A 60,948-nucleotide genomic window follows, 5' to 3' on the forward strand; every position below is an offset into this window, starting at 1 on the left:
GAAAGTCCTGGTGCCATAGGAACTGTATCTGCTCAAGTCACCACAGCAACGGTCCCACCACTGTTTTGCCAAACATCAGAGGATACGCCAGCTGGTCAGCCAGTGACACCAGTTCCTAGCCTTCTGCTGTGCATCTACGAAGCCAGTGCCTATGTTTTAGGTGTTTATTTTACACAGCACTCCACTCCAAGGGACCAGCTTCTGAATTAGTCAGGATATGCGAAACTAGTTTAGTAAACACATCCAAAATGCAATAACTTGAAAGCTGTAGAAATTTATTTACCACTTACCAAACAGTCCGGAGACACGTAGGTGAGAACATTCAAGATCTGTGGGGCCGGGGTGGGAAGGAGGGGGCTCTGCTCCACACAGTTATTAAAGGATCCAGGATGCCATCTTCAACACATGGGTGCCAAGGATGCTTTCAGTGTCACCCGGTCAGTCATCCAGAAGAGAGGAAGAGCGAGGAGGTGTAATGATGGATCAGGCATGGAAATGGTTCATATCACTTCTCTTTCCATACCGGTGGGGAGAACTTAGCTGCATGGCCACAGCGAACTGCAGCTCATAGTTAACTAGGAGAGCAAAGTGTGGATTTGGGGAGACGGCTATCTATCCCCACCACAGGTGTTCTATTAGTCAGGGTTCCCAGAGAAGCAGAATCAATAGGAGAGAGAGAGAGGTTTTAAGGAATCGGCTTACGCAGTTCTGGAGGCTGCCAAGTCTGAAAGTCACAGGTCAGGCTGACAGGCTGGAGATTCAGGTAAGAGTTGATGTTGCAGGGCACCGGGGGCCGCTCAGTTGGTTAAGCATCTGACTTTGGCTCAGGTCTGTGATCTCATGGCTCCTGAGTTCGAGTCCCTCATCGGGGCAGCTCAAGCCCCACTTCAGGTGAACGTGAGCCCCACTTCTCTCTCTTTCTCCCGTCTCTCTCTGCTCCTCGTGGGGTTTTCTCTCTGTCTCTCTGCCCCTCACTCACTTGCCCTCTCTCAAAAACAAAAAGAGTTGGTGTTGCAAGTCTTGAATCCAAATTCTGCAGGGCTGAAAGCTTGGGAAAGAATTTCTATGCTGTGCCCTTGAGGAATATTCGCTCTTATTTGGGAAACCTGAGTCTGCTTTTAAGGACTTCACCTGCTTTGATGAGGTGCTCACCTGCTCCCTTTATACTATGAAGGATCATCTGCTTTACTCAAAGTCTACTGATCGCACGTGTTTATCACATCTAAGAAATATCTGCACGGCAACTTCTAGACTGGTGTTTGACCCAACCCCTGGGCACCGTAGCCTAGCCAAGCTGACACATAAAATAAACCATCACAAATACACAGGTATTAACAGCGCTTATTTCGGAATAGGCAGTAAAGGAAGAGATAGGAGGACAGCATCAGGGAGAGCATAGATTTTTGCTATCTTTATATCTTTATAAACATTTGATTTGGGGGCTACCAATTACAGCTACCATTCGTCACCACACAATGCTCTCACAATACCGTTGACTGTATTCCCTGTGCTGTGCCTTTCATCCCAGTCGACTTCTTCATTCCACAACTGGAAGCCTGTACCTCCCGTTCCCCTTCACCCATTTTGCCCAGCCCCCACCCCTCTCCCCTCTGACAACCAGCACAGCCTTCTCTACACTTAACGGATCTGTTTCCGCTGGTGTTCGTTTTGTTCTTTAGACTCCGTATTCAAGTGAAATCATGAGACACTTGTCTTTTACAAAAATACATTTTATTTTTTATAAATGTTTATCCACTTTATACGTTTTGAATTGGTATTTCTCCGAAAGGAGATAAAATGTAGATGGATGATGTAAGGCTGGAAAGAAGGTAGGCTTTTTGGGAAAAGAAGGATGGGGCCATGCGTAGCTAAGGGCTTGTCAACCCGGCCTCCTGGTCCCCAGGTAGGAGAGTCAGGGAAACGGCAGCATCTGCTCGAGAGGGGTGTGCATCACCACGTGTTATCAGAGAAATGTATGCAATTATATTTATATTTCTGTCACGAAGAACTATTTAGTTAAAGTGGCATCCTATGATAAAATTGAGGATGTAGTCGAGGAAATTGATAAAATTGAGGAAAATGATAAAATTGAGGATGAGTCGGGAAAGAACAGCCTTTGTCAGATGCACAAAAGGCTGCAGAGGACCCAGCGGAGACAATCGTGCAGCAGAAAGAGGGTGACAGAGAGAAGGCAGAGCTAGGCTGGGTGGAGACATGTAAACAGGAAGAAAGACACCGAGGTGACCAGCAGGGTGAGGGGGACCCTCCTGGGTCCACTGCTCTCTTTCTCTCCTATTTTGAAGGCTGGTTGTCATGTCAAGGGAGGAACAAACCTGTTTATAGTTTTCGGGTTTTCTTTTTTCATGGAAGGATATTGAAAGGCTTGAGGGGAGGTTCTAGAATTGGAAAATATACCTGCCGTGCATCTATGAGGCCTCTGTCTTATGCTCCACCGACCCTCTCAGTGTGTGGGGTCCATTCCCACGGCCTCCCTTGCCCGGGACAGCGGGCAGGTGGCTCCAAGAGCAAAGCAGTCCTTCCCCTAACGCTCGCAGAGCGCGTTATCGTCACAAGGTGGCGCACGCACACAAGCAGGTGGTTGAGTGGCCCCGGCATAAAAGTTAGAAAAGTAGAAAAAGCAAACCCATATAACAAAGAAGGAATTCAAGAATGTCGTTAACGGATTCAAATAGCTGTTGCATTTTTGAAATCTTGACCACCAAGCTGCTTTTATCCTGTGCCCCAAAACTTGAATGCTGGGTGGATATTTGTCATGATAGAAATATCCCTGCACCAGGTGGCAGCAACCAGCAAGATACAAAGAGGCTGACAGCCCAGCGAGGACCTGATTGCCCCGCACAGGCAGCCCATTTCTACCTTGAATGGCCCCTCCAAATCAGCATCCATACTGCCTAACATTCGCAACGTGGGCATAAGCCATTTCTCCCTTTTTCCAGACTTGCAGAGCCCCAGTTTTGCTCCAGAGTCTAGCTCACATAACTAGGGCAAATGATGAGTAGGCTGAGCCAGTCAGGGTTGTCTTATCCCCCTTGGCATTGGTGGGTTTGGGGATGGGCATGTGACCCAGGTCCAGCCGGTGAGCACCGGAGAGGCATCTCCTAGGAAAAGATTTCCGACTCTTAAAAACATTAATTGCTGTTGGTTAAGCCATTCAGTTTGCGGTACTTTATTACAGGAGCTCTAGTAAACGACCACAGGGAGCCAGTGGAGAGTTTTGAGCAGAAGAGTTACACAATCTGGCTGACTTTTAAAGGAATCTCGCATTGTTGCGGTGTTACAAAGAGTGCAATCAAATGAACCAGTTAGGATGCAAATGTAATAACCTGGGGGGGAGGTGATGGGGAGCAAGGTGGTAGTCCGGGGAGAGGAAATGAGAAAAGCAAAGCCAAGAGAATACGCTGATTTGATTGGATGTGGGCAGTGTGTGTAAGAACCAAGGGTGCCCGCATCCTGTAAAATTTTTTTTTTTTAATTTTTTTTTAACGTTTATTTATTTTTGAGACAGAGAGAGACAGAGCATGAACGGGGGAAGAGCAGAGAGAGAGGGAGACACAGAATCAGAAGCAGGCTCCAGGCTCTGAGCCATCAGCCCAGAGCCCGACGCGGGGCTCGAACTCACGCACCGTGAGATCGTGACCTGAGCTGAAGTTGGACGCTTAACCGACTGAGCCACCCAGGCGCCCCTGTAAAATTTTTTTAATGTTTATTTATTTTTGAGAGACAAAGAGACAGCGTGAGCACGGGAGGGGCATTGAGAGAGGGAGACACAGAATCCGCAGCGGGCTCCAGGTTCCGAGCGGTCAGCGCAGAGCCCGACGTGGGGCTTGAACTCACGAACTTTGAGATCGTGACCTGAGCTGAAGTCAGAAGCTTAACAGACTGAGCCACCCGGGCGCCCCAGGGTGCCCACATCTTAATGTTCCTCATCTTCAGCTTGTGGAGCCTCGCTTTCTCCTGACTATTCTTATTTTTTTTGTCGACATCTCTGTGTCTGTTTTTCCTTTAAATGATAATGTTCCCCAGAATTTGGTCTTCTTCCTCCACAATCTATAGATTCTCCTTATAGATCACAGCCAAACCAATGACTTCAACGTTCACTGGCATTTTGACGACTCCCAGGTCCCTGATTCCATCTTTGATTTCCCTCCTGAGTGCCAGAAACCTAGATCCACACGCCATTAGGCATTCCCACCTAGCTATCCCACAAGCTTCTTTCGTTTCTCCCAAAATTGGACTCATCGTTTTCCCCTACGTGTGCTGCTGTTCCTCCTATATTCCTTTCAGTGTACCTCGGACGTTCAGATGTGGCTTCAGCTTTAGGTGGTTAGACCTAAACAATTGAGTTAGGGCTCAAACAATGTTGTCAGGGTCCCCCTTCCCCCCACCTCTGCTCTACTTCTATATGTCTATTGGATTCATTCTCTGCTTCTCTACATTCATCAGAAATGATGGGGAATGGGTCGAGCGTGTACCCTTACAGCTCGTGATCCAAAAGAGTGAGAGGCCTTCTCTCTTCTTTGATCCACCCGTCAAATATCGGAGTAGTTCCTGATTGGTTTTGTTTGGCCCATATGCCCAGTCTGGAGCCCAATCACCGGGGCCAGGAGGATCGGGTACTCTACTTGGCTGGCCTTGGTTCTATGCCCATCTTCAAGGGACGCCGTTTCTGACATGGCACATACGTGGAGTAGGGGAGCTACGGCTCCCTACAGGAAACTTATCAGAAGAAGGAATACCGGGCAAGGACCGCAGACATATACTCCAGTCACACTGCCAGATTCACAGCGATTCACAGTGATCACTTAGAATAATTAATTTTGGTAACTTGTCTGACAATTCGCTGGACATGTACTTCCCTCACCAGACTGGAACTCATGAAAGTGTGACTGTGTATTTTCAGTGACCCCAGTATCCCGTGCTTAGTAAATATCTGTAGGTGCTTAGTAGGTGCTTAGTAAATATTTGACGAATGGTTGGCTTCCCAACCCGTCCAAAGGCTTGCCTTTTCTGATCTATGCCCACCCTGCCACCAGAGTGATCTTATAAAGTAAATCTGCTTATGTTACTTCTCTGCTTGTAATCACAGGCTTCTTGGAGATTTCAAGCTAAATCCCTTAGCTTACCATGAAGAGGCCTCATCGCTTGTCAATTCTCCACTTGCCCCTAATGCTCGTCTTTTCCTGCTTACTGTTCCTCGCCTGCTTACGGTCTTGTACATTATTCTGTCTCCAGTGCTTTTCTTCCAATCTTTTCTCCGCCAACGCCAAGAAATCCTTCACAATTTGGCTCCTGTCACCTCTTTCAGAAACGTTTCTCGGATCTGTCGGGCAGCCTCCTCTAAGCTCCTAAAACATGTAACGTTCCTAATACTTACCATACTTTGCTGCCCTGTCTATATTCCAAGCTCCTTAAAGGCAAGGGTTTTTATTTGACTAATTTTTTGCTGACCAGTACCCCAAATCCTCCCCCAAAACAACCAGTGGTTTCTTTATCTCTGAGTTGCTACCTCCATTGCAATATACAACACAATCATTAGTGTCGCTCATCCTTCTAGAGGATACTATGTATTATTAATCCCTGCACCCAGTATGGTGCTGTTGAGTTGCTCTGACTTGACTAAAATGTCAAATATGGAGTGGAATCACAAAAGAAAGTATTATATATACTTAAGGCACTTTTTAACTTGAAATATACAAATAAATACCCATTTGTTTCTTTAACAATTTTTGTTTGTTTGTTTGGGGCGGGGGTGGGGGGTGGGGGAGAGACAGAGCACAAGCTGGGGAGGGGCAGAAAGAGAGGGAGACCCAGAATCCAAAGCAGGATCCAGGCTCCTAGCCATCAGCACAAGGGCTTGAACTAACAAACCGTGAGATCATGACCTGAGCCGAAGTAGGACGCTCAACCTACTGAGCCACCCAGGCACCCCATGTACCCATTTATTCCTGAGGTATGGCCATGGCCTTTTCCTTCAGTATGAGTCTATTGTTTGGAATCCTATTGGGTTTTTTTCTTTGGTTTGTTTGGTTGTTTTTGTTTTGTTTTGATCATGCCTGCCTCATTTATTTCAAAGAATCATTATCTTTCTTTTCCATACAACATTTTTTTTAGCAGTAATACAACAGAAGCAAACATTTGCAACTCAAAGTTTTTAACAATTGGAAGAATTTAAACAGAATTTGTAATGATGAAAATCCCAAGCTTTATGGTGGATGCTTTCCTCAGGTAGAATGTTCTTAAGTAGGCTCCACACCCAAAGCAGAGCTTGAACTCACGACGCTGAGATCAAGATGCTCCTCGGACTGAGCCACCCAGGCGCCCCGCCTAAGATAAAATGTTTTAAAACCAAAACGTATCACCTTTGATTTCCAGTTTTGGTTTCTTTAATGTGGAATACAAACTGAAACACTAAGAAAGGATATAAAAGGACTGAATATTTGTAAAATTTTGTTACTTTTTTCAGTCTCAGTTATTTCACCCACAAATAAGTCAAAGCAATTATTTTGAACTTTTATTGAGTCATTCCAAACCATTGTTTTCATAGATGCGATTGTTTTCGCATTCATATTTCACTAATTTGCATATTTTGTCAATTTATATGATTAAATGAACAAAACAAATAACGTGCTACAATTTGCCAGCGGGAGCTGAGACGCATAAGCCTGGCTAAGGGCATTCGGTGTGCTGTGGGCATCAGTCAGCATGCTTTGGACGAGAGGACGCTGGATAAGGGAATTTTGAATGGAGTATTAACCCCATTTTCCAGATGAGGCAACCAAGGCTTAGAAAGTTCAGACATTTGCCCATTTTTAGTAAGTGATTCATACATGAAAACCTCAAACAGAGATACAGCAAAGGGAAACAACCGAACCATGTAAAGGTCAAAGAAAACTTACGAGGAGGTAATGCTTGAGCTGAGTCTAGAAGGTAATATAAGTAGGGAGAGAACATTCCAGGCAGAGAAAACAAAGGTAATAAAGTCCAAAACGGTTGTGAAAAATAAAGGATTTTCCAAATAAATCTGTTTGGAGCCCAGGGTCATCAGGTGGGGAGTGCTTGGAGACCCAGACTCCAGGGGCGGCGGGTGGGTTCCGTGGCAATTAGTTTAAGTTTACTTAGAGCCACTGGACCACTTTCCTTGGAGAAATTCAACTTCTCAATTTCACAATTAGATTTGTATTTTAGGAAGATTACTGCCAGATGATGGAGGATGGACGGGTCAGGGTAAGGGGGACTCCCTGGGAGGGGGGCCCGGGGGCCAGAGATAGGAACCTGCAGGAGTCAGTGCTGGCCACGTCCGCACATGGTGTTCTCTTCCCAAAACACCTCCTCGCTTTATCCAGCAAGTGCGGGCAAAAATAAGGGAGCAGTGCTGCTGCTGTTTCTGCCATCCCCACCACTGGCTTCAATACAATTGTTTCTGGCAATATTCTCTACCTACCCACTTGCCATGGATGTGGTGGCTTATGAGTGGGGTTGCAGCCATAAAAGAAGAATGGTGATGGGTAGTTAGGTGCCCCCTCTCTACGGAGGTTAAATATGCTTTTTTGGGCGAGGCTAGAAACCTACTAAAACATTAGATGTCATTTTTATAAGGTAAAATGAAAGAGCATGCCCTAAAAGTTGAAAAGCAAATAAATGAATACAAATGTATATCCAGTTGGTGGCATAGACTATTGCACGTAATTTGAAATCTCAGTGGTCTATGAACCCAGAGTGGTATGTATCTTAAAGAATTCCACCCTTGCGAAATAAACCGTAAGAGACTCTTTACAATAGAGAATAAACTGAGGGTTGATGGAGGGAGGTGGGTGGGGGATGGGACAGACAAGTGAGGGGGGGGGGGCATTAAGGAGGGCACTTGTGATGAGCACTGGGTGTTGTATGTAAGTGATGAATCATTAAGTTCTACCCCCGAAAACAATGTTACACTGTATGTTAACCAACTAGAATTTAAATAAAAATTTGAAAACGAAAAAAAGAAAGAATTCCACCCTTCCAAAAAAAAAAAAGCTTAAACTATTTCCAGTAATCATATTGATAGAAGTGATATTAGTACTGATATTCTGAGACTTTTGGCAGATATTATAGGATTATGCCAATGAATGACGTGATAGTTATCATTTCTGGTACTCAAAACTGGAATTCTTAGGATGTGGATAAAAGAGACACAGATTAAAGAAATTAGGTAAAAACTATGAAGTCCTAAATTTATGTAGGGGGGAGGGCATCGGTATAAATTCATGATGTATTTTATCTTAAAATGACAACAACAAAACATATTACCCATCTTAGTCCACAAAAAAGGCCTAGAAACCAGGGCACCTGGGTGGCTCAGTCGGTTGGGCATCCGACTTCGGCTCAGGTCGTGATCTTGCAGTTCATGGGTTTGAGCCCCGGGTTGGGCTCTGTGCTGACAGCTCAGAGCCTGGAGCCTGCTTCGGATTCTGTGTCTCCCTCTCTCTCTGCTCTTCCCCTGCACACACTCTGTGTGTCTCTCTCAAAAATAAATATTTAAAAAATTTAAAAAACCAAAAAAGCCTAGAAACCGAGCAACCCAGTTTCAGTGCACAACCTTAATGCTCTGATTACAGTCTCCAAATACCATTTCCCAGTAAAAAGAACCAGGCCTCTTTGGCGAAAGCATTGCAGTCAAGTCAGGTAGGAAATGCAAAATGGCTCCGAAACATCTCGTCATATCACTTAGCAAGGAAGCCACCAATGACAACCAGAGTCATGCTAAATGGACCCAGGAGCCAACTTAGAAAGCCTCTTCGTTGGCTAGAAATGGTACGATCTCGGTATTCACAAGAAAAATAATTACAGGGGATTAAAGTCAATCAAGTATGTTTAAGTCAATGAACTGCTAAGCACACACACACACACGCACGCACACACGCACACACACACAGAAATTGTTCACCATAGGATACCAGTGAACTCATTTTGAAAATCAATCAACTTTTATTCTGCCTTTCCTAAAAAAGTTTACTACTCTGTATGTAACTAACCCATAGATGGAGGGGAAGTTTCTATCTATAGAGGTATTTAATAATAAAATGAAGCGATACTAGAAATTAAAACATCACCATTGTCAATCCCTAATTAATCAATTAATGCATCGAAAGCTAACATCACAAAAAGCGACAACAAGCAGTATGTAAAACAGGCATGCAATCAGCAAAATCCAAACTGAGGGACTTTACAGGGTAAACAGCTTAGTTTCTTCAACAAATAAACTGCGGGGGGGGGGGGGGGGGGGGCGGAAACAGTAGGGAACTACAACATGAGTAGACTCCAAACCCTACGGCATCAGCATCACCTTGGCACTTGTTTGAAGTGCAAATTCTCAAGTTCCACCTTGGACTTAGAGTCAGAAGCTCTGGGGTGGAGCCCAGCAGTCTGTTTTAATAAACCTTGAAGGCGGTTCTGATGCACTCTAGTTGGAAAACTGCTGCAACAGACTGGAAGAAATTTCCATTGTTTATCAACCAATTGCAATACGGTTGTCTTATTTGGCTCTTGATTCCGAAAAGACTGAACAGTTTTGCCATCTATAGACAACTTATGATATCAAGGAATTATGAATTTTTAGCTATGTAAAATGATACTGAGATTTTATACGTGTGTGTGTATATATGTGTGTGTGTGTGTGTGTGTGTGTGTGTGTGTGTGTGTGTGTATGCATACATGCTTAAAAGTCCTGAAATATTTATGGATAAAAGACAGGATGCCTAGGATTTGCTTCAAAATACCACAGGAGGCAGGCAGGGGTAGACATAAGATTGGCCACGAGTTAATTGTTGAAGTTGAGTAATGGGTATCTCAGAGTTCTTTACTTTTTAAGACTTTTAAGATTTTTTCCATTCTAAAAAGTTTAAAAACTCAAAGGAAAAAGTAAATTAAAAGACTATAACTTAAGCGGAATTAATCCAAAAAAAGAAAGTAACGGCACCTTTACTTGTACTGAAGAGCAGTACTGAAATACACAAAATAATTAAGTACAAGTGTACTTAAAAAAAGCCCCACTACATCCTACAATGTGGCAAAATGATTTGATTTGGAGGTAAGGGAATTCTGGGTGCTCATCAACCCAATGATGCCATCGTACATCCCTGACCCTGCAGAGGATGACTTCTGCAGGAGAAGAGGACCACAGTCTGGTCAAGGGCATAGGAGTACCTATACACATTTGCTTTCCGGCTTCCAAAGTGACTTAAGATTTTGGAATGCTATCTGTTAACAAATTCAGATTTACCTGCAGTTTTTCAAAGTTTACTGCTTGAGCAGCCTTTTAGGAGTGCAACCTGAGTAGGCAAATGCAGGCATTAGAACGCTCGGTTTTTCCCTAAACTAGAATAGGGACAACTATCCTCTACACAGGCGAAGTAGCCAAATCATACATTTTGAGAGTTGTTCAGAGGCTTCTCTGGCTTGAAATGTCATCTCCAATATTCAGTGATGGCCTGGATCTAGTCATCCAGATGAGGAGTTTTGAAAGTTTTCAGGGCAAGTAATTAAAAGAAAAACACTGTAAGGTTGCATAGCCCTTAATATATCCTCGAATTTACCCTCCTGTGACGTGGTAGCTTTATTTCATTTGTAATACATCTACTGAGCTCTTTTAGAAACAGGGTGAAGAGAAGTTACTCTCCTTCCTTTTGACCCTTCTTATTCACCCTCTTTCACTGAAATACACTTTTTTATTTAAAATGTTTTTCTTAAATTTTATTTATTTTTGAGAGAGAGAGACAGAGCACAAGTGGGGGAGGGGCAGAGAGAGGGAGACACAGAATCCGAAGCAGGCTCCGGGCTCCGAGCTGTCAGCACAGAACCTGACACGGGGCTCGAACCCACGAACCGTGAGATCATGGCCTGAGCCGAAGTCAGTTGCTTAACCGACTGAGCCACCCAGGTGCTCCTGAAATACACTTTTTGATTAGAAAGCCCTATTATCAAAACCTAAGGAGGTGGGTGGTAGGACGGACTGCAAAGTCTCACTTTACAAAGTCATTGACAGAATTTTCTGTGTGGCTCCTTCTCCTCTTATGCTTTCTTCTAGAGAGCCAGTCATTTTTGTCATCATTGTTATCATCATCATTATCGTCTTCATGATCGTTCTTTTAATTATCATTTTGCCCAGAATAGTCCATGGCATTCTGGCCATTAAGAAATCATCACCATTATCCTTATCAGTCAGTCCTTCTGAGAAAAGCAACCTAGAAATAAAGATTTCTGTTCCATGTCATCTGCTTGAGCTTTTTCTGTTTCCCGCGTCAAGGAAACAAGAGCAAGAATGACAAAAAAATCCCCAACTTCGGCGCCCACAATCTCTAGCGGAAGAGAGAAGAGCTGAGGGGAGAGAATCAGCATAACCTGTGGGGAGGCACCGGAGAGCCCGGCTTAACTTCAGACGGCCTCGGTTCAAATCCCAACTCTGCCACTCACTAGCTAAGTAATGTTGAGCAAGTGACTTAACCTCTCCTGCCTCAGTTTCTCCATCTGTTAAATGAGGATAAGGGGGCACCTGGGTGGCTCGGTCAGTTGAGCATCCCATTCCTGATTTGGGCTCAGGTCGTGATCTCGCGGTTTGTGGGATCCGGTCCCGCGTTGGGCTCTGTACTGACAGCATGGAGCCTGCTTGGGATTCTCTTTTCCCTCTCTCTCTGCCCTTCCCCCTCTCTCAAAGAAATGTTTTAAAAAATGAGGGTAGGAACAGTGATTACCTTATGGGATCGTCTTGAAATAATTCTTAATTAGATAATCCATAAAACACTGAAGTTTATCCACATATTTGATCAATTTCTGTATTGATCGTTGTATCTTATATCCCACACCTTCCTCTTGGTGTTCTTTTTTGTCCTGGAAATGTATCCATTTCTATATATTGTTAAATAAGCAAGTTCTATGCACAACGTGGGGCTCGAACTCACGACCGCAAGACCAAAGGTCATATGCTCCGCTGACTGAGCCAGCCGGATGCCCCCAAAATATATCCTTTAATAATTCAATTATCTTGGACTCTGTAGCTCTGACAATACTGCCTCCCGGTTTTGCTTCCAACTGTTGGGTTAGTTGCACATAAGACTCTGGGCTGATAAGTATTCTCCTCAGCTTTGAAGATATTGCCCCACTGTCTTCTGGGTTTTATGCCATTGCAAAGTTTGCTATCGGTTTAACAGCCGTTACTTTGCAAATAACCCGTCTTTTCTCATTGGCTGAGCATGTGCATCTAAGGAGACTACCGATAAGTGACCAGACTTCTCCCTCCACACAAGATTTCCGATTCCACGGACCGCGCAGGGGATGACCATGGTCCAAGCGCCCTCTCCTCCTTTACGAAGGAGCATGGCAGGAACTAAAGGCTGTTGTGACCAAAAGGAAGCAAGGTAAGATCGCTTACATGTAACCCTAACCCTGCCTCCAGGGGAGGACGAGGAGTGCCTTCCCAAGGACCCAGAAGGCCGCACAAGGGTATCAAGGGAACTGCCGAGGACCCTCGTTCTTATACTCTCATGAGCTACTTCTTTCCTTCTCACGCTTTCCGCGATAGGACAGTTGTGTGTTTTGAGCTTTTTAGGCAAGTATGATAACGTAGTACATTTGAAAAGTTTTAGTTTAGCCCTTCCTGGCTAATGTTTACGTTCAGATTACTAAAAACATGACTCCAGGAATATGGTACAAAACAGATCTCTCCTTGTAGATGAAATAGCTAACATTTTGGCCTCTTTATTGATCTTAGGTCATATATTTGGCTTGGGAAAAAATGCACAACAAATAGTTCCACTGTTGTAGTTCCACAACAAATAGCGATCCTTCCAGATCGCTAAATGCTCCGGGGAGCCAACTTCCACGGTATACGGCACACAGCACAGACTTGAGAGTCGGTTCCACGGAAAGCATTGGTGTAAGCCAAAAAGAAAGACGCTATTTGTTTCTTATTATGTAGACATCACCTGAACTTATCTAATCAACAAACTTTTTTTTTTTTTTTAATTTATCTGTGACTGAAAGTACTATCATGTTTGGTGGGTGCCATTCTCTTTAGAATCATATCCAAAAAGTCTAGAAATAACTCAGAATTAGAAAGTGGCCCAAGTGCTACGTCTGTCGATGGCTCTTGCTACAAAATAGTTGCAGTCTAATTTGAATGTTTAAAAAGAATGACAGGAATTATAGGGCTCTTCCTGATTTCAAGAGAACTTCCCAGAAGGAGGCGGAGGACCCAGAAATCCACCTGCCTGCTTGGTGGCAGCTCGTGAAGGGGCAAGGCCAAGAATCTTCTGGATGTTCTGTGAAGAAAACAGAATTAAAACTCGGTTTGAATATGAGATGTAGAGAAGAGTATATTACATGGATCACATATGAAGAGAGGCCACATAAATTAAAAGTACCGTTATGACCTAAAAAGGACAATTATTACTGTGTTATTTTTAAAAAGGCCTACGACATGATGGGAGTTCATACAACAATTAAAGTACTGCCACCTAATGGGACCTGGTCTACAGCCAAAGAGTGGGTTTTTTCAAGTGAAGAATCATTAAAAGAGGTAATCTTTCTTTCAACATGAACCATATAAAACATATTCATTAGCTGTTTCTTGTAGCAAGGCCTTTTCTTTGAATACGAATCATCAGCTGGAGTTAGTCATTACTGCACCGTCTAAAGCTGAAACCGAGATGTTAAATTTCAGTTTTATTAAAGTGATAAGGGCACTTAGGTTCCTGCAAAGCAATCTGAGTCCAGAGTCCTCCTAGATTTCCAGCACCTCCCTTCATCTTGTCCACGTGTCCCATTGCATCTAATTCAACGGCTTTTTAAAAAAATTTTTTTAATGTTTATTTATTGTTGAGAGACAGAGAGACACAAGCATGAGCAGGGGAGGGGCAGAGTGGGGGAGACACAAAATCTGAAGCAGGCTCCAGGCTCTGAGCTGTCAGCACAGAGCCCGACGCGGGGCTCGAACCCACGAACCGTGAGATCATGACCTGAGCCGAAGTCGGTCGTCTAACCAACTGAGCCACCCAGGCGCCCCAAATTCAACAGTTTTTTTAATTCACCTTCATTAAACTAGTTCTCATAAAAATAACTATTTTTATACTCACATTTTATAAGGTACTATAACATTAAGTTAAATTACATGAATACAGCGACAAGTAAAACCAGCATAAACTGTTTTGGGATAAATACAGGCTCTTGAAAAAGCAATGACTCACCTGGTAGAAGCAGACAGGCGTGGGCATACTAGAGAGCAACCATGAGGGGGGAGTGTGATGCGGGGATTACATGCTATGCTTCAAAGAGGGAAGTGAGAGGGTTTATGAGTGTGGAGAGCTTCAGTAAAGGTCAGGTGTTAAGATTTCATACAGCATTTCTAAGACAGAAAAACCTTAAAGATCATCTACGTTTTCTTGCTTGGTCTCCTTTTGTATTTGAGGAACTCCAATGAAAACTTAAAAAGGTATGATTGTTTGTCCAAAGTTACGAAGGTAAATGAAGAGCAGAGTTAGAATTAAAACTCATGTGTCTTGATTCTTAATCGGATGGATTCTCTTACACAGTACAACCAGTACATCCTATACTAACAGTTCCCGTCTTCAGAACAAGCTCCACCCCACGGGAAGGCAGGTTAGCGTGTGTATATCCATTCACTCAATAGTTATCGAGGACCTACTGTCCATAAGCACCATGAGGATACCCATGAACCGTGAGATCATGACCTGAGCCAAAATCAAGAGTCGGACGCTTAATCGACGGAGCCACCCAGGCGTGCCAGATGCCCTTTAAATTACAGGTTGACTATAATTTACAGAAGACAACTGACAGGAAAATAGGAAATATTTTGAAGCGTAGACTGTTGACAGTCTCATTTATGAAATAAAAACATATAAATGACTATTGGACATAAGTCCACTGCTCTAGATGGGGAAGAGCTCAAACAGCAACAAGAATGTTAGAACGGAGGCACTTTAGTAGCCAAGGCTTAAGTTCATGGAAGCTCTACACTTTGTTCTCCTTGTGGCTCTTGTCACAGGCTTCCTTTGGGAACACTAAATTAGGTTTATCAATGTTACATTACTCAAGTATTTGTATTTTAATGTAAATGCTCTGTATTTACTGAATGCAATCTTATCCTTTAGTGAAAATTTTCTAAAAAATTTTAATGTTTATTTATTTTTGAGAGAGAAAGAGAGAGCATGATCAAGGGAGGGGTAGAGAGAGAGGGGGATACAGAACCCGAAGCAGGCTCTAGGCTCTGAGCTGTCAGCACAGAGCCCGATGTGGGGCTCGAACCCATGAACCACGAGATCATGACCTGGGTTGAAGTCAGAAGCTTAACCCACTGAGCCACCCAGGCACCCCTCCTTCAGTGAACTTCTAAATAACCTGTTCAAATTCCTATAGTCTCACAAATGAGCCCAGGTCTTATCATGGTTTTTCTTAGATAAAAATTACTCTGTCTCCTGATCCATGAAGTCTTTTCCTTGAAAACACATGTAGGAACTAAGTGATGGTCTTACGACAAATGACCTAAGAAAAAGAGTAGAGGTAACCATTCTCTCCACCATAGTAATAACATTCAACACTCTTATGCACTTTAAAGTTTACAAATAGGGGGCGCCTGGGTGGCTCAGTTGGTTAAGCATCTGACTGTTGATTTCAGCTCAGGTCATGATCTCACTGCTCATGAGATCAAGCCCCCATGTTGGGCTCGCAGAGCCTGCTTGGGGTTCTCTCTCCCCATCTGCCTTCCCCTGCTCTCTATCAAAATAAACAAATAAACTTAAACACACACACACACACACACACACACACACACACACACACACATTTGGAGGGCCTGGGCGGCTCAGTCGGTTAGGCGTGAATCACAGTTCGTGAGTTCGAGCCCCGCATTGGGTTTTGTGCTGACAGCTCAGAGCCTGGAGCCTGCTTCGAATTCTGTGTCTCTGCCCTTTCCCTGCTCATGCTCTCTCTCTCTCTCTCTCAGAATAAACATTAAAAAAATTTTTTTTTAAAAGTACATAAATTCAAACCCATAGAATGTATACACCAAGAGTGAGCCCCGATGTAAATCACGGACTTTGGGTGATAATGAAGTGTTGCTGTAGGTTCACTGACTGGAACGAATGTACCAGTCTGGTGCTAGGGGGTGACAGTGGGGGAGACTGAACATATGTGGGGACAGGGACTATATGGGAAGTCCCTGCACCTTCCATTCAGTTTTGCTGTGAACCTAAAACTGCTCTAAAAAATAGTCTATAAAAAAATGCATGTAAAGACTATAAAAATATATGGACACATAACAATAGTTTATACCCCTTTCTCATTGCTTGCCTCCCAACTTTTTGAAACATTGCTAAACAGGATAACCTAAAATAAAGACAAGTGTTTCTGCAGCTCTGTCTCACAGTGCCAGGCATTGTTCTCATTCAATCCCCCAACCAGGCGGTGAGGTGGGCTTGTTATCCTCACATGCAGATGAAGAATAATTCGACTGCCAGGCCGTGACTCAGCAAATGCTTACTGAGTGCGACCCTGTGCAGCAGATAGTTTTCCCTATATTATCTCCTTTATATCTTTCAACAACCTCATCCTGACTCGACCTGACTGCTTTCCTCTAATCTCCTTTTTTTCCCTTTCTTTCTTTCTTTTTTTTTTTTAAGTGGGGCTTGAACTCACGACCCCGAGATCAAGAGTCGGACGCTCTACTGACTGAGCAGCTGGGCGCCCCTTTCCTACATCTCTTAATTCGCCTATTTTTCGGGCCTTCTGAATTCGTAAGATTAGTTTAGAAATACTTTGCTAAAAGACAAAAGTTTTAATATATTATGAAGATGATATGGAAGAACACAACACACATGCAAAATATAATACGATTTGGTAAGCTTATAGAAAAATATATAAAACGATTTTGAATTTCTGTCCAGTCCTGTGTCATAAATAGGGTAACAACTGAGGAGTGTATCTCAGAAGGGAAAAACAAAGGAAAAATGTTTTCCCATAATCATGCCTTTTATTGGCAGGAAACCCAGAAAAATACCATTACAGGATTTGCGTTCCTTCCTCTTTGTAAAGGATAAGAGCCGGTGATCAAGAAAAGGAAGTTGTTGGTTGCTAACTGGATATTTTGGGAAGACCCAGGTCACTAGCCATAAAGACATTCAGCTAAATGTTATTTCTTAGTCATTCAGCTAAAATAACTCAGCCATGGCAATCCTTAGTTTATTCTTTGTTAGTTTCTCTGGCATCAAGCAAACAGCCTTCACTTCCAATTGATGATAATTTCTCATCAAGTTCCCATAACATATTCTTTACTATATCCACAAAGCGGTGTGAAAATCCAATCACGTCAAATGGCCCAACCCAGCAGCCCCACAGTTTTCACATTACATCTAAGTAAACTGTTTGGGGGGCACCTGGGTGGCTCAGTGGTTAAGGTGGCTTAGTCGGTTAAGCGGTTAAGTTAAGCATCTGACTCTTGATTTCAGCTCGGGTCACAATCTCATGGGTTTATGAGTTCAAGCCCCCAATCAGACTCCATACTGTCATTGTAGAGCCTGCTTGGGATTCTCTCTCTCCACCCCTCCCTGTTGTCTCTTAAAATAAATAAATATGCTTCAATAAGCTGTTTGGGAGAAAGGATGTAAAGATGAAATATTTACTGAAGAAAATGACAGTACACTGGGGTACCTGAAATACACTGTTGGGTCAGCAGTCAGAAGACCTGAGTTCCAGTACTGGCAACCCAGGCAAAGAAACAACAGGCAGTGTTTTCTCACCTTTCCAAATCTCAGCTGCCCTCCCCCCTTGAAAGGAGCGGGATGGCCAGATCAATCATTTTCAACCCTTTAATCCTTTCTTTAAACAAAATCTCATGAAAGAAACCCACTACAGAAAACAGATAAAATACTGAAGGGACCTGAAGCCTCCTGCTGGACCTTTCAAGCTTCTTCACCAAGCACCTTCAAGGAGCCCAAGTCCCCTGTCGCTCTAGCATTCTAGAACGTGACTATGTTGTAACAAATTATAATGCAGATTTGCACACATTTCTTACAAAGTGGAAATCGAAATTCTGAAAGAAACATGAGCACATCAAATCTGCACTATAGTGATGTCACTTCCTTTGTAATACTGAATGAATATTTTCTGTCCTAAGTTGTCTAAAGGCCTTGCTGGTGATAAAGGTCTTTTTTTTTTTTTTTTGAGGGGGTGGAGGTACGTCAGACAATCAAGTGACAATCCTAATCTCTCTCTCTCTTATAACCATCCTTCCAATGAACACTTTCCTAGATCTCTTGTTTAGCCCTTTATTTGAGGAGCAGTCAAGGAGAATGCTCTGAATTTTAGTTTAGTGCTGGAAGACAAGATGTATGTTTGTATGTTACAGATGTATAAACGGATGTATGTATGTATGTATTTTTAATCTTATAATGGGTAGGAGGATGCAGCTGGCACTGGGTGGGGTATCTAAGACTCAGAATTAAACTGAAGCCTTACTCATTTGAAAAACCAAAAGACAGGGATTAGTGCAACCATAGCAGCTAATGATAATAGTGAGAGGATCCTGGAAAACAGCTAACAGAGGAGTTCAAAACTACACTGAAACTCTGCCCACATCTCTTAAACTATGCGTGCACTAGACAGCCTTCAAGCAGCCCAGATGAGACTAACATAGCAGAGATCTCAGGTACAGCCGACCACAGAGGAGAGTTCAGAGTGTGAATGCCAAGTTAATTGCCTGCTTAACTAAAAGACTCACCACTCTTTCAAAGAATCATAGAATCCAGAGTCTATACAATCTATCAGAACAATGTCTAAGATACAATCCAAAATAATTAAATATACCAACAAACGAGAAACTTAGCCCATACTTGAGAGAGCAGGCGACAGAGTCCAACCTTCAGATTATCCAAATGTTGAAATTAGTAGATAAGGTTTTTATTTTAAAGTAACTAAATAACTATGCCTACAAGCATAAAATATGCTCATAATAATAAATGAACAAATAGGAAATCTCAGCAGGGAAAAAGGATCACAAAAAAAGAACCAAATGGATATTGTGGAACTAAAAAAACATTGTATCAAAATTTAAAAACCATTGTATGGGGGGGCACCTGGGGTGGCTTAGTCAGTTAAGCATCCGACTCTCGGTTTCGGCTCAGGTTATGGTCTCACAGTTTTGTGGGTTTGAGCCCTGCATCGGGCTCTGTGCTGGCAGTGCACAGCCTGCTTGGGATTCGCCCTCTCACCCTCTCTGTCTACCCCTTCCCCGCTCATGCTGTCTATCAAAATAAATTTAAAAATTAAAAAAAAAAAATTAAAAATCATTGTATGGATTTAAGGTTAATTCAGATTAGGGATGACAGAGGATCAGTAAACTTGAAGACAAATGAAGAGAAATTATCCTGCTTAAAGAACAGAGAGGAAAAGATTTTTAAAAATTGAACAGAGCCTCAGTGTCCTCTTAGACAATACTGAAAAAACAGACAAACATATAAGACACTGGAATCACAGAAGAAGAGGGAAGGAATGGGCAGGAAAAACAACTGTAGCTTGATCAAGAAAAAAAGAATTAATACTGTAGGCACATCCAATCAAACTGCTGAAAAACCAAACATTAAAAAAAAAAAAAATCTAAAAGCAGCCAGAGAAAAATGACACATTATCTACAGGGAAAAAAAGATAGGAAGGACTTTTCATCAGAAACAATGGAGGCCAGAAGACAGGGGAAGGGCATTTTAAAAAGCTGAAAGGATTAAAACAAACAAAACGCCTCGTCAACCCAGAATTGCATATCCAGTGAAAATATCCTTCAAGAATATAGATAAAAGTATTTTCAGATAAACGAAGATCAAGAGAATTTGTTGCCAGGAGACTTGCACTGTAAACACGATAAAAACAAAACAAAACAAAACAAAAGACAAACCCCAGAAAAACAAAGGAATCACTCGATGCTGTACTGTGAGGTACAGGTAGCAAGCAGGGGCCCGCTTCTTCTCCTGTTACACCCCACCAACAATTCTGCACTCGCTTGTATTGACTTGTACAGTCTTGTATTCGCTGTACACGTTCAAGCCTCCGTGCTGTTCCTCACACTACTTCCGATGCCAAGAACGCTCTGTTAAGACTGGAAAGCCCCTACTCGTCCTTCAAGATACAACAAAATGGCCCCTCTGTATAAACTCTTACTTTCATCCCTTAGCCATTTGGCTTCCATAGCACGGTCTTCCCTCCGGTACCATTTTGCACGTGAACACACAGACAAAGGGCGTCAATCATACTCTATTACTTATGGATCTATCTCTCCACAAAGAGTACGAGTTTCACAGGGTAGAGACCACTGCTTTTTACCCTGTATTCTCAGCATCAAAGAATTCCTGGCATAGCATAAAGACTTGAGTCAATCTTCGGCAAGACAGGCGATATTCTAAATAAAGCCTTGAACTCCTGCACTGAAACGATTCGCAGAGATCAGAGTAAGATAATGGCTGAATAATCTGTTCTTCTCACGTACTAGCTAAGCTATCATTTTCTAAACTTCATGCAATTCTCTGATTTTAAGTTAAGTGCTAAAAATGAAAATACCCTGCTTGTAGATGAGCTATACTGACATTAATGAATTGAGCTCTAAGTCCTGAAGTGACATATGTTAATGATGTGGCACAGGAGATGGCAGGCATCTGGTCTTCTCATTTTGATGACTTTAAGATATACTGACAAGACATAATTAGAACCTGTTTTTATACATTCACAAGGCATATCAAAATTCTTTGCCCCAGGAAAGCCAAGGGTGAAAAAAAATAAAATATGCTTATTTTTATCTCTCTCCTGAGCACACAGCTGTTCAAAGAGACCATGACAAATTCTCACCGATACTTTTCCAGATAATAGTTGTACACACATCAAGTAATATATTAAGATATGGGTGACAAAAGAAAAAAGATAAAACTCTTTCTTCCATTCTTCCTCAGAACAACTAATCCTTTTTGCTTTCAAAGAAAGGGAATTCTATTCATAGGTTTTATAGTCACATAAATTCGTAAGAATCGACCACTTTCCCCTTAGCTGTTTACCAGGTAAATCTGCTTGAGTTTTTATTGATTTAGAGCACTTTTTTAATAGAGGAGATCACTATTTATGTAATCTATTACTGACTCGTACTAACAAGAAAATTTAAAAAGCAATTAAGGAAATTTCCTCCTATTCTTGAATTCCACCACCACCCTGGACCAATTTGACACCTCCGATGGGAGCTGGCAGACCTACCATTTCCGCTGCTACAAACTCACACAAAGGAAACAGCTGCGGTGTGAAGGTCAAGGCAGCTAAGCACTAATCACTAAACGTTAAGGGATGTTAAAAAGGGGGAAAGATAAAATGAGAAAAATTAATTAGATTTATTTTCAGTTAATGACAGACATACCACCCTGCTTCAATCTTTAAAAAGCAACTTTGTCCTATCTGGGCCGCGAAACAAATACTAATTTTAAAAAATACCCCAAAGGAGGGGGTACTTATTTTTTTTTAAATGTCACCCTAAGAACCGCTAACACTGTGTATTATTGTCTTGTGATCATCATAACATGGTGAGATGGTACACTCGCCCCCATTTCACCTTTGTGGAAAGACTCAGGTTCTAGGACTTTCCCGAGGACACTCGGCTAGTTAAGTGTCAGCAAGAGTCAAAACCTGGTGCTTTACTTCCAAAACCTGTATCTCCTCAACCTTATGTTGTCTTCCTCCTCTCTCCCCATCATTTCAAAGTTTCTCAAGTAGGAATGTGTCTTAAAATCTATTACATGATCAGTATAGTATTACTTCCACTTTTCCTTGAAAGCTCTTAAGTCAATGGTGAATCATTTAATTAACTAATAACATCCTACTATGGGAAAAAATAAGTAACGGATGAAAACCAGATTCACAAATATTTATGTGAACTAGCAATACATCATAAAATTGTGTTAGTTTAGGTTCAAAGTTCAATAATTGTTCAATCTGCTTCTACTCTGAATGACTACTATAATGGAATTAATTTTAGGGGCACCTGGGTGGCTCAGTTGGTCAAGCGGCCGACTTCAGCTCAGGCCATGATCCCATGGTTTGTGAGTTCGAGCCCCGTGTCAGGTTCTCTGCCGTCAGCGCAGAGCCTGCTTCGGATCCTCTGTCTCCCCCCCACCCCCAACCACCCCGCTCACTCACTCTCTCCCTCTCCCTCTCTCTCTCTCTCAAAGATAAACATTGATAAAAAAGAAAAAAATAATTTTAAATGTACTTTTACACCTCCATATTTGATAATGATTTTTTTTAAGTGAAGCTATAGTTGGAAAAATTAACCTTTTAATTTCAAAAGAAACAGAAGTTCCATGACAGCAAGGACCATAATTATACGTCAATTTTGTTTCAAAGTGTATACTAAGCACCCAGCATGGAGCCTCATACATATCCATGCTCCATTTTGTTGAATGAATAAATGAACAAACAGAATCTACCAAGAAATTGTTACTAATGTGATAATAATCTCTTAAGGATGGGGGGGAAATGACTGAAGCAGATAGACACCTGTGATTCAGCCTTATATTTATTATACCTCCATTATAAAAAGGAGTGCACACTGTCATGAAGGGAACAGAGCTGGTTGTTTGAATTATACCATCACTCACATTTAGTAAAGTGGATTCTGGTTAACACTGTAGAGATGTTATTAACTGACAAATGTAAATGTAGTCATAATCTTTCACAACTAAAAGACTTTAAAAACATAAATGCAGGAAAACCCATGGTAAATGTATCTAATCACTTCAGCAATTAAACTGTTGACACTTTAAAGGCACTAATAACAGAAATGTTTCTCATTCTCCTAGATGCTATACTCTAGTTTACTATTGTAAGAAGACTTCCCTGTTAAAACCAGCAAGGCCATAAGTGCTGCTGGAGGTAACTTGCATGAAACACACATTGTTTTTACATGTTTAGCATAAAACTGACCTTGAGTGAATGAAATTGTGGTTTCATTCACTGAAACAAAAACATGAAAAATTACTTGAATCTTTTAATGAATGGTCTCAAGTTGGTAGTGAATTGAAGCCTTAAGATGACCAGCACTGGGTAAAATGACACAGTAGCTGTGAACACCAGCTGGCGATGCCACCAAAAAGTTAAACGTCAAATTGCCTTATGACCCAGCGATTCTACTTCTGGGATTATAGCCCAAAAGACGTAAAAAGAGAAACTCAGACATCGACACACCATGTTCACAGCAGCGTTACAACAGCAAAACGGTGGGAGCAGCCCAACTGACAGGTGAGCGGACACACAAAACGTGGTTCACACATACAACGAAATATTACTTGGCCTTAGAAAAGGAAGTGCCGACCCATGCTCCAGTGTGGATAAACTTGAGAACGTGCTAGTCACAAAAGAACCACCATCGTTATGAGTCTACTTACACGAGATCAACCCACAGACACGAGTAGTCAAATTCAGAGGGAGAGAGAAGGCAGAATGGTGGGTGCCAGGGATTGGGGGTAATGGAGATGCTTGTAGAGCAACGTAAATGTGCTTAATGGCACAGAACTGCACAGCTGAAAATAGCTAAATAGTGAATTCTGTGTTACATCTATTTTAACACAATCAATAAGAAAGATTAACAGCACTGGAATTACTGAATATAGGAAACCAGAAAGTAGTGTCTGGACCTCAGAGAGGACTGGCTTGAGAATCCTGCAAGACTCCACTGCTGCCACAGGCAGTCACCCTGACAAGTCGAGAGCCCTGACATTCAGCAGGCATGACCGAGACGTCTGGCCTACTCCTCCACATTCTTCTCCTCTAGGGGTTCAGATCACGCTGCTTAGCCGGCCCCAGGACACTAGCACATTTCAGAAGACCTCTTATCTAAACAAGGTGTGAAGGAAGGAGGAGCGTCTCCACTCACACACTTGTCACTGGGACTGAACAGACTTTCCAATTTCAAAGACGGATTTCGAGAGCTCTAGAGAAAACACTACTAGGCTGCTGGCCGGGGCTTATATTCAAGTCCAATTGTTCACCTCACTGCATTCTTTTGGCTCTCTGGCTTCTTAGTCTTGGAAAAAAAAGAAGTAGGCAAACTGTGATCTCGAATGAATCCATGTTTTTGCGTTCTCCTTCTTCAAAATCACGTAATAGCTGGCCAAGTAGAAGAGCGTAAAGAAAGAAGAAGGTAACTATGAACTCCAGATGGGCTGGCTCATCATTTAAATGCAAAACTTGAAACCAAAAAAGTACCAACAGAAAAGGAGGATGAATTTCCTGGTAACTTTAGAGTGGAGAAGAACTTTCTAACCATAACTCAAAATCCAAAAGCCACAAAAGACAGACAAATCTGATCTAAAAGGAAAAACTAAAATCCAGCGAACAAATAAAATTTTGTGTGGCAAAAACCACTATAAGTAAAACTGGAACACAAATGACAAGTTGGAAAAGTTATGTGCAACTTAGAGCACACAGAGAGGGCGAATGTCCCAAAGTTAAGAGCTAAAATTCAGAAAAAGACCAATAACCTGTTAGAGAAATAGGCGAAAGGCATACACGGTCTCTCGCCACCACGGAAAGGAAAGAACATATGAACAGCCTTAGACAAACAGAAATGCTCAATCCAAAATGCAAGTTAAAAACTACAGGGAAGCAATTCTTATCCATCAGACTGATAAAAACTCAAAAGCAATTTCTGCTGGTGAGGCTGGCAGAAACGCATTTTCCTACCTTGCTCTTGGGAGTAAAAAATGGTGTAACCCCAACTTGCCAAATTTACAAGTTTATATTTCGGTGTAGCACCTACTGTTTGTTTAACATATACTTTTCAGATGTATACTATATAGCATACATAGGTACTTTAAGATATATGCAGACAATTGAGAACTTACTACCTTGGAACAGTTGGAAAGGAAAGAAGAAAATAGATAAAAATAACAAATAGACCAAACAAAAACTCCTATAAGGCAGAATATAAGCAATCATCATGGAAGCTTGAATCATTCTATAGTAGTTTCCCCATCACGTACTCCACTTCACATCCCAAAACAGGCAAGCAAAAAAACCCAATTCATTACGTTCTCTTAAAACTACTTTATGCCACGGGTATATCTGAAATCAAGTGGCCTACTTCCGTGCCTAAGAATGGCCTTGCTGGGGAAATGACACTACGTCTATAAGTTGAATTTCTGAAAGCCTCGTATTTTATGGCTGCTCATTTCATAGGCATCTGTATATAGTCTATTATCAGGTAACCTAAGATCCTATAAAGCAAACAAAACAACAAAACATAGAAATAGCAAGCTAACAAACATTGTAATTAAAGAAAAAAGAGGCATATATTCCATAATAACACTTCAAATGCTAAGGTATGTTAGACCTGATGTAAGTTCACAATCCTCCAGTATATACGCTAGTAATCAGTGAGGAACAGGTACAGAAACCATTTGCAGCCAGTGAAGTAAAAATTATAAAAGCAGGTCATTTGGGTGATTTTTCTAAGATTTTGAATATATTAGAATACCTTGTATAAAACTGGGTAATTAAATTATTTGCCCAAGATGACCAGCAGTCAGGACGCAGCAACAAGTTAGAACTCACCATTCGTCTTGGGGAAGATAACCGTATACCAAAAGAAATAAATCTTTCTTTTTTTTTTTTTTTTTTTTTTAATTTTTTTCAACGTTTTTTTTTTTATTTTATTTTTGGGACAGAGAGAGACAGAGCATGAACGGGGGAGGGTCAGAGAGACAGGGAGACACAGAATCGGAAACAGGCTCCAGGCTCCGAGCCATCAGCCCAGAGCCTGACGTGGGGCTCGAACTCACGGACCGCGAGATCGTGACCTGGCTGAAGTCGGACGCTTAACCGACTGCGCCACCCAGGCGCCCCAAGAAATAAATCTTTCAAATACAACACTGTTATGTTAGCTATGCAATACTACAGCTCTTGTATACTTTTCTCTTATTAGTATCAGCGCACAGAACTGGACAAGTAAAAAAAAAAAATGAGTACGTATCCTCCCTGGCTCAAAACACATTGATTATTTGTGTGCGTGTGTGTGTGTGTGTGTGTGTGTGTGTGTGTGTGTGTTTCACTGCCCCTTTCCTCCATTTCTCTGTACTCAATAAACAATTATTTTATTAAGCTGTACCTGTCTAGGATCTCCTATTCTATTTTAACTTTGTAGCACATGTTGTGCACTATAGTCCTCGGGAGTTAAGATACATCGTGTTGGTCCACCGCCTGTTTTTATAAACAAAGGCTTACTGGAACGCAGTCATGTTCGTCTGCACACTGTCTATGGCGCTTTCAGAGTCTACTGGCAGAGTTGAGCAGCTGCAAGTCTCTGCCTGAACCTTCAGGGATTAGCAGACTGTCGCTGGCCCCTTGCCGGTTTTTGTGAACCAAGTTTTGTTGGAACACAGCCACTCTCATTCATTTACATACTGTCTATGATTGTTTTCCTACTATAATGGCAGAGCTGAGCAGTTATGACAGAGTATATTAAACACAAAAATATTTACTATCCAGACCTTAACAGAAAAAAACCGCTGACCACCATGGTAAATGAGCACTGCATTCCTGATAAAATTAACTGCTAAACAAACACCTCACCAGACTTTCTGAAATACCTGAAAGGAGTTTAAATACCAGCTTGAGGTGAACATCCTCAACCATCCTTTTTTTTTAATGTTTTATTTATTTTTGAGAGAGAGAGAGAGAGAGAGAGAGAGAGCAAGCGTGAGCAGGGGAGGGGCAGAGAGGGAGACCCAGAATCCGAAGCAGGCTCCAGGCTCTGAACTGTCAGCGCAGAGCCCGACGCGGGGCTTGACCTCACGAACCATGAAATCATGACCTGAGTGGCAGTCAGACTGACTGCCACCCGGATGCCCCATCATTCTTAACATTTATTTCAGTTTTAAAACTCTACAGTTTCAGACGGTGATTCTGGGGAGCAATGGCCAGGTAGCAGTGCAAATGTCCCATCTAAAATGTTGTCAGGGTGCTTGGGTGGCTCAGTTGGTTAAGTGTCCAACTTTGGCTCTGGTCATAATCTCACAGCTCGTGAGTTCGAGCCCCACGTCGGGCTCTGCACTGACAGCTCAGAGCCTGGAGCCTGCTTTGGATTCTGTGTCCTCCCCAACCCCACCCCCACCCCCATTCCTCCCCTGCTTGCGCGCTCTCTCTCTCTCTCTCAAAAATAAACATTCAAAAACTTTTTTTTTTAAGTGACTATTTTGAGTTGTCACACATAAAGCATTAACATCTCAATGTAATTAAAGCAGAACTGCTCTTTGTTGCTTAAAGTGGAACGTATACATCATTGTGTTTTATTACTATTTGGACACAGCTCCAATTTAAAAGTTTCAGATTTAAATAATCACATTTAAGAACAATATTCTGGAACGCAACGGACCTCCGCTAAACCAACAAAAGAGATCTGTGTTGTCACTGTCTTGGCTTTCACCTTTGGTTAAGCCAAACACAATGCTTCACTGAAGAGACATTTTCAAGACACGTAGCCTACACCCCATCGCAGCCACACAAGTGTACAACTTTTGCCAGACATGCCCACTTAGTTGCCCCATAAACATCTCAAACTGCTCATCTTCTAACCAACCTGCTCTTCTTTCCTCAATTCCCACCCTCTTCGTGAGACCAGTCTACATTTGGTCACCAAAGCCATACCTGGGGCTCACCTGAGTTTCTCCTTTCTCCCTCACTCAGTTCTGCTGCTTTCCCTCCATGTAGGTCCCAACCTGCCCCTCCCTTCCATCCCTCTCATCACCGTAGTAGTTCGGAATATGATGATGTTTTGCTAGACAATTCAGATAGGCTTCTGACTTTCCTTCATCTCATCAGGGCCTTCTCAAATCTATCCTTCAGAAAGTAGTAAATGTCAGAAATGATGCCAGGAAGACTTGAGACCCGGTTGCATTTAATCTGCAAAAGGACGAGGGGGAGGCAGCCAGAGAGAGCGAAGAGCATTCACAAAAAGCAAATGTGGGTGAGCGGGACACGGAAATTGTCAGGCAAGTGAGAATGGCTGGAGGGTTGGATGAGAGAGGAGGTGGGGAAAGCATTAAGCAGTAAGACCACGAAGACCTTTGTAAGCTTCAAACTATTATTCCATTTCCTACTTATTCTCACATGCCAGGTCAACCAAAAAATCTGCTGCCACTGACAGTATTCAGAAGAATTCTCATGCGCCAATCTCCCCACTGAAATGCCTGCTGAATGGTAGTATTTCAAAAACTGAAACATAGGGACCCCGGGTGGCTCAGCTCGTTAAGCATCTGACTCTTGCTTTTGGCTCAGGTCATGATCTCGTGGTTGTAAGAGGGAGCCCGGCATGGGGCTGTCCACTGACAGTGGAGCCTGCTTAGTTCTCTCTCTCCTTCTCTCTCTGCCCCTCCCCTGCTTGCTCTCTCCTTCTCAAAATGAGTAAATAAATAAATATTTTATTTATTTATAAACTGACTATATAAACTGAAATATAAAATGTTTGAGCCAGGGACTCTTCTCACTTTAAAAAAAAATTTTTTTAAGTATATTTATTTATTTTGAGAGAGAAAGAGAGAAAGTGAGTGAGCAGGGGAGGGGCAGAGAGAGAGAGGGAGAGAGAGAATCCCAAGCAGGCTCTGTACTGACCGTGCTGTCGGCACAGAGCCTGATGCAGAGCTCAAACTCACGAACCACGAGATCATGACTCTTCTTGCTTTTTAAAGTCCTATCTCAAAAGCCACTTCATTCTCTAAACCTTTCTGACTGAATCTTCCCCAACTATTCAAATGTCCTGTCTCTGTCCGGGTTCCCCCAACTATCCATACTTCTCTCTTGGCTTTTACCCTTTTTTACTATGAATGTCTTACAATCCTGGTGACCAAATGTAAATTCTCTAACACCGACTTGAGTATCTCAACTGTGAATATTCTAAAAATCACCAAATTACTACATTTGTTTGTGTTCCTGAAGTGCCAGAAGGCAGTGGTATGTAATAAGGAAGAGACGACACTGAGAAGACCAAACCCGCTCTTTATTTTTGTATCTTTAGATGACTGGAATGAAAAAGGAACCTAAGAGCTCTAAACATGGGATATGGAAACCATGTTTCACTTCATGGCTACCACATCAGTAACTAGACACACATTTAAAACAGCTTTAGAGGGGCGCCTGGGTGGCTCAGTCGGTTAAGCGGCCGACTTCGGCTCAGGTCATGATCTCGCGGTCCGTGAGTTTGAGCCCCACGTCAGGCTCTGTGCGGACAGCTCAGAGCCTGGAGCCTGTTTCAGATTCTGTATCTCCCTCTCTCTGACCCTCCCCCGTTCATGCTCTGTCTCTCTCTGTCTCAAAAATAAATAAACGTTAAAAAAAAAATTAAAAAATAAATAAATAAAAATAAAACAGCTTTAGAGGATCCACTGGGGTTCTGAAGCGTTGTCAGTATTAAAGAAGCAAAAGCGAACTTAGGGTGTGAGAGCAAGGAAGGATACGTACATTTAATAGTGGATACGGTCACTCACCTGTCGAATTGACATGGTACAGAGAATATACAGAAAGATGAAGGAACAGTCCGTGGTGTCATCCCCAAGCAGGTTTCGATGAGACAGTCCTTGGATGTAGGAAAGGGGGGTGAAAGGGAGCTTTGCCACCACTCTACCATCAAATCTAAAAAGGAAAAAACAAGGAATTGTTATTTTTAGAAGACTGACAAGCTTCTTAGTTCCAGGGAAGAATATGAGACAGAAATAGAACTCTAAGTCCCTTGATCTCTAAAAAACAAAGAGTGATATTCTAAAAAGAGACGTACTGAACAAGGATGTAGGGAAAGACCTAGATTTTTTCCCATCAATCTTTTTCTAAACTAATGATTGTTAATTGTTTCAGCATCAGAACCTTTAACATTCTGAAAATTTATTTGAGAACCCTACATTGTTTAAAGGTTATATCTATCCATATTTACTGCTTTATAAATTAAAACTGAAAAATGTTAAAATATGTATTAAATCATTTAAAAGGTAGTGAGAAATTCATTATGTTAACACAAATATTTTTTATGAAAAATATCTTTTACAAAACAAAAAAGAATCTAGTGAGAAGAAAGGCTCTTTTTTTTTTTCTTTTGGCAACTATCTTTACTGTTTGGTTTAACAGAACACTGCTGAATTCGCATAGCTGCTTCAGTATTCAGGCTGTTGCAGGGTTACACCATGAAACCTTGAAGCCTCTGGGAAATTCCACTGCACACTAATAAGAGAATAAGAGTAAAAAAGGTGGGGGGGGGGAACATCTTACAATTATGACGGCGGTAATTTTCATCTCAAGGGCCTCCTCAGAGTCTCAAGGAGGTCCAGGGAGCCCCAGACCAGACTTTGAGAATCGCTGTTCTGAACCGTGGCACCAAGGAGACTTTAAGAACCCTCTTTACAAGACTCAGAGATTCCCAATACACACATTAAACAGGCTGAATATTTCTAAATAGAAATTCATGGACTATATAGCGGTGAATGAAAAAAGTAGATGCTTAAGATGCATACACAATATTTAGACATAACTTTTAACATACTGTTAGTGTTTGAAAGTTTTCTTTTTACTTTTTCTAAAATAGAAAAGAAAAATGTTCCTGAAAGAGAAAAGCTTAGAAAACAGTTCTAAAAAGATACATATCAGCATTTATGTTGAGTTTCTTCTTTACTTTCCTATGAATAAGTTGTATAATCGGTCAATAATTATAAAAATTAACGTGATTAAGGACAGTGATACTTTATAACATAGCTGAATTATGCAGACAGTCTTTAATTCCAATTAAAGCGGCTAGAAAATGCCCTCTTAGAAAAACACTTGGTATTTAGACTGTTTCTATGGAGGGAGAGGGAAAAGAGAAGTAGAAATACCACCTTTGTCTTTGGGGGAGAAAAAATCCCTAAATATCCAGACCAACTACCGTGCTTCTAAAGAGCTTCTTACACAACTGTCCTGTAAATACAGAATAGAATGAATCTGACATCTTCTATATACATGACCGTCCACTTACTACTGCCAGTTGCCTTCCCAGTATATATTTACACAGGAAACGGCTCAATCACGAAGTGAGTCGACTTATATACGACACAAGTATTTAAAGATCTGCTTGAAGTAATCACCGTCATTCTCTCCTAAGCGCACAAAAGCAAAACAAAAGTAATAATTTTTTCAGAAGACACTCCCATTCTCTCAGAAGAAATATTAAATGCAACTGCCCCCATATCGTCTGGTTCCAAACTGCACACAATATGGTGTTCCAGGTACGCTGCTGTGACTGTCCTACTGGAGAGTCAGACCGCGAGGAGAAGGGACAGAACACACATAAGCTGTCTATCCCCTCTTATCACTAACATACAAACCCAATAAATTAATCACATATAGTCATTTTATTCTGTTATATTCAACTTGAAATTGTAACAAAAACAAACAAACAAACAAAGCCTTTTAGAACCAGTAAACAAATTCAGACAAGTTTCAGGACACAAAAATCATAATTCTATGCATTTCTATCCACTAACAATGAGCTATATCATAAAGAAACAAAGAAAACAATCCTACTTACAATAGCATCAAAAACAAAATACTTAGGAATATACCTAACCAAGGAGTACAGTGAAAACTCTAAGACATTGATGAAATAAATTGATGATGGCTCAGTCAGTTGAGCAGCCAGACTTCAGCTTAGTCATGACCTCGCGGTTCGTGAGTCTGAGCCCCACATTGGGCTCTCTGCTGTCAGTGTGGAACCTGCTTTGGATCCTCTGTCCCTCTCTCTCTGCCCCCTCTCCTGCTTGTGCTCCCTCTCTCTCAAAAATAAACATCAAAAAAATTTTTAAGAAATAAGGTGAAAAAGACAAATAAATGAAAATATATCTGTGTTCATTGATTGGAAGAGTTAATATTGTTAAAATGTCTATACTACACAAAGCCATTTACAGATTCAATACAATATCTATCAAAATTCCAACGGCAATATGATCCTAAAATTCATATGGAACCACAAAAGACCCTGAGTAGATAAAGCAATCTTGAGAAAGAACAAAGCTGGAGGTATCACACATCCTAATTTCAAACTACATTACAGAACTATAATAATCAAAACAATATTGTACTGGCATAAAAACAGATCAACAGGCTGGGGGAACAGAATTGAGAGCTGAAAAATAAACCCACTCATATAAGTCAACTAATATTTGACGAGGGAGCCAAGAATACTTGATGGGAAAAGGATAGTCTCTTCAATAAATGGTGCTGGGAAAACTGGACAGCCACATGCAAAAGAATGATATTAGACCTCTATCTGATACCACTCACAAAAATGAACTCAAAATGAATTAAGGACTGAAATGTAAGACCTGAAACCATAAAACTCCTAGAAGAGGGAATGCAAACTGGTGCGGCCACTCTGGAAAACAGTAGGGAGGTTCCTCGAAAAATTAAAAATAGAACTACCCCACGACCCAGCAATTGCACTACTAGGTATTTATTCAAGGGATACAGGTATGCTATTTTGAAGGGGCACATGCACCCCAAAGTTTACAGCAGCATTATCAACAATAGCCAAAGTATGGAAAGAGCCCAAATGTCCATCGATGGATGAATGGATAAAGAAGAGGTGGTATAGATATATACAATGGAGTATTACGCAGCAATCAAAAAGAATGAAATCTTGCCATTTGCAACTGTGTTGTGTGACTGGAACTGGAGGGTATTATGCTAAGTGAAAGTAGTCAGAGAAAGACAAATATCATATGACTTCACTCATATGAGGACTTTAAGACACACAACAGATGAACACAAGGGAAGGAAAGCAAAAATAATATAAAAACGGGGCTGGGGTGCCTGGGTGACTCATTCGGTTAAGCATCTGACTACAGCTCAGGTCATGATCTCAGGGTTTGTGAGACTGAGCCCCACGTTGGGCTCTGTGCTGACAGCTCAGAGCCTGGAGTCTGCTTCAGATTCTGTGCCTTCCTCTCTCTCTGCCCCTCTCCCGCTCATGCTCTGTCTCTCTCAAAAATAAACATTTAAAAAATGAAAAAAAAAAAAAAAACAGGGAGGGGGACAAAACATAAGAAACTCTTAAATATGGATAACAAACACAGGGTTACTGGAAGGGCTGTGGGAGAGGGATGGGCTAAATGGGTAAGGGGCAGTAAGGAATCCACTCCTGAAATCATTGTTGCACTATATATGCCAATTAACTTGGGTGTTTAAAAAAAAATTAAAAAAAGAATTTACAAAAATTAAGATTAAAAAAAAAAATTCTAGAAGAAAATGTGGAGAAAAAGCTCCTTGACATCAGCTATCATTTTCTGGGTATGACACCAAGAGCACGAGCAACAAAAATCATCAAGTGGGACTACATTAAATGAAAAGGCTTCTGCACAGCAAAAGAAACAAGCAAGCAAGAAAAGGAAAAGGCAACCTATGGATTAGGAGAAAAAAATCTGCAAACCATACATCTGACTAAGGAGCTATTACTCAAAATACAATACAATGCAAACTCAATAGCAAAAAACAAATAATCTGATTAAAAAAAATTTTTTTTTACATTTATTCATTTTTGAGAGAGACAGAGCACGAGCTGGGGACAGGCAGAGAAAGAGGGAGACACAGAATCTGAAGTAAACTCCAGGCTCTGAGCTATCAGCACAGAGCCCGACGCAGGGTTTGAACCCATGAACCATGAGATCATGACCTGAGCCAAAGTCGGACACTTAACTGACTGAGCCACCCAGGTACCCCTTTATTTAAAGATTTTATTTTTAAGTAATCTTTACGCCCAACATGTGGCTCAAACTCACAACCCCAAGATCAAGAGTTGCATGCCCCACCAACCGAGCCGGCCAGGTGCCCCTTCTGGACTATCTTTTGGTATTTCATTATTAAGTTTTTGACCCTCTTCCAATTGTTCTAATTCAATTCAGCTTAGAACTAGAGAGAAGGAGACAGCAGGGAGAAAGGAGGGAGGAGGAAATTTAGAAAGAATGAGAACAAGTTATTTGTCTGATCATATGATTATCTATCTAGAAAATCAGAGAACCAAATTAAATCCTAGAATCTATTAGAGTTCAGCAAGATGGTCAGTTACAAAATAAAATGACAAAAACTGGTGGCTTGCTTTTATACGAGTAGTAACGCGCTAGACAATACAAAATATATACAATACTTATTTGGAAAGTAACCACAAAAGCACATAAAGCAAACTTAGCGAAACACCATGTTCCTAGAAGAGAATATGAAAAATGATAAAGGTGTCTAACACTTCAAAATTAATGTATAAATTTAATAAAATTTAAGTCAAAACTCAAATGAGATTATTGTAGGGGACACTGGGACATAAGTGATTCTAAAATTCATGCGAAAGAATGTGTGTCTCAGGAACAGTGAACAGTGCAGTTAGAACACAATAGTTGGTAGGCGATAAAAAGAAACAAAGTTTGAAAAACAGGCTTTGGCCAAAGCATGGAATGCTGTGAAAGCCAGGTTATGGAATTTGGACTTAAGTCAGTAGTCAGAGCAGCACAATGCTATGTAAGGACTAGAGTCAGAGACACATGAACTACATCCCAGTTCAACGTTTACTAGCTTTGAAACCTTGGGCAAGTTAAATAACTTGGGAGTTTCACATTCTCGTCAGTAAAAGAAAGACTATAATCCTCAGCTCAGAAGGCTGTTAAGGGGCGCCTGGGGGGCTCAGTCAGTTAAGCCTTGGACTTCGGCTCAGGTCATGATCTCATGGTTCAGAAGTTCAAGCCCGGCATCGGGCTCTCTGCTGTCAGCACAGAGCCCGCTTTGGATCCTCTGTCCCCCTCTCTCTACCCCTCCCCTGCTTGCTCGCTCTCTTTCATTAATTAACTAATTAATTAAGAAACTGTGGCTTCAGTAATAAATAGTTAAAAAAAAAGAAGGCTGTTAAGATGACAAAGGCAACAAAAGTTAAGTGTTTAGCACAGTGGCCAACACACAGTTACTATTCCATCAGCAGCAGTGTGGTCGTTAGGCAATGAGGAACATGCTTTTGGTGATGGTTAACTCAATGCTGCCATGACAGGACACCTGAGGAGAGAGAACAGCGAGGAAGCTACTGCTACGCCCAAGGTTAAGGGTAGTAGCAGAGAGGAAAGGTAACATGCTGAAACTAGGAGAGCTGGTGTTGCACGGACAGAAAGAGGAGAGGGAGGTGGGAGGAAGAGAGGAAGGGAAGGAGAAAGGAAAGAATGGATAGACGGATGGATGACTGGACAGACACAGAGGGGTCAGAGTCCACAGGAACCGTTAACCGATGGAGGAGAGGGCTGACAGTGTTAGAGATAACTTGGGATAAATTTGGGACAGGCTGGATACACAAGAAATGTGAGCTGAAAGGAAGAAAGGAGAGGGAGGGAAGCTACAAAGCCTTCAGTTCCAGGTGACTAGAAAGGAGTACCCACTGAAAGACACACAGGTATCAGGAAGAATGCTGCTGTGGCAGAGAACATGATGGGTTGCAAGTGAGTCTCAGCAATAACATAAACAGAAATATGCCTCTCCGAGGCCCAGGGCCAGGCTGCTCTGTAGCCCAAGAAAAGGGAAAAATATAGTTGGGATAGGGTGTTATTGTTATAGAATTTCTCTCTCTAAGAGACCTCTATAATGGACCTTCGACAAATTACGATGACTGCTACATAAGAACAAACAGTTTTTAACTCGTAAATCAATATTTCCTATATAGATGTCTATTCCATTTGAAGGCAGGAAGCTGCTTGAGAGCTTAGACTGGGCAATTTTCTTTTACCTCCCACAGTGAGAGGCACCAAAAAAATGGCATGCCAGCTTTTCAACCTGAATAAACATTAAAAATAGTTGAAACCTACTATAAATATTCACACAGAGCACTCATGGAAAACTGAAAACTGGAGCGAGAAAATCAAAGGAAGGCAAATGAAAAACATGTTATGATACTTTGTGGTTATGTGATTCCATGATTATAATCAAATGTATTAGCTTCATTTAGCAACTAAACCAACTATGGATTCAAATCAAAACTGCATGCCAAGCTCTAGTTTTAACTACAGAAAAAAATGAAAGAACTGGCAAATTCTTCTAAAAAGATAATCTAATATTACCTCCTACTGTAAATAATGAACATAAGCCAAAAGATCCATTTCCATGTTTCACAACTTAGATTACAAGTCAAGACTTCTCCCTACTTAAACCTAATGTCAACACTCTTATCAGTAAAGACATACAGTCTTTGAAAATTAGATTTACATTATTGACCTGTCAACAGAATGTACACAATTCTGTATCATTTTTTCCAAACACTATTGATGTGTTAATACTGAAATAAACACTCTCAATACAACATTTATTGCTGAGATTAGTCTATCTTATTAAAGGACACTTTGAGCTATCTGGGGCTAAAATAAGCTATGACCAAAGAGTTAGTAGAAGACATTTTCATCAACTACATTCAGACTCATACTTTTGAGAATTTGGTTCCACTGCAACTGATTCACTAATCAGTTGTTTGTTTGTTTTTATTTGAGAGAGAGAGAGAGAGAGAGAGAGAGAGAGAGAGAGAGAGAGAGCGCACATGTGAGCGGGGAGAGGGGTAGAGGGAGAGAGAATCCCAAGCAGGCTCCACACTTAGCACAGAGCCTGATGTGGGGCTCAATCCGACATCCCTTGGACCATGACCTGAGCCAAAATCAAGAGTTGCACGTTCAACTGATGGAGCCCCCCAGTTGCCCCATAATTTAAAATTTTTTGATTCACGGGGCACCTGGGGGGCTTCGTCAGCTGAGTGTCTGACTTCGGCTCAGGTCATGATCTCATGGTTCGTGAGTTCAAGCCCCGCATTGGGGTCACTGCTGTGAGCGTGGAGCTGGCTATGCATCCTCTGTCCCCGCTCTCTCTTCCCCTCCCCGGCTCGCACTCTCTCTCTCTCAAAAATAAATAAAACATTAAAAAAAAATTTTTTTGTTTTGATTCACATTTCAAATGGGATCAAATTCTTACCTCAGAATAGTACAGAAACCATGAATGAGGAAACTGGGGTGTATATTTACAACTATTTTTTAATTTATTCGGTAAATATCTACGTAAGCCCTGAAACCCTAAGGATATAAAAACTGTTACATGGGAAGACTATAGGAACTTACAGTCTACTAGAGGGAGACATAAACATAAGTTTGGTAAAAGACAAACAAACATAAAACTAAGGAATAAAACAAAATGCTGAACCTCTAGTAGGGCAGGACTGAAATCTGTCACAAAAATCACACAATAAAGCTAAGGCCAATCAGAATAGATACACACACACACTGCATTAACCTTAAAAATATTATTTAAAAAATCAGAAGTATGAGAACACTAGAAGTGAAGCATCAAATTTAAAAAGTATAAATGAAGGGCACCTGGATGGCTCAGTCAGTTAAACGTCCAACTTCAGCTCAGGTCATGATCTCAGTTTATGAGTTTGAGCCTCACATCGGGCTCTCTGCTGTCAGCACAGAGCCTGCTTCAGATCCTCTGGCCCCTCCCCTCCCAAATAAACATTAAAAGAAAATTTTTTTAAGTATAGATGAGTACTTAGCCAGGCCTATGCTGTCTAGAATGTAACAATTTAAGAAGAATATTTGAGTATTTCAATTGTAAATGGACACTTACTAGTTAACTATAAAACCTTTCAATGATTGCTTTGCCTGATAATTCACGGTGATATGTATCCAAGAAATGAGAGAAAGTATGGCAGAGTGAAAAAGAGTACTGAGTTTAGAATTATAAGACAGAGGGGTGCCTGGGTGGCTCAGTCGGTTAAGCATCTGACTTCGGCTCAGGTCATGATCTCGTGGTTCACAAGTTCAAGCCCCGAGTCGGGCTCTGTGCTGACAGCTCAGAGCCTGGAACCTGCTTCGGATTCTGTGTCTCCTTCTCTCTCTGCCCCTCCCCCAACTTGTGCTCTGTCTCTCTATATCAAAAATGAATAAATGTAAAAAAAAAAAAAAAAAAAGAATTATAAGACTGAAATCATGAGACTCTTAGATACCTCAGGCAAGTTATTTCATCTTCCAAAGGTCCCTTTCAGCTCTAAAGGTCTATGATTTTAGACCCTTAGCTAAAAGGAAATTTTATATTAAAACCATTTTGGACACCTCCTTTAGTCCTCACCTAAATAAAAACAGCCACTCAATTCTTTTCCCCACTTTATACACACAGATTTCTATTACAACATCTATCAACATATTTGTTTATCTATCTTTTCTTCCCATAAAATCAATTATGGCAGGGGCCATGCTTTATTTGTTATATTCCAGTACCTACCACAGTGCCTGGCACAGAGTAGGCACTGCGCTGGTGGGGAGAGAAGAATGGACTAGAAGAAGTGGGGAGGTACAGGGAGAGGCAGAGACAGGCAGAAGTGGAACAGGGGAGGAAGAGCAGGAGGAAAGAGTAAAGAGGGAGAGAGGGAAATTCTGCTTTCTGTAGAGGTGATACAGGTGGGCCCTGACAGGGAATCAATGACTGCTTGTCATCTTTGGATATTTTCCCAGTTCCTACCAAAAGTAGTTCCACAATTACTCAAGCCTGCTACCTGCCAGTTTAGATAATAGTAACTTACTTTCTTGTCATACAGGTAACAGTTGTTAAAGCGTCAAACATCTCTGTAGGACCCCCTTCGTTTTGAACCAGGATGCTGGTAAATAACTTAAAAACACACAGGACATATTAAATTCTTTTTAGAGGCCCCATAATACCTTGGTCTTTACCTTGTACATAAAATATCCTCAATATTAAAGAGGATGAAAAAGTTTTCATATGATTGTATTCTCTCAGAATTGAATTTCCTTGATTTTGGTAATTGAATCGAAGTTATATAAGAGAATGTCCATGTGTGTAGGAAATATACATTTTAGTAGTTATATGTAAAAGGGCATGAACCCTATGATATACCCTTGAATAATTAAAAAAAAAACATAAATGTGTGTATGAGTACATATATGATATGGAAGACAGAAAAAGAGAAAGAAAATGGAGCAAAACGGGTGAATTTGGATAATGGATATATTATTCTTGTAACTTTTCTATAAATTTCAAATTTCAAAATAAAGTATTACTCAAAAAAGTTAACTGCTCACACATACACACACAGAGACAACAACAGTGATGTAAAACCATGTTATTATTAAAGTTTACTCACATGGAATTGAACATTCCCATTAGGGCAGTAAAACAAAAGCCAATTGCAAACATGGATTTCATTCGGACCTGTAAAAAGACCAACAATTGTCATTTCACACTGAAGAAAACTGCCACTAACGCACACCCTCAAAAATTTTGGTTTCATGTCATGTTTAAAAGGCCCTTCACGGCAAAAAGTTGTTTATTGGCTAATCCGCCCTCCACCTCCAAGCCCTTCTCCTTGTCCCCTACTGATGAATGGTATAAGGGTAGCCGTGCAACCCAATTCTGGCCAATGACTTACAAGCACTGAATGGGATTTTTAAAAGGGATGAACTTGGCCAGCATCCCGTTAGGCCTTTTGCTCATTCTTCTTCCTCAGAACGAAGAACATAAAACCTGAAGGTAAAGCACTATCAAATAACCGAACAACCATAATCTAAGGATGGCTAGATTCTTAATCTAGAGTCCTTAAGGACATTACTAACCTGCCACACCAGCCCAGGACTGCCAAACTCGGGACTTCTTGAGCAACTAAACAATCTTTATCTATTTAAGTCATTGTTGGTTAAGTATTCTGTTCCTTACAGCTACCTTCTTACTTAATTACATATGTGGTAAAAGTATAAGTAATCAAAAGATCAGAAAAATGTAAGATTAACAGTTGCTATCTCTGGGGGCACCTGGGTGTCTCGGCTAAGCATCCAACTCTTGATTTCAGCTCAGGTCATGATCTCACGGTTCGTGAATTCGAGCCCCGAGTTGGGCTCTGCACTGGCAGTGCGGAACGTGCTTGGGATTCTCTCTCTCTCTCTCTCTCTCTCTCTCCCTCTGTCTGCACTTCCCCTGCTCGAGTTCTTTCTCTTAAAATAAATAAACGAACTTAAAAAAAAAAATAGCTGTTATCTCTGGATGACAGGCTTATCAGTAATTTTTCTCTCTTCTTTCTGTAGTTTCTGAATTTGGTGTTATAAACATTTATAATTATGTCAACAGAAAAGTTATTTTCAAAAAGATGCACTTCTGTGTTACAGCTTTAAATTAGTAAGAATTTTAAGAAACGGAAGATAATATAGCAAAGGTCTCTCAGTAAGCAAAGGCAACTGTTGCACAGTTCAAATGTCCTGTGTTAAACATACAGAAATTAAATAGAAAAATTAGTCAAGCCACATAATTAGCCTACCTATGCCTTAGACACGCTTGAACAAACTCTACCGCTTACAAATAATGAGTAAATGGGTAATAAAATCACTTGTCTTCACACTTTATGGTGTGCCTGACACTCAGGACAAAAGGCCTCTAAAGAACAAAGGCAACAATAAAGGCCATCTCTAACGCTTCAACTCAGATACTGGGCTGACACAGGTCACCAGAAAACCAAAGACTCAGCAATGACATGAGAAAAGAAAAAGAAAATAGATACTTCAGGGGCACCTGGGGGGCTCAGTCAGTTAAGCATCCGACTTCGGCTCAGGTCATGATCTCATGGTTCGTGAGTTCGAGCCCCACGTCGGGCTCTGTGCTGACAGTGCGGAGCCTGCTTGGAACTCTCTCTCCTTCTCTCTCTCTCAAAATAAATAAATAAAACACATAAAAAAGAAAACAGACTACTTCATTTAAGACACACGGGGGAAGCTATCAAGAACTGTGTGAGAGGGACAAATTATGAGCTCCGGACAGCCCAGAAGAGTTCTTCCTACTACTGAAATCAAAGTTTAAGCCCAGGAGCATATTTTCACTTCTGTCTGGTCCAGGAACTCCCAGGACATTATGGGGTGAATTTCTGAAAAGGTAAGTACGGTGTACTTAATGCAAATCAGGGCCTTTTGCTAAAAAAATATTTTGTAGTTTATCACAAAATTGTACTTAAGACTCTTACCATCGATAGGTCTCTGTTGTTATTTTTCAGCTTCTCTTCTTGCCTCTCTGAAAAGAATTAATGAACTGGTTAATATACGCAATGCTGAGCACAAAGCAGATGTTAAACTGTCACTGACTGGTGACTACAAAAGCACTTCTGTCTCAGTATCACTTAAGAAGATGAGCTGAATACCTGGAACACTGTATACTTTATATTAGCAAACAATTCAAGTGTATCAGAGCACTAAAATATTTCAATTTAAATAAAATAAAAAATTAAAAAAATTTTTTAATGTTTATTCATTTTTGAGAGAGACAGAGACAGAGAGACAGAGCACAAGTCGGGGAGGAGCAGAGACAGAGGGAGACACAGAATCCGAAGCAGGCTCCAGGCTCCGAGCTGTCAGCACAGAGCCCGACGCGGGGCTCGAAACCACAAGTCAAAGTCGGACGCTTAACCGACTGAGCCACCCAGGTGCCCCTAAAATAAGAATCTTTACAGATTCGTTAAAAATTATCTCTGGTATTTAGTGTTTTAACTCCACATTAAGGTATACTCTTACACTACACTGATGGGAAGTGTAAACATAATGACTGCACTTAGGTTTCAACTATGAGTTACTACCATCTCTGATGCTTTTCCCCCTTTCAGTTTCTTCAAGAGAGCATAGTCTAAAAAATAAAAGCCAATCAAGATAAACTTAAAATTCAAGTTCTTTCATACTACAGACTCATCACGCCACAAATAAACAGTTTTACAGGTAAGTCACTTAGAAAGCTAGAAAATTTGACATAGATTTCAAGAAAGTCGTTACACACACACAACCCCAGCTGCTGAAGAAGTCTCAAGTGTGCGCTAATGCCCTTATTTACCATCTTCCCATCAACATAAAGGGTTTCATGGTTTCTATGAAGAAACCGAGACCCTGCAGAGGGTAAGTGACTTGTCAGAGATCACATAAGCCAGGACTAGATCCAAGTTTCCCAACTGCCAGCCCAATATTCTGTATATACACTATGCTATCGCTCTCTTTGATCATGTATTATTATCACCGGGATTAATTTATCCAAGAAATACTTACTGATTACCTACTACATGCCAAGTACTTTTCTGAGCAGTGGGGATACATGAATGAGCAAAACACACAAAAATCCCCACCCTCCCGGGAAGATTATAAAATCAAAATATAATATCCTCTAAAATTAAAAAAAAAATCTACCATTAGAATAAATTGGCGTGAGGGCTAGCAAATTTGGATAGGTAAAGGAAAGGAGGATCAAGAACAGGCCTACAGGAAGACTGGCCTGCAGACCGGACCGCAGTTTCCCAACAGTACACAGTGGGATGAATATATGATCTCTTGCCCTGAACTGCTCCTATCCAGTTTGTTCTCCGTGGGAGGAAAGGATATGGACAGGAGACAGGGGGATGCTGCAGGTATATGGAAGAAAATAAACGAAGAGCAATGAAGCTGAGGTCTGTCTTGGGGGAAGGAGCTCTTTTTCTATCCGGGCAGTCCTCTTACAAAGTAACAGGACATTTTTAAATTGTGGGGTTAAGGACTGGGGTATGAGATGATGAGAAGGTAGGCTTAAAATAACTACAGATGGAAGGGACTACCGCTAAGAAATTTTTAAAAGTTACAGAGGGGAGCCTGGGTGGCTCAGTCAGTTAAGCATCCGCCTTCGGCTCAGGTCACGATCCCACGGTTCATGGCTTTGAGAGCGTCCCACATCAGACTCTGTGCTAACAGCTCAGAGCCTGGAGCCTGCTTTGGATTCTGTGTCTCCCTCTCTCTCTCTGCCCCTCCCCTGCTCATGATCTGTCTCTCAAAAATAAATAAATGTTCAAAAAAATTAAAAATAGATAAAATAAAATAAAAGGTACTTATAAAAGGCACTTATGCTAGAAACCTGGGCATATCCCTGACTCCCTACTTTCTCATCCAAACACCACATCCTATTAGTTTTACCTCATACTTATGAAACCCTCCCCCTGCTCACCTCCTTCCTACCACATCTGAATGAAGATTTCTAACCCCTCTTACCTATGTTATTTCAAGTCTCCCAGCACGTCTCACTGCCTCCAAACTTGCTCCCTCAAATCCATCTTCCACGTAGCTGCCTGTTAGATCTACCCACAAGGCAGAACCGACCAAAATTGTGATGCTCCCACGCTTAAAATTCTGGCATGGCTTTTCATCCTCAAGAGCATGTCCCGGCGTCACCTGCAAGTCGGCCGTCTGGCCCTGCTTATTCTGCAGCCTCATTGCTAACCCCCTCCCCCCACCCATTAAGTTTTATGTTGCTGCAACACCAAACACCCTCTATATGAAGTTTTTCTCTGGATTCAACGTCTTTGTTCATGAAGTCCTTTCTACTTGGATGACAAACTGTCTCAACTTTCCCTGGATTGTTCTCATTTTAGCTCTGAGAACCACACATCCCCCAAAACTCCTCAGTCTTGACCAACTGGGATTTCTACCTAGAATGTTTTATCCTGTCCCTATCCAACCCCTTCCTAGTTAGCTAGTACTCAACTTTTAAGCCTCAGCTGTCTCATCTCCTTTTGAAAATCTTGATTCCTTAGTCAGCATTATTCTATGGAGCTTTCTACAATATGAAAATATTCTGTATCTGTGCCGCCAGTAAAGTAGTCACAAATTACATGTGGCTCCTGAGAAAAGAAAATGTGGCCCAATGTGATAGAGGAACTAAAATTTTAACTTAATTTAATTAAAAAAGCCAAACGTAGCTAATGGCTGCTGTATTAGACAATGTAGTCTTAAGACACTGGATTAGCAGTCCTTTCTTTATGCTTCCAGAATATTCCATATACATCTTTATCATTATACTCACTGAATTTGTACATTCTGTTATAATGATCTGTTTCTATACCCATAAACCCAACTAGATGGTAGGCTCTTGGAGGACAAGGAACCTCTATGCCTTCTTCACCTCTGTATCCTTAGTAACTGGCATGTAGTTAGTTGCTCAACATTGTAGTGTGTGCTCAACAATTGTTTCATGAATGACTCAGCAATATAATAAAAGTTGATCTGAAGATAAAGCATACCAAAAACACTTTTCTAGGAAGAGTAGTCCTTTATGAGAAAGCTGGTAGCCTAAAGAGGCAGAAAAAGCAAAAAGAGCCTCAAAGTTGAGAGCAAACTAAAGCGACGGTTTTTCTGAAGCTCTATTCCATTTTTTCCAATTATGTCCAAACAGAAACTATAACCCTAAGTATTGTCAAGGTAGGCTGTATGGATACATGGCTTAACAAAAATATAGCAACACAGGTATATGAAACATGCCAACACTACTATAGTTCTTGAAGATTCTTCAACTCAAATTGTTCTTAAGTACTGACCATATACAAATAAAGCAGTTTTAGTTGGGTTTTAAATAATTCAGAAATAAGTTAATATTCACTTGATTTTAGAGGAGGTAAAAAACGCAAATTTCTCAGATGTTTGCTTCACTCCTGCCTAGCTCTGATAAATTCACGGCCGAGCACGATCAGCTGTACAAGATGTAGTCAGATGGTATAGAAGCTAAGACTAATTCTCATTAGTCCTACTAATGAGGCATTTTAGTCATGGGCAAGTAACAGCTGATTATGTCTGAGGCTGCCTAAAAGGCGTACGTTACAGGAGCGCCTGGGTGGCTCAGTCAGTTGAGCATCTGACCTTGGCTTAGGTCATGATCTCACGGTTTGTGAGTTCAAGCCCTGCATGGGGCTCTCTGCTGAACTGTTGCTCAGAGCGTGGAGCCTGCTTCAGATTCTGTCTCCTCCTCCCTCTGCCCCTCCCCCACTCACGCTCTCACTGTGTCTCTCAAAAATCAATGTAAAAAAAAATTTTAAGGTGTGTGTTACATATTTCACTGATTCCACTTTTCACTAGGGACCATTCCCAACAGAACAGGACAAAAAAGACACATATAAAAAGGTAAAGTTGATTTTTAAAAAGACGCCTTGGGGCACGTGGGTGGCTCAGTCGGTTAAGTGTCGGACTCTTGATTTCAGCTCAGGTCATGATCTCACGGGTTCGTGGGATCCAGCCCCGTATTGGGCTCTGGGATGACAGCGTGGAGCCTGCTTGGGATTCTCTTTCTCTCTCTGCCCCTACCTTGTGTGCACACTGTCTCTCTCAAAATAAGTAAATAAACTTAAAAAAACAACAACATGTAAAGTGCTTACTTCAGTGTGCTGTAGATGGTTAAGTACTCAATAAATTCTGACCACTATTTTATTTACTTACATTTTTCTTTAACTAATTCACACTAAAACTTTAAGATTCAACTAAAACATTATCTCTTCAAGAAAAACGAATCCCCTAGCTTGGTTTAAATACCCTTTCTCTTTACCTTTATAACACTCAGAATATACCCCTACAAAAGTATTTCCCATACGGCATTGGTCGGTTTTCCCTCTCTGAATAGACTTCTAATAGAATTTTTTCTACTTTTGTTTCTCTGGTGCCGACCAGAGCACCTGAGCCAGAGTAAGTTTACAGCAGCATCCTGCCACGGAGCTAAATGAGTCAGCCATTTAGAAACCATCAGCTACACTAAATTCAAAAGCTTTAATCAGAACAGGACGGCAGCACAGTCCAGCTTGATAGAATTCTCTCCTAAGATATAATTAACGGCAGTGACCTAGGCAGAGACACAGTTTCTGAACCAAACACACAGTTTCACAGTTTTTTCCTGATTTCAGAATAAAGAAGTATCATAAAGTATAAATACAAATCATATCTCATCACTTATCTTTTCGGAACAGAATTACGTTTTGAAATTAAGTTCTAAAATACGCTGAAAAACCAAAAACAGGTATTACTCTCCAGATCAGATAAAAATTACGTAGCAGAAAATTTCCTACCCCTGGTGGATTTCCATCATTAGTCAATTCTCATTAAGGAAGCCATGGCAACAATACAAGTTACTCAGACTTAACTGGAAATAATGTCAGATGTGAAAAAAAATACACTTTTATCAAACTATGCCAAGAACCCTCAGCCAAGTTCAAAAGCTACAATGGTCAGCATCATTTTACAAAAACTAAAATTTCAAAGCTAAGAGAAAAAAGTAGCAATTGCTTGAACTTATCCTACAAAATGGACAAGAGACAATCAAGGGAATGTATTCAAGTACTTTGTAAACCACAAAATTATACAAACATGAGTTACCACTGTTAACAACTACATTATATTTTCATTACCTAAGAATTTATTTTTCTAATTTAAAATTTTTCAAATTTCCAAAATTTATTTCTGGTAAATTTTGTGTATACCAGTAACTCATCTTACCTATTTTCTTCTTTTGTTGTCGACCAGCTGACTCTGTTATTGTTTCCTTCTTCTTTTCCACTGTAAACATAGTAATATGGCAAAAATTAATCATGCATTATGCTAATGAAGGAGGCTTTACCACAGCTGAACCAATGAAAGAAGCTCACAAGAAAGTTACACCTGCCTTTGATTATGGTCATGAGTAAGTCACCTGATCTACTCCCACACCTGGTGGCAGGACAAGGCAGACGCAGCAATCTAAGGCTAAAACAATACTGTAAGCATCACCAAACACCTATAATGGACTACATAAGGCCACAATAATAATAACTGATGGAACATAATAAAAACTAAGATGGCTTTTAAGCCATCAGCTGAGGGTGATTGCCTTAGGTTGAGTCTAAGCATGATTTTCAAATTCTGCTCTCTCAGAGAACTACGGTTACTTACAGTTCATTCTCATATTCAATCCCCTCCAGAAGGTAGGGATTCATTCATTCTGCTACTGGTGCCAAATAACAGGCACTGTTCTAGGTAGATAAAAAGATAAACATGATCCCTGCCCTCTGAGGAGCAATCTAGTGAGGGCAGACAATCGAATAACAATTATAGTACAGAAAACTGCCACGACAGACCTATGCACAAGGTAGGGAGATCAGGAGAGTCAAAAAAACTAAGACTGGGGTGCCCGGCTGGCTCAGGCAGCGGAGCATGCAACTCTTGGGTCTCAGGGTCATGAGTTCGGGCCTCACGCTGGGCATAGAGATTACTTAAAAACAAACAAAGGAAGCTAAGACCAACTTCTTTGGATGCATTTCAATTAATATGATGATAAAAAAAGTAAAAGCAAAAGTAACCTTTTAAAGAGGAATAATGTGAGGCGCCTGAGTGGCTCAGTCGGTTAAGTGTCCAACTTCGGCTCAGGTCATGATCTCACAGTTTGTGGGTTCGAGCCCCACACTGGGCTCTGTGCTGACAGCTCAGAGCCTGGAGCCTGCTTTGGAGTCTGTGTCTCCCTCTCTCTCTGCCCCTCCCCTGCTCGCACTCTGTCTCTCTCTCTCTCTCAAAAATAAACATTAAAAAAAATTTAAATAAATAAAGAGGAATAATGTAACATATTTAAATTTTATATTTACTATCTTTGATCTATCCACCTATCATAGTCCACCTATGAATGCACTAAGAATAGGTATGTCAAAAATTAGCTTTAGTTTATTTACGTTCTTTGTTCTGTATATTATCTCAGCATACTTCCCTTACTAGCAAACAGTACAGTACATGTATTATTTCTAAAAGTTGTATTAAAGGGGCGCCTAGGTGGCTCAGGTCGCTGTTTGTGGGTTTGAATCCCGCGTCAGGCTCTGTGCTGACAGCTCGGAGCCTGGAGCCTGCTTTGGATTCTGTGTCTCCCTCTCTCTCTGCCCCTCCCCTGCTTGTGCTCCGTCTCCCTCTCTCTCAAAAATAAACATCAAAACAAAAAACAAAAGAAGGGCAAGTAACATAAGATTTGTGTCTTGAAAAAATTACTCTAGATGTACTATAGAGAATAAATTCGAGTGGCTGCAGGGAGACCAATGAGGAGGCTACTGCAGTAGATGAAATGAAACATGATACAAGTTTAGACCATGTGGTGGTGGCAGGACTGGAGGGATGTAGAGAGATTGAAAGCTTCCCAAGAGGAGAATAGTAACTTGAGGGTAGACTGCACATACAGAGTGAGAGAAGAAAGTATTCAAATCAGCAAATATTTATGAAACATTTAGTACGTGCCAGTCACTGTTCTAGGTGCGTGGAATATATCAGAACAACAACAAAAACCCTGTCCTAGTGAAGCTTTTGTTTTAGCAAGTGGAGATAAACAATAAACAGCAACACAATACACAAATCATATATTAGAAAGTGACAAGAACCATGAGGGAAAAAATAGAGCAGGATATGGAAAATGAGGAGTAGTAGTGGGAGAAGAGATGAGCAGTTTCAAAGACAGTGGTCAAATGAAGACTCACAGAAGTAAACTTTGAGTAAAGATTTGAAGGTAAGAGGCTTGGCTGAGCAGACATCAGAGACATGAACATTCTAGGCAGATGGAAGAGCCAGTAGAAAGGTCCCAGCACAGGAGTATGGCTGATACACAGTGAACAGCAAGCAGGTCAGTGTGGTTGAAGCAGCGTGTGTTGAGAGGAAAAGTGTATCAGAGTAGAAATAGGGGAGGCTCTGTAGGCCACTGTAAGGACTTTGGCTCTTCTTGAGTGAAAATGGGACCCCATCACAGGGTTATGAGCAGAGATGGGACATGAGCCAAGAGTCTTTAAAAAGGATCATTCTGTGTTATCTTGGGGACAGACCACAGGTAAACAGAAACACCTGCTGGAGACTGCGGCAATAATTCATGCAAAGGATGAAGGTGTCTTGGACTGTGGCAGTTATCAATGGAGGTGATGAAAAGTGGTCAGATTCTGAATGTATCTGAAGGTGGTGCAAAAGTCTTAGAGGCGGGGTGTGAGAGAAGAGTTAAAGATAATTGCACAAGGATTACGGCCTGAGCAAGTAGAAGGATACACTTGCCATCACGATTGCTACCAAGGAAGGAGGCTTGGAAGTGAGAAACAAGTATTCAATTTGGATATGCTGGGTTTGAAATGTGTGTTAGACATTACAGTGTAATTGACCAAACTGAGACATGAATCTTTAAAAATTTCTTTGAGTATAGCTGACACATAATGTTACATTTCAGGTATACAACATACTGATCCAACTCCTTTACATGTTATGCTAAGCTCACCACAAGGTGAGCTTTTACAGGGATATATGAATCCCACGTTAAGAAGAGAGAGCTCAGGATATAAATTGAGGTGCCATTGCCAAATATAGCACATGATTGAGTTCACCAAGGGAGTGAGTATAGAGATTAAAAATAGGGCGCCTGGGTGGCTCAGTCGGTTGAGCGTCCGGCTTCGGCTCAGGTCATGATCTCCTGGCTTGTGAGTTCAAGCCCCACGTCGGGCTCTGTGCTGACAGCTCAGAGCCTGGAGCCTGCTTCGGATTCTGTGTCTCCCTCTCTCTGCTTCTCCCCTGCTCGTGCTCTGTCTCTCTCTCTCTCAGAAAATAAATAAACATTAAAAAAAAAGAGAGATAAACACAAATTTGGAGTCACCAACAATAGGAGGTTAAGAAGAGTAACCAACAAGGAAACTGCAACAGAATGATCAGCAAGATAAGAGCAAACTCTGAAAGTCAAGTGAAGAAAGGCTCACAGTCAAGGTTTCAGGTTTGCACTATCGGAGACATGGAGGTACCATTCACCACATAGGGAAATACTGCAAGAGGACCGCATTAGTGAAGATAAAGATAATGAGCTTGGTTTCTATATGTGGAGGTACATTATCCACATTGAATAAGTGAAGGAGCAGCAAACTATAATTTTAAAAGTAGAAGTCTGGATTCTAATTCTTTGTTTGCTGAGACATTAGTATGTCATTTAACCTTTCCGAGCCTCAATCTCTTTTCTATACAGAGACGGTAATATTTATATAACCATAAATGGCTACTATGCAGATCAGGTGAGATACTGCAAAGAAGAAAACCCTATAAACTCTTATGAAGACATAAAGGTATGTCATAGAATACAGAAAGTCATAGAAATGTTAAGATACAAAAGTTATATTTAATCTTTAAAAGGCAGAAAAGGACACTGAAAGCCACATCAAACCTGGAAGGAACCATTCACGTAATACCTCTCGCAGCTCCCTCAGCTGCGTCCTGGAGAATTCCTGCTGGATTTCAAAGACAGCAAACTCTACGTGTTCTTAACCTTCTCCTCAAACTCCATCAACCTCCTCACACATCAGAAACCTGGCTTATCCCTGAAGACACTGCTTACCTTGATACTAATCGTAATGACCTAGGTCCCCAAACACACTTTCTTGTTAAAATGCCCACATTTTTGCACACATGCTATTTTCTTCACCCCCATCCTTCCCCCATCTCATTCTCTATCCAATTTCTAACTACCCAAGGAGGACACCAAGGCCATCTGCATCACAAACGCTTCCAGGGCTGCTCAAAAGTGAACGGGATCTCTGTTTTAGAACCACCACAGCACATAACGAGTACTTCTCATGTCCCGTAGCACTGCCATTTGTATTACACGTTTTGCATAAAAATATCCAATACTGCACATATCTATATATAGCTCCAATACAAATCGGATTCACCTTTGTATTCCTATACAGTTTTTGTATCGGTTGGTGCTCCTAAAATATTTACTGTGAACATGCATGAGCTCAATGAACTTGATATATGGGAGCTACAGCTAAAGGCTGTTGCCATACTCACATTTTTTACTCTGTTTTTCCACCTCCGCTTTCAGTCTCTTGTACTTGTCTGTCCTGTACACCAGGACCCAGGTGATGCCTGAAACATCAAAAGCAACATGCTAATAGAGAAATGTCTATAACGCTCACAACAAACTTATTAGTGGTGACTGCTGGGTAAGGAGGGATTTCAACTTTTTGCTTTATATTTACCAGCAGCTAACTTTTTTCGAATGTTAAGACAATGGACTCTTCAACCAAAACAACGGAGACATGATATGAAGGTGTCTCCACAAATACGCAAGTGAAATCTACCCTAGCGACCCCTCCCGCTCCTGTTCCCGAGTTACCCCGATTCCCTGGATGAGCCCTCCCATCCCAACCCTAAGCAAGCAACGCTCGCGACCACTCCCTTGGTGGCCCGACGGTCCCGCGCCTTAGGATCCTTCCCCTCGGAAGGTGATCAAACGTCAGAGAAGCAGCCGCTCTCACCCTCGGCGAGAAGAGCCGTGCACACGGAGATAAAAACGATGAGCAGCGTGTCCGCGAACATGGTGCTCATCTTGCGCTTTCCTCTCTGCACTCCCACCCGCCAGGGGGGAAGCGCTCGAGAGCCAGCAAAAATGAAGCGAAAACGGCTTCCCTAGATTTCAGGACCACCGAGCAACGCTCTCTGACAGCCCGGAGCCACACTTCCGCTTCCGGGGCACGGCGCCGGAAGGGCTACTTCCGGAGAGTTGCGTGGCCGCGCGAACACAGCGGGAACCACGCCGCCCCGAGGGCTGGCGCTCAGGCCTAATCTCGCGAGAGCTGGGCCTTGAGCGGGCGTGCCGGAACTGCGGCGGCGAGACTGGGCCCAGCGGCCCTGGCTGATGGGATGTCCTCCTTCCTGCCGGAATCCACTGTGCCCGCTCGTCCGCACCTCTGCCCCAGCCACACCTCTACGGCCGGTCAGGTGGCTTATTGAACGCCTGCGTTAGGTGCCAGGCCACGGAGTTGGAGTTGGGGACGCGGAAATCAGTTAGTCGTGACTGCTGGCTTCAAGGAACGCCCGTCCTAGCGAAGGAGAGAAACTTGTACAGACGGTGCGATTAGGGTTTTGAGAGAGGTGTGGCCCGAAGGCTGCTGTGACCCAGTTGAGGGGGTGGTCAGAGACAGCCGCGAAAGGAATCGGAGCAGTGCTTCGAGGGGTAGGAGTGCTTTGCGGGGAAGCAGAGGCCTTTCTAGGCAAAGACGCGGGCGGTGGAGAGTACGTGGTGTAGTGGAGCAGTGAGTGGCGAGTCCAGAGAAGGGGTCATAAACCCAAATGCCGACGGTGGCGGCGTATAAATCATCTTATGCAGGCTGGGCACAAGGAAACGATGGGAGGCGCTAAGCATGAACGAGGGAGCGATCATTTTCTCTGAAAGGAACGATGGGTTCTCAACATCCGGCCAGTTTCCCTGGGAGAAGGAGCTCCCAGTGTTGATTATCTTCGCGCTCTCCAGGAAAATACAGAAGTCTTGATGCATGTGAACGTTCAATCTCTAGATGCTGGTAACTCGTTTTAAATGCCGTAGCAGTGAAAGAAAATGCCTCAGAAGCTTGGTTTCAGCCTGTGCAGAGGTTTTCAGCTTTTTCAGACTGATTATGTCTGTGTGGAGTGGGTGTTTATGAAAATCTGGAAGCTGGCTCAACTGGCTCCCCTTGGCTTGTACTTTCTACCACTGGTTCTTTTCACTTAAACTCCGATGTGCTGAGAGTTCTGTAATGCTACTTTTGGCCTTTTTTAGTTTTATGTGCATTTCTCGTCTCTTAAGAGTTCGCAGCAGAGAACCTGTCTCCTTTGAACTATGAATTTCTATGTGGTAGTAGGTACAGAGGTAAGCCCTGTAGGGTCAGAGAGGGTGATTAAGATAGTATTGCTGACTTCCAAGTTCTTGGAAGTCATACATTATAATAAGATATAATCGAGGTATTTGTAAAATATGCGAGCATAGATGAAGGCAAATTCGTTTCTTGGAGAAGTTGAGAAGACTTCCCATTGGAGCTAGACCACCATTGGACTAAAGGTTTGGGTAGGGTAGGTTTCTATTCAACTCTGTATCACTTGTGTAAATATTGAAGCACAAGAAATGCATGACTTTTTTTTTTTTTTAATGGTGGGGGGTTTTTTTTGTTTCTTTGTTTTGTTTTTTTAGTGTTTATTTTTGAGAGAGAGGAGAGTGCAAACTGGGGAGGCGCAGACAGGGAGGGAGACACGGAATCCGAAGCAAGCTCCAGGCTCAGTGCTGCCTGCACAGAGCCAGAGACGCCGGGCTCGAACTCACAAACCGGGAGGTTGTGACCTGAGCCAAAGTCAGACACTTAACCCATTGAGCCACCCGGGCACCCCATGACTTTTTTTTCTTTTTTTTTTTTTTTTAATGGAAGTACAATTGACTCACAACGTGACATTAATTTCAGGTGCACAAGGTAGTGGTTCCACAGCTATTATGCTCTGCTCACCACAAATGTTAACTACCATCTGTCAAGAACATGACCTTTGAAATCAGACCCGGTTTTCTGTTCTAGCTTTGCCACTTCATTGACAGCTGTCCTTGAACATCTTGTCCTTGAGCCTAAGTTCCCTTATCTGCAAAATGGTGATAATAATACAAGCTGCATAAAACTGTTCAGAGGATTAAATGAGAAAGTATATTATACAGCGTTTAAAGCTGTGCCTGACACAGTTCCTCAAATCCAACACGTAAGATGAAACATAAGCGGCTAAGAAAAAATAAACAACTAGGGAAACCGTGACGCGCCGTCGATTGTAAGATGCATGCCATTCAGAGGTGTTAAAATGTGGGGTGGCTGAATGGCTCAGTCTGTTAAGTATCTTGCTTTCAGCTCAGGTCATAGTCTCAGTTTGTAGGTTCAAGCCCCGCATTGGGCTGTGCGCTGACGGTATAGAACCTGCTTGGGATTCACTCCCTGCCTCTCTCACTCTCTCTAAACAAATATATATTTTTTTAAGTGAAAAAAGCCTCAATACAGTAACAATCAACAATACAATAAGAGGAATTTCTATTACTCCTATGTAAAAGTTTACTACAGAACCATGGGCTGCTAGGATATCATTTCCTGGGGCAACAATATCATGACCCCATTTTTAAGAATGGGGTCTTGTTTAAGAACAGTGCTAGAGGCAAGTTAAAATAACACACTTCCTACATTCTACCAGATTCCTTTATCCTATATCCCAAGTTTTTTAATCTTTCAGTTGTACAGATTTTTAGATTTCAAAAGTTTTCCCCATGAGGACCACCATTTCAGAGTTTACTGTACTGCCTTCAGTCCCCATGCCTATGACAAGGCTTTTGTCCTGGGACTTCCTTTTATTGTTCTCTTGGATAGGATTCACTATTACATGTACCCATATCTTCTCCCTTAGTTTATACTTTCTTACGTTATGGTACATCCTCCAGTAACTTGTGGAAGGTAAATGGGAGCTAAACCTGCAATGTGATTATTAGAAGTGTTAGTAACAACACTGGTTCTAAACGAATGTTTCGGACCGGGCCAGGCATCATAAAAGACGAGAGAAATTAAACCCCTGCTTTATAACAGATATGAACGGATATGGGCCTTAGGTTTGAATGCTACCCCACTAGGTGTGAGCCCTATTACTATCAGTGATTTAGCTTCTCCGAGCCTCACTTGAGTTTAAATTCGCAGAGATAAAAATGCCTACCTTCCAGAACTACTTTGAGGTTTATGTAGGACTGAGACCACCACTCTGGAGTCAGACCGCCTGTCTTCAGATCTTGGCTTCGCCACTCCAGTAGATGTGCAGTTTTAAGCAAATCATTTCACTGCATTGTGCCATGGTTTCCTAGAATATGCAGTAGCATAATGGTAGTGAGGCCTAAATCCAAAGGTGGTTTTTTTTTTTTTTTAAAGATTTTGTGGGTAAAGTGTTTAGAAGAGTACCAGGCTCAGAGAAAGGGCACGTGAAGTGTTGATTGTTATTGTTACTGGTTCTATTAAATCACCTAGCACATAATCCTTGAACTAATTTTATTTTTTCTATCCATTTTCCCTGGATTCTTGTTCTCTTCAAAAGCTTCGGTTATGGGGCACCTGCGTGGCTCAGTCGGTGAAATGTCCAACTTTGGCTCAGGTCATGATCTCCTGGTTCGTGAGTTTGAGCACCTAATCAGGCTCACTACCGTCAGCGCACAGCCCACTTTGGATCCTCTGTCTTCCTCTCTCTGTCTTTCTCTCTCAAAAATAAACATTTTAAAAAAACAAACAAAAAACCTTGGTTACCGTCTGTCTTCTGATGATCCATAAAGCAGTATCTACAGCCTGAGTTTCTGTCCTGATTTTCAGACCTGATATCCGACTGCCAAGTGGGCATTTCCATTTGGAGATCCCAGACTGAACATACCCAGTTCTTCTACACTAAGTCCAATATTCCCTTCTTCCTTTCTTCTCTTACAGAGTAGCACCACTTGGTTTTCAAGCCAGAAAACAGGAACTACCCTCAGTTATTCCCTCTTCTTTATCCTATACATCTAATCACCAAATGTGATAAATTTTCCCCGCTTCATTTCTCTCTCTCTCTCTCTCTCTCTCTTTTCTACATCTTTCAATTCCTTCTGCACTTTAGCTCAGGTTACCATTGTCTTCCTTTGCATTACAGACTTCTAAATGGTCTCTAGTTACACACCCACCTATGTCCCCCCCACAAGCCATTCTTTTATGTAGCCAATAGTGATCCTTCTCCACTACAAAGATGATTGGATATAGAGAATTTAGAAGAGGAAGGAGCTGAGGGCAGCTCCCAATTTTTCCCCCCTTGGGTACCTGAATATATTCACATTGGAAAAAACAGGAGAAAAACGGATTTTTAGGGGAAGGTTTTTGTTTTTTTTCTCCACTAGGCTAGGAGGACTAGATAAAGACCTTCAGAAACACTAAGCACTGAAAAGATTATGAGGCCCCTTCCCCAAATATAATTTAAAATAAAACTAATGCTAAAGTGAAATGTGAGTTTACTGTCTTTTGGAATACTTATTTTTTCAAATGATTTTCACTGTGAGTGTGTGTCCCAAGTGTGTGTTTAATTTGCCTTCTGGGCAACCCAGCACTCTGGATTGAAGGCAGAAACTGTCTTCTTGTTACATCTCCCGCTTTTGGAACATGGGCCAGCACAGAGAAGCTTCTCAATATATAATGAATGAGTGAGTGGATGATACTTTTCGGGAGAGAGGACTATAGGTTGGATAAATACCTTGGAAGAATGGGGAATTTTAGCTTGACTTTGAAGAAAAAGTGAAATCAGGACATGGGAGAATCAGTGATTGAAAACATTGAATTGGGAGTGGGAAGGAGGGAGGACAGCACAGCCTGTATGTAGTAGAAACAACCAATATGTGTAAAGAGAATATATATTCAATAGAAATGGAATTGACTAGGTAAAGTAACTGGATTATATCTATAAGAGGTACAAAGTTGAAATTCAGCAGATCCATGAATCTGATACTGTGCAAAGAACTTGGTATGCACATTTTTTCCCCTGAATCAAAGAGCCCTAGTTTTTTTAAAATCCAATTCTTAAGTGAGTTTATAAACCAATAAATGTTAAGATTTATGTTGTATATTTGAGAGACTGATAAGAAGTCTTAAGCTTGATGCTGTAGCCATTTAATGCTCAAACATTTTTTACTACAGGGGCACCTGAGTGGCTCAGTTGGTTAAGCAACTGACTCTTGGTCTTGGCTCTGGTCATGATCTGGTTCGTGAGTTCAAGGCGTGCATCAGGCTCTGTGCTGACAATGCAGAGCCTGCTTGGGATTCTCTCTCCCTCTCTCTCTGCCCCTCCCCTGCTTGTTCTCTCTCTCTCACACACACAATAAATAAATAAACTTAACAAAAATATCTAAAAGAAAGGAGCAGAAGGGAGGGAATGAGAACCTCAGATCTGGAGATAAAGCCTGAAAAGTTGGGCCATCAAATTGGAAAGGGAAAATTAAAATTAGTCTTTGTTTACAAATGACAAGATCTCATATGTAGAAAACCCCAAAGATTCCACAGAAAAAAACCAACTGTTAGAACTAGTAGGCAAATTTTGGCAGAGTGGCAGAATACAAAATCCACACACACAAAAAAATCAGTTATTTTCCATAATAATAATCCAAAAAGGAAATTGAGAAGACAATTCCACTTGCAATAACATCAAAAATAAAATACCTAGGAATAAATTTAACCAGGGAGGCAAAAGATTTGTACACTGAAAATTACAAAATACTGGTGAAAGAAATAAGACACAAAGACATTTTGTGTTCATGGGTTGAAAAACTTTCAATTGTTAAGATGTCAATACTACCCTAAACAGTCCACATATTCAATGCAATCCCTGTCAAAATTTCAGCATTTTTTGCAGAAATAGAAAAATCCATCCTGAAATTCCTATGGAAACTCTAAGGACGCTGAGTAGCCAAAGCAATCTTGAAAAAGAATAAAGTTGGAAGTCTCCTACTTCCTGATTTCAAAACTTACTCTCAAGCCTCAGTAATCAAAAAAGTGTGATACTGGCATAAAAATAGACCTATAGGGGCGCCTGGGTGGCTCAGTCAGTTAAGCATCCGACTTCATCTCAGGTCATCATCTCACGGTTCATGGGTTCGAGCCCCACATTGGGCTCTGTGCTGAGAGCTCAGAGCCTGGAGCCTCCTTCGGATTCTGTGTCTCCCTTTCTCTGCTCCTCCCCTGATCATACTCTCTCTGTCTCAAAAATAAATAAATGTTAAAAAAAAAAAAAATAGACCTATAAACCAGTGAAATAGAATAGAGTGCCCCCAAATAAACCCTTGCTTATATGGTTAAATGTTTTTCAACATGGGTACCAAGACCATTCAATGGCTAAAGGACGGTCTTTGCAATAAATGGTGTTTAGGAAACTGGATATCCACATGCAAAAGAATGAAGTTACATGCTTATCTTACACCATATACAAAAAACTCAATGGGTCAGAGACTTGAACATAAGAGCTAAAACTATAAAACTCTTAGAAGAAATCATAGGGGAAAAAATGATGCTGGATTTGACAATGATTTCTTGGCTATGACACCAAAAGCATGGGCAACAGCAGAAAAAGGTAATAAATTGGACTTCAAAATCTAAAACTTGTGCACGAAAGGATACAATAAACTGAAAAGGGCAATTTATGAGATTGAGAAAATGTTTGCAAATCATATATTGATAAAAGAGATTAAAATCCAGAATATGTGAAGAACTACAACTCAACAACAACAAAACTCAACTCAAAAATGAGCAAAGGACTTAAACAGACGTTTCTCCAAGGAAAATATACGCATGGCCAATAAGCACATAAAGGGATGCTCAACATCACTAATCATTAGGAAAACGCAAATCAAATCTATAAGACACTACTTCACATCCAGTAGAATGGCAATTCTTTAAAATAAAAAACCTGGAGCGCCTGGGTGACTCGGTTAAGCATCTGACTTGATTTCCACTCAGGTCATGATCTCACAGTTTGTGGGTTCAAGCCCTGCACTGGGCTCTGTGCTGACAGGATTCTGTCTCCTCTCTCTGCCCCTTCCCTGCTCACTCTCTCTCTCAAAATAAATAAACATTTAAAAAAGTAAATAACCTGTTGGTGAAGATGTGGAGAAATGGAGAAATTAGAACACGCATTGCTGGGAGGAATGTAAAATGTACAACCACTACAACCACAGTGGGAGAAAGTATGGTGTTTACTTAAAACATTAAACATAGATAGGGGCGCCTGGGTGGCTCAGTCAGTTAAGCGTCCGACTTCGGCTCAGGTCATGATCTCACGGTCCGTGAGTTCGAGCCCCGCGTCGGGCTCTGGGCTGATGGCTCAGAGCCTGGAGCCTGCTTCCGATTCTGTGTCTCCCTCTCTCTCTGCCCCTGCCCCGTTCATGCTCTGTCTCTGTCTCAAAAATAAATAAACGTTAAAAAAATTAAAAAAAACAAAAACAAAACATGCCAGTCACAAAAGGACAAATACGGCATGATTCCACTTATGAGGTATCTAGAGTAGTCAAATCCGTAAAGACAGTGGAATGGTGGTTGCTATGGGGAGAGGGAAAAATGGAGGGTTATTGTTTCAACAGGTATGGAGTTTCCATTTGGGAAGATGAGAAAGTTGGGGAGATGGATGGTCATGTGTGATTGTTGCACAACAATGTGAATGGACTTCTTACCACTGAACTGTACCTCTATACCTGGGTAAAATGGTAAACTTAGTGTGACGTATATGTTACCATAATTTTTAAGTAATTTTTAAGTTGGACCATATCTAGATGATGTGGATCAGCAAAATCTCTTAATCATTCCTTGTGAGAGTATACATTGGTACAGGCCCCTTGGAAAGTTTGTCCTTACTCTGTAAAGGTAAATATGTGCATACCCTTTGACCAACCATTTTGCTTTTATGCATGTATCCAAAAGAAACTTTTCAAAAGGTACCAGGACAAAGGTACAAGAGTGTTCATGTGAGGGGAGCCTGGATGGCTCAGTCGGTTGAGTGTCTGGCTCTCGATTTTGGCTCAGGGCATGATTCTGGGGTCATGGGCTCAAGCTTCATGTTGGGCTCTCACGGAGCATGGAGCCTGCTTAAGATTCTCTCTCTCAGGGCGCCTGGGTGGCTTAGTGCGTTAAGCATCTGACTTCGACTCAGGTCATGATCTCACAGTTCATGAGTTTGAGCCCCACGTCGGGCTTGCTGCTGTCAACACAGAACCCACTTCTGATCCTCGATCCCCCTCTCTCAGCCTGCCCCTCCCCTACTTGAGCTCTCTTTCTATCAAAAATAAATAAATATTTTTTTAAAAAAGATTCTGTCTCTCTCTAGCCTGCTTAAGATTCTCTCCCTCTGCCCCTCTTTCCAACTTGCTTTAAAATTAAAAAAAAAAAAAAAGTTCATGTGAGCACCCTCTTTAATACCAAGATCTGAAGAAAACTCAAATGCCTATCTACATGTAGAGGAATAGATAAATCAATTAGGGTATATTTATACAACACTCCAAATGAATGTATTAGAGTTATACATGCCAAAACATGGGTTAATCCTAGCAATATAATATTGAGTGGAAAGAGTAAGTCCTTAAGAATTACAGCATGTGGTAGACTTTTTATAAAGTTACCGATAATAATAGGTGATGCAATGGAGGATCAAAGAGGTGTATGTAAATGTAAATTCATGTCTTGGTTTTCATGTTGGTGGTGATTTCATGGATATTTGCTATTTTAAATGAAAGACTGAATGAATGCTTGAGGCCCTTGAACACACCAATGATGGTCATGAACCAAGAATAATGATGAATTGAATTCTCTGCATCTGAGCTCAAAAAATTTTTTTTATTTTATTTTAATTTATTTTATTTATTTTATATTTGGGGGGCACTGGGTGGCTCACTCAGTTAAGCTTCTGACTCTTGATTTTAGCTCAAGTCATGATCTCACAATTCGTGAGTTTGAGCCCTGTGTCAGGCTCCGTGCTGTTAGCTTGGGATTTTCTCTCTGCTCCTCCTTCCCTTGCCCACTCTCTCTCAAAAGAAAATACATAATTTTTTTTTTTTTAGTTTGTTTCTTTTATTTTGAGAGAGAGCAAGAGAGAATCCCAAGCAGGATCCACATGGTCAGTGAGGAGCTCAATGTGGGGCTCGAACTCATGAACCGTGAGTTCCTGAGCCGATATCAGGAGTCGGACGCCTGACCAATTGAGCCACCCAGTGCCCCCCAAAAAATTCTTTTCGTATTCAACTCTATATCAGTATGATATAAGTAGAAGAAGACAGTGGGGAAGGTGGGGAGTAATCTTTTAAATTACTTGCCATCAAATATGATACTCTAGGAAGATATGTCACATTTCCCTTGTGGCCTCAGGTACCCTCTGATAGATTACTACTCTTGCCTGGGCATTTAAGCATCTCAATTTAGAAGATCAGTAATAGTGGAAAGTCACCAAAATATCTTGAGCTTGGATGGGAATTTTGCAAAGTAAGTGTTTCTGTGAAGGAAAAAAAAAATTAGTCTGGCGGTTTTACATAGGATAGATATATTTTTGAGAGATCACAGAGGAACCAAGTATCAGGCCATCATCATGATGCAGTTTTCAAGTAAGGGAGCCCTGAACCAAGTAGTAGCAGCAGAAATTGAGAAGGAGATAAACCAAGAACCTTTTGTAGGATGGAATAGTAATTCTTAGAACACATAAGATGAAGTAAATG

General features: G+C 41.4%; 1 protein-coding gene across 1 annotated transcript; it reads right to left on the reverse strand.

Moving 5' to 3' along the window:
• Nucleotides 1–13,129: 13,129 nt before the first annotated feature.
• TMCO1 (transmembrane and coiled-coil domains 1) lies at nucleotides 13,130–51,410 on the reverse strand. The gene is made up of 7 exons (XM_019465707.2): nucleotides 51,191–51,410; nucleotides 50,721–50,798; nucleotides 46,404–46,463; nucleotides 41,114–41,160; nucleotides 39,254–39,321; nucleotides 29,565–29,709; nucleotides 13,130–13,313 (listed from the first exon to the last, which is right to left on the reverse strand). The coding sequence occupies exons 1-7, from the start codon at nucleotides 51,258–51,260 to the stop codon at nucleotides 13,215–13,217; spliced, it is 567 nt and encodes a 188-aa protein (XP_019321252.1). The 5' UTR covers nucleotides 51,261–51,410; the 3' UTR covers nucleotides 13,130–13,214.
• Nucleotides 51,411–60,948: the final 9,538 nt, after the last annotated feature.

The sequence above is a fragment of the Panthera pardus genome, unplaced genomic scaffold (genome assembly GCF_024362965.1).
Source record: "Panthera pardus isolate Hobbes unplaced genomic scaffold, ASM2436296v1 HiC_scaffold_21, whole genome shotgun sequence".
NCBI lineage: Eukaryota > Metazoa > Chordata > Mammalia > Carnivora > Felidae > Panthera > Panthera pardus.

Excerpts from the sequence above, each read along its gene's own strand:
- TMCO1 (XM_019465707.2), bottom strand. The coding sequence starts at position 51,260 with ATGAGCACCATGTTCGCGGACACGCTGCTCATCGTTTTTATCTCCGTG. Across the intron at positions 46,464-50,720 it reads GGAAAAACAGAGTAAAAAAT|TGGAAAAGAAGAAGGAAACA; the intron begins GTGAGTATGGCA and ends CTATGTTTACAG. Across the intron at positions 13,314-29,564 it reads GTACCATGTCAATTCGACAG|AACATCCAGAAGATTCTTGG; the intron begins GTGAGTGACCGT and ends TTTTCTTCACAG.